This window comes from Pagrus major, chromosome 22, assembly GCF_040436345.1.
Source record: "Pagrus major chromosome 22, Pma_NU_1.0".
In the NCBI taxonomy this organism is placed as follows: Eukaryota; Metazoa; Chordata; class Actinopteri; order Spariformes; family Sparidae; genus Pagrus; species Pagrus major.
In genome coordinates this window covers 21181315-21253403 of record NC_133236.1, presented here as the reverse complement: position 1 = coordinate 21253403, position 72089 = coordinate 21181315, and the positions used below count along the sequence as shown (strand labels likewise).

Sequence of the window (72089 nt, the reverse complement as noted above, 5' to 3'; positions counted from 1 at the left end):
CGTGCTTACGTAGTTACATACTGTAGTTTATTCACTGCCATCCACCCCGCGGTTCATCGAGACCCCTGACCTGCAAACAACTATAAATATTTATTTGCGTCGGCTTGTCTAAAAATAACTGTATTACAATGGAGTGTCCTGGAAGAGGTCCAGGAGAGTTGTGCAGCGAGCAGTAGTCAGCATTCAGAGTCCGGCCTGCGTGTCCAGAGAGAGATAGGGCAGTGTCAAGAGGCAGACATATTGATAGCTTTGTGGTCAACAGGAAAAAAGTCACTTAGCCGGGGATCCTTTGGGTCCGAGGATGTATTTCGGGAACACGCAGACGGAAACGAGGAGCACTTTTGGAGTGATGCACAGCGGTTCTCCAGTGACATCCATAAACACTATCCCCGTCCTTTTTACAACATCAGAGTCCTGAATTTTAAATGAAAGCAGCGATTCCAAGGTTAGAAATATTATAAACTGTGTATCGGTCCAAGTGTGGACAACATAGACTCGAGATATCCCCCCCGAATATTGATATTTGTTGCAGTTCAACAGCAATGGCTTAATCTATAGATCATTTATATGCAATAGTCATCATTTGAGGTTTAGATGCAGCTACTGAATATGAGGCTGAAGACATCAAATAAATCTCAATGAAAAAATCAAAGCAATAATATCGACATGTGGGGGATTGATGACAGATGATGTGTACATATAATTTGTGGTTACTTGTACTTTTCTGCACCAGCATTATTCTCACAGACATAATGTATTATGATTATTGAGTATTATTGTATCAAACAATAATACTTACAGGCCTCATTCCATGTGTGGAGCTGACTGAAGAAACCCTGGTCCACGGTCCAGTTTTTGCCTTTCAGATCGAAATGAACAGTTGTTGAGGTCTAGTAAATGACTGATCTTTCCTCAGAGTTGTTATATTAACAGATTTTGTGATATTAAAGATGTGGCAGTGAGCATAAAGCTTAAGTTGACATAGTTCTCCCACCCTGAGCAGACAGCTATGTTTTTTTTAATTTTACAAACTTTTCCCTCATTTTTTCTAAGTGCTGTATCGTAGGCAGCTGGACTTGTATTGTAGGATAAGAAGCTTCACAGGTGTGGAAGTGCAGTAAAAGGGCACACTTTACAAGTTGCTGTCTTGCTTTTTTTTGTTTGGAGACTAAAATATATCCAACCTACGGACATGTTGAGTTAGGTGTCCGTGGTTACGTGCTCACTCAGTTGCAGACTGTCTCGTGTTTAGTTACACTCGGCTCATGGTCCAGCCCAAGCTCCAGCTATACTTATAACTCTGGGAGACAGAAGAATATGGGACGACTTGATATCTCTATAAAACTGTTTAATCACTAATTAACTGATTAATTTGTGGTACAGTACTTTAGCTATGGGTTTAATTTGCATAATTAGAAATGTATGATTTATTAAAACATCAGTCTATGGAATCAGGATCGGTACGTGCATCAGTGATGTCTGTCCAATATTCGATGAGTGAACCACACCAGCCACAATAGTTTACCACTGAAAGTGGTTGTTTATTGTTGTAAAATTGCCTCAGGGTGACATGCATGTATTTGTATGTAACACACAAGCAATATAAAGTTGTACTTTACAAGAATAAACCTATGTTAAATTAGAAGCATAGAGACAAATACATCAACATATGAATTATATTGATATAGCTGTGTGTTGAAATGTGTTGCACAAGTCAGCTTGGACTCTTACTGTTACTGTTACTGTCATAGTTGAGTAAAAGTAAAGATATTGTGTTAAATATTACTTAGGTAAAAGTGAAAGTTACCCATTTGAATAGTACTTGAATAAAAGTATCTGATATTAAATGTGGAATTAATATTTACAAGAGTGTTTACCCTGTATACTCGGGGGATAATGTCAGAATATCAGATCCCATATTCAGCCTGTTTTTATCCAATTGCTGATAAGATAAAATCATTTAGAAAAGTGCTACTTTGGCCTTAATGCAACATGCAGTCTCAGAAGTTACTATAGTAACTAAACTTGTCAAATAAATGAAGTAAAAGTACAATATTTGCCTCCAAAATGTGATGGAGTGGAAGTATAAAGCAGCAGAAAATGCTCACTTCCAGTTGTAGACTAAACCTGCTTAGTGACATTCCCTTTCTGGCTGTGGTGACATATGATGAGCACACTGGATACATTGACACGTGAAGAGTTAAATGATCCCAGAGCAACAGCTCAGACTGAAGCATGTCGGCTCAGAGACAAACCGATTCAGGCTTCAGCTCTGTGGCGGATTATTCTATTGTCTTCCTATTGTCTTCATTCTTTGTGCCAACGCTGTGTGCCAGTCAATATCAAACTGTCTGCCAGTCTGCTTCAGTATGAGACACCAGTCTCACTCCGCAACTTGTGCCTCTCCTCCCCAGTCCCTCCTTCACCCCCAGAATGCAATAAATGTCCGGCCATCATTTATTTTAATTCACTCCCCTCTTGCACAGATGAAATGGATTCGTAACCTTGTAGGACAAGGACGTGCATGCCGTCTGCCGTCAGTTGCTGAGTTATTCTCTATTCTTCTAGCATAGAGAGAGAGAGAGAGAGAGAGGGAGAGAGGGAGAATGAGAGAGAGCGAGAAAGAGGCCCAATGATGAAGAGAAATAGTCTGGCATGCAAATTGCCGGCTGCCATGTCCAATGAGGAGGCCTGGTGGAGATTGTCACCGTAGAAACTCTGGACAGGGTTAACGAGGCTGAGGGAGCGACAGAGTTTAAAAAGACAGCAGCAGTGGCGGAGCAAGGGAGGGAAAAGAGTGTGAAAAAACTCAAGAGTGTGATTTATTTGCCAAATCAAGGCACGATGAGTGGATTATGGCTAGCCTAATGAGAAAGAGTGTTTAGGGGATAGCTAATTGGACGTGACCGAGGAGGAGAATGCTAAGAGCAGGCAGAGGTGGGGATTGGGTTGGTGTACGTCATTCAGCCAACAGTAACTCTAACTCAGTGAAAGAGTGAGTACAGGTGTGTCAGGCTGCGATGGATGATCGATTAATCCGTGGATGATTTTCTCAATTAAGTAGGCCATGAAATGTTAAAAAATGAGTCCACGGTAATGTCTTCGCTTTGCTTGATTTGTCTGACTGACAGCAACAAACTTCAATATGTTCAATTTAGTTTCTTGTAGCGCACATAAAACACTCTGTGATTCTCTGTGATCTACTAATCCTCCCTGTTGTCACCCCTCAACAGGAAACCCTCATCTGAGCAGGTCAGACTTTGCCTTGTTTAGCCCTCCTCCTGCATGACGTCCTATCCACGTTAAGTTTTAGTTTGTTCCTTTTTAATCAGAACAAGATCGTCTAATCAGTATCACAGGAGCGTAAAAATAAAGTTAATCATCATTTCCAGCACGGCACATAGTTGATATGTGACTGTTCCTTCCATCAGTGGGTTCTTTGCATTTATCTCTCCTAACTCGCTTCAACTATTTGTGTAATCATTTCGACATTTTCAGGCATCCCTTGCCTGTGTGCTCTCCTGAATCTGAATCAGATATACAGATTACAGATCGACTCATCAACCTCATCATATTTCAGATTTTTGTGAATCGTATTTGAGTTCAAGAAAATTGCGAAAATCAAGAAAATCTAATAAAAGCCGTCCTTCCTTTCAGGTAATAAAATGCAGCCTGTGCTTCCTCTAGTTGGGTCATGACTAGATATCCAGCATGTAACGCCCACTAGAGGGTAGTATTTAACTACAGGCAGCATTTAAAATGTATTTAACTTCCTGCTATACATGCTCTATCCATTGCCTGCATGTCTGTTTAGTTTAGTTAAGGTTACATTTTTGTTTCCATACGTCTCTTAAAGGTTTCACGCCTGGATTTAAAAGCTCATGGAGGTGTGGTCAACCTTTGTTTGAGTCAAAATGATTTGATAAACAAATCCTCCACTTTATTCATTTCACTTATCTCTAATGTTTGGAGTGTAGTGGCTCCTAATCGAGTCAAAGTCTCAACATGATGTCCGGTTAACAACAGTGAAGCAGCGCAGGGTTTTCTTGGTCAGAAATTGTATTCCTGAAACCATCACCTGCTGATCGATGTGCCTATTTTCTTCTCATGATCATGTTGATACATTACATCACAAAGTCACATTTTTTGTTAATTGTCTGACATTAAATCACAAAATTGAAAAAGTTGTGGTGCTGAATTTAAGTAGAGCAATAGCCTACATTTTAAAATTAGTTGCATGGATCTGGAAAGAGTAATTTAATAAGAGGCAGCAATTTATTTTACGTATTTTAAGAAGCATGATCCAATTATTGTCACCACCTGCTGCTTTTAGTTAAATTTAAAGATTTTTGAACAGGATTTGGTTTCAGCTTTGGAAAGATGCCATTGCTCATTCTTCCTCTGTAAGTATTTTGTACAAAATAATACACACTTCATGATTTAGTAGCCATTATTTCTGCCTTCTTAGACCTAAATTACACAAGAACCTTTTGAATTTTATTCAACATTTGATTTCCACACAAATAGTTAATTAAATCAACCTCTCACTGCTCAACATTTTAAAGCCGCCAGTTTCCTTTTCTTTCTGTTGAATGTACATCCTCTTAGTGATGACATTTCCTTTGTGTGTCCACTGAAGTCCTTGGAGATGTTTATGTTGCATCCATTTGAGCGCCGCAGCGTCTCTCTCATTTCATGAGTGCAGCGGCATGCACATTCGAAATGGGTTAGGACACAAATGGGATTAATGCTTGCGAGACATCTCCTAAAGCGTTTCCACCTGTAATGTTGTTTGCAGACGCACTAAATGAGACGTCTCAGCAGGAGCGAACGTCTCCGTATGCAGAGCTAACTGAGGGAGGCCTGCGCCAGGCTGCACTGTGACCCTCCTCGTGCAGCTCCTACGTTCTGGCTCCAATTTCGACAGGACACAGCATATAGGGAAAGAGACAACATGGGAAATGTGATTACACGGTTGCCTAATGTAAGGGAATCTCATTTGTTTTGTCGGCCGTTTGATTGTTCCTTTCTGCGCCGGCAAATTCAGGAAAATACAATGCAGATGTGGATGAGGGCGAGCAGTCATTCTTACCACCGGATCTGAGGCAGCGTGTTTTGACATTGAAAACCTCAAGCTGTAAGAAAAAATATTTTAAAACAAGCTACTGTGGATTTATACAGGATCTTGACACACAGATGTATGAACACACACATCGGTCTGAAACAATGACAAGTCAGGGATTCTTTTTCTTTTCTCGTGCAGTGCAAAAATACATCATGCTCTAAACATAGCTGTAAAAATGAAATCTAAAAACTGGTCTCAGAGAGAGCAGACTGTGGCCACAGTGCAGGATTATGACGTAAGATGTCTATTAAAGGAAAAGACTTTCCTAACCAAGATGAATGAGTGATATCGAGCTCTGGCATGACAAACGAGGGCTGAAGTGTCGCAAGTGTTTTATGACGGCCCCTAGGGTCCTTATCTCCCATAACCCCTGACCCCTCGACCTTTTTAAACCACAAGGGTGATTACAAGTGGCCGGCCAATGGAATAACTGCTATACTAGAGTGCTGCTTGACACAACCTCACACTGTGGCGGAGCCAGTAACTTCTTATTATAACAGAGCTGCAAAGATTCATCGATTGTAATCTCCCACTAATTTGCTAATGTATTAATAATTTTTAGTCATTTTTTAAGAAAAAAAGTCAAACTTGTGTTGAAAAGTGGTGGGAACATAAAGGATCAGAGACAAAAATACATTTTTTCTTCAACAATTTTAGGCAATTTAATGGGTGGATCATATGTGGTCAGCCGACATAATTACTGTATGGATATGTTATATTATGTGTACAGATTTCAGCATATGCTGATCACATGTATTATCTTATGAACAATAACAGTTTTCCTGCACATGTTTCACACCAGAATCACTTGCAGACAGTTTACACTGCAGGTACTGATGGAGAGCAAAGCATTTGTTCTCATTTGTTAGTTAACATTACTTGATGTAAGCTAGTTTTTCAGAACATTTTTAACAAGTTATGCTTTTAAAAAGTGGTGGGGACAAAATCAGCCATTTCAAACATCATGAGCTTTGGGAAACACTGCTAAACATTTTTCACCATTTTCTGACATTTTACAACAACTAATCTGCAATAAACATGATAGTTAGTTGCAGCCCTACATTATAGTACCATAAAGAATTAGTATCATGGGCACATTGACTGGAAAGCAGATAAACTTGTATTGAAATACATGATATAAAACCATGATGCACATCAGCCATTTTACAGACAGAAAAGACAAACTTGGTCGTTATGTACAAACCTCCACCTCAGAACAATTTTCATACTGAAGTTCACTTACTTTACTTTATAATTTAGACTAGTTGCTTCGTCTTAAAGTAAGAAAACACACAAAAAAAAGTCAAAATTGAGGACAATTTAATTTATAAGATTAAACGTCCAGATAAATATTGTGTGTATTAAAGGAGCCATTTGAAACTGAATCACATTTTTAGAGAGGCAAATTGTATTTTAAATGCTGCTAAAATGTGTGAAACTTTGACAAACAAAGGACTAACACACAAACCAGGACTACAGCGTGAAAAGTGGCGGGTGGCTGTGTGACATCTTAGACGCAACAGTTACCCTAACTGACATTTTTAACATTAGAGAAGGATGCTTGTTTTTTTTGCAAAGCATCATTTCACCTCTGTGCAAAAAAGTTCGATATGTAGTTTAAATGTGTACATTAATAAAATAATAATTTGGTGCATATGATTTGTGCACACATGACTTCTGTCATAAGGGGACCTGAGGTGGAGCAGCATGCATCGCGTCCCGTCTGCTGCCGCCTTAACCGGTCAGCAGAGTGATGAGCAGAGGTCTCACTCACTGCTCATCCTCCACACCTGTCATGTAACCAACTATGATATCTGTTCCCCATGGGACGCATAACTGCGTAACACCGGCATTTTTCACCGAAGGCTCTGACAGCAACAGCAGCACTGACCGTTAAGACCCCGGGGCAGGTAGTAGTTTATCGAACGGCACTGAGGTGAAAGAGCAGCTGTGTAAAGTGGAGCAGAGATGAGTAGATTTTTCCAGCCTTTAGGGTATAATTTTAGGATACATGTAAGAGTTCTGTAAAGGTGTGATCTCATTGCCACAAGAGCACAAGAGATAAATACATCGAGTTGACTTTTGCCCTGCTGCAGCTCATGATTAGTTGTTTGTTTACTGACAGGGTGAATTTTGGGTGAGGACAGGTAATTGATGTACACATGTGCTCCGAGCGTAGCTGGCTACCAGAGATGTACATCACTTTTGTCCGTAACATTGCAGTCCGAGATTAGTGCAGGGGTCCCAGGGGTCTCGCTCGTCACTCCATTTCCTAAATTGACAGCTGGAGAAACTCTATTCCACCGGACGTGATAAACGACACGGGGCGTCGGAGGAGTGTGTCGCAGAAGAGAGAAAGGAGTGATAAATGGGGGAGGTTGGGAGGAATCAGGGCAGATGAAAGTTGTTGGGCACTGAGAAATGACTGACAGCTCATTATGAAAATCCGAGAGGGGAGTCTAACTTGTTCAGGCCGAACCATTTCCTGTATTTTCTTTTCTTTTTATCGACTCAAACACACTGAATTCAGACACAAGTGTCCACTTATATTGAGGCCTTTAATTGTCTGTGACTGAGTTCTTATCAGCAGTTGTGAGCGAGAGATATGCTAACAAATACTGAAATGAAGATTTAAACAGGCTGCACATATACTCCCTGATACTGTTTTCCTTGTTTATGTACTATATTTATCTGGTTTTCTGTATTTCCTGCTATTTTTAAAACCAACAGCGCATGTTTTCCAGACCACATGTTGACCCCGTGTTTTTAAAAATAAAGAAGTATTATTCTTTTAATCTGCTGATGTATATCAAACATTCCTTTAGTTTTGTTATTTTAATGCCAGGAGCAAATTTCACCTCATTTTCAGATGCTTTTCTGTTCAATTTTTGAACTCGGGCACATTTGCACCGGACATAGGTTACTATTTTGGCATGACACCACAATTTTCATCATGTCATTTTTCCTTATTCTCTACAGTATAACCCCTTTGTCATTTACGTTTATAGCCTATAAAGCTATAAGTCACCCATCAGGACATTAGAAAGCTCAAGAGAACCCTTGAGACTGCCAGTTGGCATTGCTTTATTGGGTATTTTCCCTCAGTACTCTTACCAGCTTCTTGCAACCTCACTCAATTTAGTTGTTTTAGCCCCCTATGGCCGTGTTGCTGATTTTGAATAAGTGCTCAGGGCAAGAGGGGTCAGCTGCAATTTCAGCCGTAGCTAAACTGGTCTATTCTAATGTGAGATCTGAGGTGACTTTGACTTTTGATTAATGACAGTTCTCCAAAGGACATATCACCGGGAAAACTTTCCACAGCACGAAAATCACTTCCAGTAAAAGAAGAAAACATCTATATCTTTATGCATACAGAATTCGGCACCGACTGACTGCATTCAATGTGAAATAATACCCAGGTGCCGTTACAGGAGGCAAACACTGAAAGTGTTTGTTATTAAAATATTTGTACTTCTTGGGCCCCAAAGGCCCACTATGCCTTTTCTCACTTATGCATATTTCCATTATAGTGACATCAAGCAAACAGAGAAATGCTGCTGCTGCTGCCGCTGCCTCTCTGCTCTGCTCTTCTCTCTCTCGAGTGCTTCTCTCACAGGCTGTGAAAACAGCAGCCCCAGGGAGTATTCGTATCCCATGAGCCCTTGGGGCAGAAGGCCCGAGGACACGCTATGGGGATGTATTGAGGGGTGTTGTGGGAGAAAGGAGAGCTGCACATCTCAATATGAATACTATAGATAAATGTAAAGAAGATAGCGGTTGAACAGAATTGGCCCATTTGGGATTTTAACAAAAGAGATTTAGAGATAATGAGAGAAAGCAGAACCAGCGACGAAAGATAAATAGATGAGCTACTACAGTTTGACTGATGAAGCACTGGAAAATGACAAATCTGTAAATGAGTGGAGATGAAAAGACTGTTTTACACATTTAATTTCATTTTCACCATTAGAAAATGCCCAAACATCCCATGACAAGGCCTTTTATCACTGAAAAACAAGAGATCATGTCTTAATTTTGTCCTCACTAATATTGTATATTGTACAATGTGTGTTATATGCCATATATTCACATCAATCAATGGCTTTGATTGTTATGAAGTTGTGATCTCATAAATATGCATATGGTTGAATGGTGTCTCTAGTGAAAAGGCCATGAAAAATGAAGTGAAGCAGCTGAAACATGAAAAGGCTTTATGATAAAAAAAAAAAATACAGTATATCATAATTAAATACTTCGTTTTTACCAGATTTTCACTAGTTTTACTGGCAGTTCAAAAAGAAAATAGCTTTATCTCAGCCAAGTCTTATTCAAGAGATATTAAATCTAACCAACATATTTCTGTCAGTGTTGAGCTGAACCCACTTCCTGTCTGCTGCGTCTCACCCGCTGTGCGTGCGGTGTTTGTGATGCAGACCAGGAGCTTCAGCAAAAGTTCGACTGTTGGATTGTGGGACAAAGGTCTGTGTGTCTGTACTCTCCTGTATGATCTTATTATCTGTCAGCCAATTTAACAGAGAGGCCTTTGGGGAGTGACAATGAGGATGTAGGGGAGGAGGAGGGGACGCCCTCACACACACACACAGTTGCACACACACACCTCTGCTCTAATTCACACTGACCTCTGCGGCCTCTCCACAATGCCTGTTTTCGTATTTGATAGAAAAATCGATAGCCTTGCTGGCAGAGAACAACCTCGATGAAGAATTAAAACAAGGAAAGTGTTGGTTGCGGTCAATCATTTTTCTGTCCACTAGCACCACAGTTACTGATGTAGTGATGAATAAAGGTTGTCTGCCTTTCAGAAACTTGATGTCACCATGAATCGGGACGAGATGAAACTCAGATGTACGTAGATGTAATAATAACATTTGGGTCTATCAAGGGATTCCGTTTAAAACTGTAGTTTTAGACATTTTTACAAAAAGACCTTGGAAAGGAGAATAAAAGGATTTTGGTAATGGAATATATTGACAAATGTTGAGCCGTTAAGGTATTAGATTTTTTCATTATGGCTTATAATAAAACCTTTTCTTCAAAGCTATGAATCATCTTTATCAAACTGTGCAAGCTGTGTTGAAATTAGAGAAACCACAGCGTTTTTTAAAGCATACGGTTACAATACTATTTGTCTCTTGTTATGCAGATGATACTCAACTATACTCTCTGACAAAAACGTATTGTTACAGATTTAATTTTCTCTAATTTCTGACTCCTCAACTCGGAAGTTACTTGGATATCCTTTCCTAATGGGAAACCACACACTTCTAATATTGAAATCGTATTTGCTTCTTCTAACTTGGGTTTTGGTGCGCAGTAGATGAGCCATAAAGACGTGATAATTAAACTTCATGTTGTCTTTTTTCTTATTTCCCTAATTTGTTGTAGTATGCGCTGCAGCCTTTGGGCAGTGGGAGTGTAGCCCCCAAGCTAATAACAGCACACAGGTGAGGCTGGGACTTTTTGAATTTGTAGAAACCAGGTGTCAGACTGTAACCTGCACAAAACTCAGTCCAAAACCAGAGTGAGTCTGGGTTTGGCCTTTTTCCCTGCTGGCAAACCGAAGGAGACAATCGGGGTGAAGAGTATCGGCTTTCTATTGCAACAAATGTAATGTTCCTACAATAGTAGCTTCCAGTGTACGTACACACCTATTCCCCTATCAACCAATGCAAATAACTTCACATTTTGAAAAATAAACCAGTCTGTTGTGCTAAATTTGAGCTTTTAATCCTCTCCTGTTGAACAAACAAGCCACACCGGTTACCACGGCAGGTTATCCGAGATTTTTGGAAATTTGTGCATTTATGTTTGTAATTCACTTGGTACGTGGGGCCAAGTTTGAATGTTGTGTTGTACAAACACTAACTGACAATTCCTACATAGTACACCTTTAAATTTTTAGACATATCTGCAATAATCTAATATCAGCTTATGTATCATTTAGGCTTTCACGTTTGCCACCCCTGGACTTTATACGATGTCAGCTAGCCATAAATGTGGTTACAGTTATTTTTTCCAAATGTGGCCGTTGATCCAAGGTCAAGCAGCGTAGACGGGCCTCTCTCATGCCAGTCTTGAGGCCATTCTGAACAGATGTTGGCACAGCCAGCTGGACATGGCGACCTTGAGTAAATCTCAAAGGGGTCTTCTTTGGCAGTGTGGGCACCCAACTCTCCCCCTGGCAATGGAGACCCAGTGCAGCAGGGTATAAGCAAGCGATATGTGTGTTTGTGTGTGTTGGGTGGGTGGGTGGGGGGGTGGGTGTGTGTGCGAGCGTCTACAAACCAGCATTGTGTGTCATTCAAGCTTCAGTGAAAAGGTACCAGTGAATCAATCACATGCCCTGTGTAACACCGCACTAAATGAAATTCAATGGACTGATTGAGTGAGTGATGGATGATTCACATACATACAGCCAGAATTAAGTGATGGAGAAACACTCAGAAGGAGAGTGGAGGAGGTGAGGGTTGGTTAGACCTCTGAGGACTGCATGTGGTGGGTGTGTGTATGTGTGTGTGCGCACGTGTTGCTCTGTGTGGAGGAAAAAAATGTATAGACTCTGAAGGCTGAGCGCCCTGAGGAGCGGCTGTGTTCGTACCCCACATCTGCCATCCCAGGATGCAGCAGAACATCAGTGTGTGTGTGTGTGTATTTACTTGTGTGTGCTCAAGAGTGTGTGTGGTTACCATCTGGGCAGAACATCAGGGGCACGCCTGGACTGCACGGTGAGCCAGTCCACTTTTAATCTGCCCAGCGCCCTCTCCCCACCAAGGAAGGTCAACGCCTCGGCAAGGACAGCACTGTCACCCCCGTAACACCGACAGTGGGGGTCGGCGCTGGCTATCCATAATAGATGGCAGCTGGCTTTAGTGTACGTCTTCACTTTGCCTGGGGCAGCGGTGTTAGCCCATCTTTCATTCCCACTACTCGGCCGAGCTAATGTGCTGTGTTAATGCTTGTGTGAATCAGGAGGAGTGCTCAGTCGTGTGTCTCCCCTGTAGCTACCGAGCGCTCATGTCATTGCCAAAATAGGACAGAAGGTGCTTCAACAAAGGAAACATTCATCTGGAGGTATCACAGCACGACAACAAAATCAACCTTCATACATTAGGAGCTCAGTAGTTAGAGAGAGAAACGGGATGTGGAGAAGTTTTGTGGGACAACATGCCTTTGGTAGCCGCAGATCCAGTTTCCAGAACTTTAAATCTTTACGTGCTATAATGATGCGTCGCTTTTATGTTAAAACCATCTTTCTGACATTTCACACAACATGCATCAACCTCAATTTCACAGGCTTTTATGTCAAGTGGCTGTTCAGCCGCACTCGCCCATCAAGCGTGATTTCCAAGAGCGTGTTTTTTTCTTTTTTTTCAACTTGCCAGAGAGACCCAAAACCATTTTAAATGCAAATGACCTAAATAAGATTAGCGAGGTAGGCAGTCCGCTCCCTGTTAATTATCACACGCAGTAGTCAATTAACAACGCTAACGATGGGACACTTAGTGAGCGTTAACCCAATTTACCACGGCTAAGAGCCGGGTGGACACAGTTGCACGGGGGTAACTTAAGGTGGGATCTGGAGGTGGAGGAGTGGAGTCACATCTTTATTGAGCTGCATCCTCATTACAGAGAAGAAGATTTTAGCTCTGTGCTATGAATTGGCAAGAAATAGGAGCTGTTCAGTGGTCTCATACACTCTCATCCTCTTCTCCCCATCATGATGTGGAGTTGGGCACCATGTGGGAAGAAGGAGGTGTAGGGTACTCTTTCGGAGGTAATTAGAGTTACCCAGGATGTGTTAGCAGAGATGCTGCTCTGCAGTTAACAGCATTAGCCATGGCAGGGATGAAGGCATGCTCTGATTTAACAGTTGTCACTAGACCTTGGCTGTGAGAGGCATGGGTGAGTGACAGGTCGACACAAGGCCCTCATCTGCGTGTCTGAGTGTGTGCACGTGTGATACGTGTTCACCGCCGTGTATGTGCACAGAATTGTGTGTTGGTTGCACTGATGTGAGAAAAGTATAGGACGGGGGCCTTTTGTTCGGGTTTAAATGATTGATGTGTTTTTGGCATTTTCAGTACACCACACCACATTTTCACACAAGAAAAAATGCCTCTTAAGTGAAGAAATTCTATAACATGAACTATAGTAAAGATGCTGCAGTAGATTTGCAGGGTTTTTGTAAAGTATAGTATAGAAGTATAGTATAAACATAACTGCTGGTACCACCTAAGCAGAAAGAATGTAAAATCAATATGGTGAGCATCATCTCAGTGGACCTCTTTATCGTGTTTTTATCATTAGGCTGTTTCGGTGCTCTTTATTTTTTATCTGCTTTCCAACATTTTGTTCACAAATACGGCAATAATATTTGTCCAAAATGAGGTGAACTTGCATATGTTTTTAGTCGATAAACATAAAACATTCTTTTTAGTAGAGGAACCTGAAATCCTTCACCAAATAAATGCACCAAAGTGTTCCCCAAACCTAGAGGAAACACTGATATGTTTGTAATCTATAGTGATAAAATATCAGCCATGTTACTGCAGGGAAATGATCTATTGCCTTGTTCTTGTTTGCCACTTTGATATTGATTTTGATCTTTTTTTGTTATCTTCCCCCTTCAGTTACTGCACTGAGTGTAGTGTCTGTGGAGAAGAGATTTCGGCCTGTAACAGCACACTTTGGCTTAAATATTAAAAAATTCCTTTCCATTACTTGTGCGATAGACCAAATTAAGCCTTTAAGTACTTCTTCTTCCTCCTCTTTGTCAGATATTCAACCTGTCTGGTGCCCAATTTGGCACTGAAGTGATAAATACTGCTGGATTTCTGATGACAATTTCATTTGGGCATCCAGTTTAATGTCTACAGCATTTTTACTTAGACAGCAGCACTGTTTTTTTTCATAATATCGTAACAGATCTCAATAATCTGCGTACAAAAAACACAACTTGGTAACATGGTAACAAAAATAACACACAAGATTGCAGTCTGGTTACAATTAGGCAACAGAACTACTTGGTTAGGTAAAGGACAAGATGACCTTGCATGCTTTAATTTGTGGACGCAAGTTAAAACAAGCCAACGTTGACTTTTAGTTTCACACGCTACGTGAACACCGGCCTCCCAGGTGAAAGTCCTGTGTTTGTGTGTCCTATCTTTCAAACTCAACCTCCGCTCAACTGTTACTATATCGTTCTTTATATCACAGTCACCATTTTAATGCCTGTTTTTTTGTACACATCTGTTTTGACTTTTGTGTGTCACCAGCACACAAAATTGAACAGACATTGACATATGTACTGCAATTTGAAAGTCTAAAGTTGTGGTACTTGTAGATGAGGCGACCAGGCTGTATTATCAGACCAGTCCATCGGTGTGATTGTTGAAATACTCACTCACTGTCCAGGCGGTGACATTCAGCCATGTCTATCAGACAGTCTCTCTCCAAAATGAAACATCTGCCCCGCTAACATAAATCATCATCACACTCCGGCCCTGCCCACCCATTTTCATCTGTGTAACCAGAGCTCTGAGCGTCAGCAGGAAGTGTATTGGTGAGCGCGGCCTATTGATCATTGATCTGGCGCCATCGATCCAAACCTCCCCTCTTTCCCTCCCACCCCAACTCTCTCTCTCCCTCGCAGGCTGTAGGAGTGTAATCTGTTCGGATTCACAGGGACGCTCCTGTTCATCTTTTGCCCTTAATCTCCCCGTGGAATATACACATAAGCTCAGATAATGATAATAAATGGCAGGTCTGACTGCTGCTGGTATTTGTCCATGTTTGATTTATCACCTTTAATCAATATTTTTGACTTGACTGTGCAGAAATCACCTTGTGATGCTACAGAAATGGCCCTCTCATTGCCTCTAAGAGTGTGATTTTAAGTGAATAAAATTTAGAGACAACCAATACTCAAATACTTTGCAACATGTGCAACAATCTTTACTTTCTATCAATTTTTCTTATGAATAATGAACTGTTTTCCAATCTGTCACCATTGTTAAATGCTTCTCAAATCTAATCATTTAATAATAATAAGGAGCATTTCATTATAATCTACAAAAGCAATGAAAATGTTACTTTATAAACAGCGTTTAACGATCTATTTTACCTGATAATACCTCGTGATATTGGCAGAAAATGGCTCAAGATTTATATTACAGTTCAATCCTGATCTCTTTATCAGTGGCACAAATGGCCGACAGTAAAAGCCACAACTGTATGATGAGCAGATCAATATACACGTAATTTACAAACTACGGGGCAGGTAATCAATGAGTATAAAAGTGTATGAAATATACATTACAGGAATTCTGCTATGGCGCTGACCGCAGACTTTGATAAATAGTCGAGCCATTTATTTTTGTCAGTATTGATTATTCAATCCGGAGAGTTCACCAGAATCGTCCGTCTTCTCTTCTCCTTTTCACTCGATCTTCTCCTGAAAGCTGATTTATGATCTATCGGGTCAGATGAGCAGCTGGTGCTTTAAAACACCTCGGAGATGAATAAAAGTGATTTGAAGTAAAGAGCCTCTAATGTGATTTTAAAAAGCGGCTCGCGTTGATTGAAATGTGGCTTTCTCTGGGTGATATTTTTAATTTTAGCACTCAGAGAGATTGCTTTTGTGTATTATTTGTGTAGATTAATGTGATGTTGTACTCCAGCATGCCATATGGGCCCATACCTGTCATCCTTTAGTTGACTCTGTTTCTGCTTAAAGGGACAGTTCACCCCAAGAAATATATAGAAATATATATTTTTTTGTTTTTGTGGTTTTTGTAATAACGACGTAAATTCTGCAAGCTATTATCCTCCATTTTCATAGCAAAACAACATAACATTTACGTTAGCTTACTGGTCATTAGGCCATGCAATAGGTCAAGCTGATAGTGAAGTTTTACAGCGCCCTCTGCTGGATCACAAGGCAAACTACAATAAACGCCCTAATGTGCTTATAGACTGCACGTTTCAAACATTATTATTGCAGTTCGAATGTGAACTTTTCACCCAATGTTCGAACGCATGTCAGAATTTTGAATAAAACATGACAGCCCTACTAACCCTATCACATCACAGAAGAAAGCATAGAGGCTAGCCAACTCTGCTACGTAATGTTATAGCTAAGCCGAGGAGGATGCTAGTTAATGTTTACATCCCGCGGCGTCAAGAGCTCAGACCTCTTGTCTTTATCAGATGCATGTTTCCTTCTGCATGGTAGTTCCGACATGAAACTGCTCACAACAAAGTCATGATATCTGGAAAAGACATTGCTGTTGAGTGTATTTTTGTTGGGCTTTGAGCACCACTAGTTCCATTGTATACAAGAGAAGGCAGACATCTCTACGGCCGATATCTCCAAAAACTTGACAACTCACACCGTAACAATCTAGATGGATAAACAGCATTACAGGTAAGAGGTCAAATATTCATTATTGATTTTGGGGTGAACCGTCCATTTAAACACCAATACTGCACTTACTAAACTGGTCTCAGTCTCTGAGTCATTTCTCCTCAAGACTTTTCTTTGTTTTACTTTTAGTCTTTTCCACCACACAGCCCCGAACATGGCTATTGCTTGTCATTAGAATAACAAATGCACTGTGGCTCCTGATTTAGTGTGCCGCTCTGGCCCCTGATGTATATTAATACCACAACACTGCACCTCTTACCCAGGGTTCATCATTCATCCGGGTAAAAGAGGTGGAATTGAAAAGCAGTCCTTGTTTTTGCTGGAACCTGGATCACAGTCATTTATTGTGTCACGAGACAGGGCGGCCCCTCTGCACGTCCTTCACCTCCACATGCAATGCCAGCTCCTATTAGATACTACAGTGTGTTTGTGTGTTGTTTTAGGTGTTAACACAGGATATGAGTATAAGAGTCAAATGTAGTTTAACATCTTCAAATTCCTTGTTGTTGTTGATCCAGTTTTGACACTAGTAGTTTTTTTTTGTTTTTTTTTGTCAAATTGTGTCTGTTGTCGTAGATTTATTTTTCTGAGCTTAAAGTAAAAGAGTGAAGGATTTGCATTTCATTTCATTTCATGCATATTTTTAATCATGTCTCTTTTCTGGCTCTGCCCAGCGCTCCCATTTAAGTCTGGTGAGTTTCTCATTGAGTGAGTGGTGCAGCTCTGGGCTCAGTTAAGTGATGACTGCTGGTGACAGATTGTCCTCCACCACACTGCTAGCACTTCTCCCAGACAGACCGTCCGTCCCTCTTTCATCTCTTCCTGAGTGGACGTGAGGGCTCACCCGGCAATACAAGACAAATAACACTTCTGCCAGGCCATCAGTCTTTCTAGCAACGAGGCAGCTTACCTTTCAGTTGACTGTAGTACATGCAGTAACAGACTCGGCATCACTTCAGCTTCCTCTGACCGGCCCGCTGCACCGCCGTGAGTCTGGCGAAAGATGTGCGAGGCCATCTGATGTGTAAGAAACATCTCTATATGTCGAGTCAAAGCTCTGCATCCTGTTTGTTTCTGGCCATATTTAACTGCAGTGTGTTAACATGCACTCAAGTACCTGTATTATATAAGTGAAAGATGGATGAATAGACAAACTAATAACTATTTTAGTGCAATATTTTAATTTATATATATGTTGCAGCTCCTGATTAGTAAAAAAAAAATATATATATATATATATATATATATATATATATATATATATATATATATATATATATATATATATATATATATATATCCTCTTTCATCCAAAATATCTCTTATTCAGAAGTTTATTTAGCTGCTTGACCTGTTAATAAGGAGCATCTTAATTTCAGTAACGTTCGGCCTCCGTCAGTCATCTTATCTGATGTTACCGGGGCTTGTAAGAAACAGATTTATGGGTTAAACTCATCTTCAGTCTACTGAGAATCAGGCAAGAAGCTGCAACTATACAGCTGGGACATAGCAAGAAAAACATGCAGGCCAGCACGCTTATAGGTAAAGGTAAGCTAACGTAACATCAAGTGTTGTGGATCATTAATGTTACTTTCAGTTGTTACTTTCCTTTTGCTATCGGCAGGCATGAGGAAGCTGGTGAATTCTTAAAGTCTTAATAAAATCTTCCTTTAGACATCCACTAAATAAATGTCACATCATCTGACATCATCTGAATTGAACCTTAAGGTAAATACCATATAATATAAACAAGAACTAAGCAAGAAAATTTACAGTCGGGAAAACCGATGTGTCTGTGGTCTCTAGATAAACTAATAGTGAACCAGTTTGTGGAACATTATGTGGAAATTGGCATTTTGCGTCAGGACAGATGAACTAATTATATTTGCAGTGCTGATTTTCCAGAGCTGTAAATTCCTGTATAAAAGGGCTATTTTCAACTTGGATTTCCCTGTTTGTGTTTTATTTTCCCACTGGTAACAGTAGCGTCATGGCACATGAGGATTAAGAGAAACCTGATTAACACAGATAAAGTTTTGATGGCGTAAACACATTTCTTGGCCGTACAGTTAACAGTGTTTCCAAACGGATTTTTACAATGTCCTTGACGAAGACACAGCGCAGGGAAAATACCGTTGTGACGGCTGTGTGGAGGAAATTGTGAAAGGAAAGTCCATTACTCATGGTTGCAAGTCTGAACAAAACTGTAAATTAACTAAATAAGTCTAAGTAAGTTGGTTTCTGTAGCCGACTACTAACTATAACTTGTCATCTTTATCTAATAAGTCAAAGCCACCCTTGAGATCTGATATAGGATGAGTGACTAAATGCATGTTGATGTCGGCATCACAGCAGGTTATTGTAGTGCACGTAAACACGTCAGCCGGATTCATCCCAATTTTTCTTGTGCATGTAGTCATAGTGCTGGTAGCCTGAATGTTAAAGGGGTAATAACTGAGCTCAACATTTAAACCATTAAAAATTATCCTTGAACAAGGGGGAAGGGAAACCTTTTTACAAAAAAGGATCATTTCAGGGGTTTTTGCCAGAACTGCAACAAGGAGTAAATGGGTTGTCTGTGTAAAGGTGTATGACTACTCTACCTGCCTATTACTCGGGAGGATGTTGGTGTGAATATGCTCGTATGAAAGAGGAGCTTCGGCTGAGTCTAGACTCATGATTCGTTAACTTCACAGGCGCTCTCGGGGAATCCTGAGGCCACACTCCCCCTGCCACCGCCCTGGGCAATTATGCTCTTTTGAAATGCAAATGGTTGGCATGTACATGTGTTGGTGTGTGTGTGTGCGTGTGTGCATGTGTCGCCGTGTGGGTGGATGGGTATACATGCAGGGTTTTGCGCGTGTCTCCACTCACGTCCGTGGGTGTGCGTGCGTGTCCCTGTAACTTATCTTAAAAGCACCTAAATCCACTGGCACCCCGGTGCAGCAGCAGTCAAATACAATCACATCTGAAAGCCCCGCTACCTTGTGCTCGCTCGGTCCATAGAAGGGACCCTCCAAAACGCAGAGCCGACAAAGAACATACCTTCAATTAGCCAAACGATTAACATTTTAGAGGAAGTCTGTGTTTGGGTCCCCATGGGCTCCCCGCATTCCCCACCAGTCTCCTTTTCATATTCAAATCCACGACATAAAAGTTAGCCATATCTAATCCTAAAAAATGGGTCTTTTACTATTTTGTAAGGAGATAATGCCTGAAGTTTTTGCAGGCGGTATAATTGCCAGGTTATGGAAGAAGGTGTACCATTATGTTTAACAATCATCATGGGCCATAGGTGCTCCTATGAGTCAGAGCAGACACAGCTCTCGGAAGCAGCACAAAGCCGTATGATATTGTCTTTTCTAATTTAGTGGGCGATTAGTCAATCATACTAACCTACATTCATTTAAAGAAGCGCCTCTCTGGGGGTAGCCTCAACGCTTGAGTGGATTTGTGGTCATTATCGTGTTGTGCTGTGGTCGGGTCTTCTCCGTAAGAGACGCCACTATTGATTTGTTTCATTTTTTCTGTCTGGCTGCTGTCACTTCACCGTGGCATCTTGGGTGCTGGGCAGGCAGGGGTTGCCCATCTGCCCGCCGCCATAACTGAGTGTGACAGGGCACAAAATGGGAACTGTGTGGCGGCTGTAAACTTTGCGTGAACTTGCCACCACACAGCCCTCTGCTGTTAGGACTAGATGAAATTCTTCTCAGACACTTAACCCGAGGTCAGGTGAAGTGAATTTTTCCCAAATATGCCACTCACAGGACGCACCGAGGTGTCTGTGTAACCTTTTTTTTTGTGAATTTAGAATCAGCTCTTTCCGACTAAAAATTCATGGCGGCACCCTGTCAATTCTTATTAATGCTAGACCTCACAGTCAGTAGATTCATGCATTTGAATTCATCCATTTGAAACTGTCTTATATATCCGGCAGCAGGTACAAGAATTATAGATAAATCATTATTAACATTTTCATTGTAATATATGAAATGCATAAAGAGATTAACTAAAATATAAAAAACAACTAACTCACACTGGTGAATTGAGACATTGACTCAGTTGAAGGAAACACCCTCTGAAATGCTGAAATTATGTATTGATTTTCCTCCTGTCTTTCGCCCCGATGCCTCTGGGTAATTGCCTCTTTGCTGCTGCTGCTGCTGAACTGAACCATCGGGGTGTCTCGATGTCTCTGGCCTGTATGTTTTAGACTCTTACATCAGGAAGACAACACCACGACTTCTGTTGCATCACGTGCGTCCACCATCATCAGCCTGACAACGCAGGGCCATACTGTACGTTAATAAACTTTTTTTTATATATATAATAATAATTCAGTAATTATTCAGTAAGTGACGGATTAAAAACACACATTCACAGACACATACATCGTTCAGTGTTCTCCAGGATGTTAATTTGGACTTCTGAGGTGAAGACATCCATTCAGGCTCCAAGTCCAAGTCTCAATCCAAGTCTCCGGAAGCCCTGAGATCCCAAATTGATTTGAAAAGACATTATCCGGTAGGTTTTTGGGCTGTTGTATCAACTACAGATTATTTTTTGTACGCTTATATCCACAGATCCAAAGAGTATCGTCAGGTCGAGAGAAAGAGCCTCTCTTTGATCAACCTCGGTCAAACTGTCAAAACGCGTCAGTGCTGATGAATTATAAATCAAGATTGTGTTCCTACACTGCCGATTTCAGAAACATATTTAAGTTCACTGTTTAGCTTTAATATGATGTTGTCTGTTACTAGTTGGCCTTTAAACCTTTTTTTTCTGATTCAATCTGATATTCTGCTGGAAAAGACATGAAATAGGACTTCAGTGAACGTTTTACCGATTCGTTCAGTGTCAACATTTTTGCGACTTAACAACATTTCCTCATTATGTGAATAGCTAACATTTCCTGCAAAATGTATTTTCTGTTACATGTTAGTTGTATCTAAATGTAATTTCCAAGAATCACGGTTGTTTATTAGCAAAGCGGTGTAGTGAAGCATTGTAATTGTGCCGTGCCAAAGGCAAACTACCCCACTGCTCCTGTTGGACAGGTGTCAACTTTGGTGCCACAGAGGGCTTTAATGAGCGGGACCTTTGGCTGACATGAAACGAGTAGCTCACAAATATTTCTATTCTTGTGTGACGGATTCTGATGGAAGCTTTTGACAGCTGGAACATTATGTTTGGATGTCGGTTGAATTAATTATTTTTCATAGCGGAGATCTCATCCTGGCTCTGCACTCCTGTCAGGATGCTCGACTACCTTCTGGAAATGGGAGACAATGAACGCTCCGTATGAAATGTCTTTTTTAGGACAATGAGCCTTGTGGGCTTTAGAGGGAGATGAAGACAAACTGCTGATGACAGTCCCCAATTCCCAAGATCTAGAATAAATGTTTTCCTCTTTTTCTGGTCCAGAAAAGAACTCTATCCATCACGTTTTAGGAACAAAAAGTCTGCTTTTGTTTCCAGGTTAATTTGGATGAAAGGCACCTAGATTAAGGTTTTGTTTTGTTTTTTTAAGGTTAAACTCATTTAATGTGATTCTGCTTCCTCTTTAAGGTTTTATTAAATGAAACACGTCTTGGCAGAATTAGCGAGCGTAGCAAACATCAGACACGAAAAACGGGTAAAAATTGATTGAAATTCCTCCGATGTGGCATTGTCTCAGTCACTTGAAAAATCGAATGAAGAAACAGCTGTGGTAAATTGCTCTGTGAATGTGGCTGCTGAAACCAATACTGTTTTCTTTGCTTTGCTAATTATTAATTACCCATCTCCATGCATATGTGTTTATTCCTAATTGTATTTGATGGATGAGTGGCAGCTTTGACACCTCATTAGACCAGATTAATTGAACGACACAATATTTATGTCTCGGCAATGACCAGTTATCCTACCATCTATCATTGAGATGATCTCGCTGATTGAAAACCACTGGTCCGTGTAATCCTAATTATTTGGAATTAGAAAAGAATTTATAGCTTCTTGTGGCGTTTTCCTGTGATGACGGCAAATTGGAAACATTAAATGCATAACGAGGGAGAAAATGAGAGGAAGACACAATCACGGAATTAATGGGGGTGAATGTCGGAGAAGGGGGAAGGGCGCATAAAACAAACGAGGTGCTCGCCTTATACAGTAGACCCGCGGTTTTTCACCGCCGTAGACACAGAGAGTCATGTTTTCTCGAGATTCTGGCATAACATTTGTCTCTTTCTCATAATTCTGCAAGCGAATGCCCACAGGATGCGTATTTAGAAGAGGGGTTTCCTTTCTTCACATTTAACTAAACCTGTATATTCTCCAACTCCCCATCCACTCACTTCCAAACATGCTTCTGCGGAACATCTCGATCCATATTCTTGTCTTTTATTAAAAAGTTGGCTGAGTACTGGAAAAACATTTCCACTGAACTTCATATAACCCTCCTCTAACTTCTGCAAAGCTTTGCCCCTCATGGGAGGAGCACAAACTAAAATCCAGCATTTGAGCTCACAGAGAAGCAACAAGGCCCCGAAGAGTGGAGCTTTTACTATCATACAGTAGAGGAAAGCCTCAAGGAACAGACTTCTTTCGCAGGTAGTGAGAACTTCCTCAAGCTTATTTTTTAACTTTTCAAGTTTCTAACACCATTAACCGGCTCCCTTGTGGTCTTGAAAGTAGTAGCGCTGATTGAATTAAGCTGTTTCCTTCTTTGAGACATTTTGACAAGCTTTCTTATACAGAAGTCAGTCACTGCTGCAGCTACACAGACCCGTACCGATACGCTCGTACAGCACTCACACACATAAATGCTTGTATATATATATATGCACATGGCAGGATGGCACACATCAAGGCGTGCACACATGTACAAATACTATCTATAGAGAATCTGCTGACCAGAATCGCTCAATGGGATATAGAGCAAAGGCATTCTCAGACGCTGCTCTATAATGCCATTTACACCATAGTATTTTAATCAATTTAACTGGCCTTTTTAGATATAGTTGGCTCAAAACACTCTTTCTAGTTTTAAAAATAGGACAAATGGTCTTTTGGAATCAACTGGGGAGAAGTTTAATCTCATTGAATGGAGCCAAAGCCAGACGTTTAGCTCCACAGTATAGAATACAAGATTATACCGGCCTGATATAGCCCTTCCACCACCCGTTTATTTTTATCCTCTATTAAGGCAGCGATATCCTTAAAGGCTGCCAAAATTATCCTGTAAAAATGCTGACTGGGAAATATGAAAGGTTCCAGGCGGTTCTAGTAAGCAATCTGCGCGCATGGTGGAGCAATGTGACTGCTGTGCTTGCTATACCAACAGGGGTGACCCCAGTTGGATGGAGAGGTGAGACTAAATGAAAGTCATCCCTGGATCTTAGGGGGGAGCCAAGTCTGGAATACCAAGCCTCTCTTCAAAATGAGATTTACTGCCAACGGACGCTGCTTTACATAAATGTTTGTTTTTAGTATTATATTCATCAGCAGTGTGTAAACAGGCTGCAGTTTAAAATCCACTGCACATTTTTTTTCCCCCCTCCCTCACTTACTTTTCACATGAGGCTTTCAAGTGTGTTGGTCAGTTATGCCCTGAAATAATTAGCTGATTTCTCGGGCAGCTGAAATCACACTCGGATGACTTTTGTTTCACTGCACACGGCGCTGACTCTCTCGTCACTCCTCTCGTCCGTGGAGGTAATTTATACAGACGCAGCCTCTTTTGTCGTGGGATTGGGACAAGCAAAGAGGATAATTTCCCTATCAAACGCGCTATAAGTCATTTGAAACGGAAAGTTTTGTACTAAGTTAAGTGTTCCTCAGAGTAAAGCTGGTAATTGAAGAGTTACTAGTGCCCTGTGGGTGTTCTGAGGCGTTGAAGTCGGTACGAGCCCAACTGGCGGCTCCGTGACACGAATTCAATGAACATGACATTTTTCTCCTTCTCTCAGACGTTTTTGGGAGACTTACTAATACACAAGTTTGTCACAACTGTTAATGTACAGATCAATATGCTGTATGTACACATATGACAGGGTATGTGTGGGTCCTTAAAAAATCTAAATAATGTAGTCGAAATTTTTTGAATTTTAGGCATTAAAATGTCTTAAATATGATTTAGACAGGTCTTTAAAATTGAATTTTAATGTTGCTTTTATCAGTACTCGGGATGGGAATAAAGCGGAAGTGGGTGGTGCTTAAACCAATGGGACAAGACTTATCATAAGTTGTTAATATAAGCTTAAAATTGATATGGTTTGATCAGAAGTTGCTATATTTACTATTTGTTTTAAAGGTGCTATATGTAAGAACTGGCCACCTCTGAAATTAACACTCTTAAACAGATAGGGGGCAGCATATCACCAGAGTCATCGCTGTTAGCGAGTAAGCTGAGTTAGCCGTGCAGCTAGTGGTCTGGACTAGGAGTGTCGCTATGAGAAAGACCGGGTTAGGGCTAGCTTTGGTAGCATGCTAACTTCAGTAGTTGATACCTGCAGAAACCCTAATATAAATGTATGCGCACATTCCTCAGCATGCCTTTTCACACTTTTAAACACAGGCTAGCTGTTCCCTCTTAATTTCTATGCGTCAAAAATATGTTTTTAATATTCAAATAACTAAATATAATATTCTCTGAGTAATAGGTCTAACAATGTTTTGTTTAATTAGGCCGTTCGTCCGGCAGACGTCAGAGCAGCCGTGTAAAGTTACCCACTTCTCTCGGCGCTAGCTGTTTTAATCTGCAGGCTCTGAACACAGCAGGCTTTGCTACGTACGCACGAGCGTCATAAAGCAGTAAACAGCTGACACCACCAGGGCCGCTTTTTGCCAGCCGCCTTATTGGAATGAACTTGAGAGGAATGTATTGATCCCTGCTTCTGGATGGCAATGACACAACCTGGCTTCGCTTTAGAGGTGACTCCATCCAGACCCCCTCGTGTCATGCAGGTGATGTAGACGAGTCGGCGAGGATTCGACTGGTGTCAAGGAGCTATTTAAAATTAGAGCGTGGTGGCACGATTGATTTTGCTTATATCTGATGTGATTAGACACAGTGGAAAACACTCGCTGTCGCTGGAATCACAATCGTGGCTTTCACTGGATGCAACGCAGGTTAGAAAAATGTCCTCAAGTTAATGCATGCCATTTGGTGATTGCATTCAACCAAAGTGTCTCATCATGATTGAACACATTTTAATAATGAAACGTGCACCAACTGTGGTAGCGTTGGTGCCACCAATGCAGGAGGACTGTAATGTAACTAAACTCCACATCTTAATGTAATTATTATTATAATAATACATTTAACCACAACATAAACAGTATATTAACAGACAGTATACGAGAAGCTTTGGACATCAGATTTAATACAATTTTCTCACAGGAGCTGAAAAATAAGCACAACACCTAACATTTCCGGATACACTCTGCCTGTTGCTCAGTATCAGTGATAATCACTCTAATAAATGATCAAGTGTGAATTGCCCGCATAGATATGTTTCACACGATGAGGCAGCGTCCATGCTAGAGATCCCAGCATACATTTCTTCGCCTCATTGTGTGAGTCCAGCTCTCTCAATCAAGATATCCGAGTCCTGCTACGAGTCCCTGATTAACACCGCCGCTCGTGTAGTTTTGTTTTAACCGTCCTCAGTTAAATGAGAAATTAAGAGGCAAGAGATAGAGGCTAATAGCATTTATTAACCCAGCGTGAACGGGCAGCGGGGCGACCACGCTCCTCCACCAGCCCTGTCTAGTCCTGGTGGCTGAGCCAGCGAGGCCCTGAGAGGGGAGTGGAACATAATAAAAACCAACAAATGCACCCAGCTGATTAATGCAGCCCTGTGGCTATAGTAATTATCCCTCTCCACACTCCTCCAGCAGACGAGCCAAACAAGTGTGTGGCAGAGAGAGGGAAATGTGCAAATGATGAATCTGTGGGATTCAGAGTGTGTTTAGTGCTTCGTGTTAGTCGCTGGATAAAGACACATTTTTGTTGATGTGGTTCGGTGTGGAGGTGGAGTTGAAGCTTTTACACTTCCATTTTAGGAGTACACAGTGTTTTGACCTGATGTACACAATCTCTGTGCAATATTTTTGCTTTAATAGTGAGCGTTCAAACTCCAGTTTAAGCAGATGAAAATGATATTTGTATCTTCAAACTTATATTTGATTTGATTTCATTTGTTTTGATTATTTAAGACAGAAAACATGCAACATGAATAACGGCAACTTAAAGTCGAACCACATCAGTGCAAAGTGACACAATTCAAGAAAATAAACCTAAATATAGCAAAAGTAAAATGTCATTCACACTGTGAAGACTGTAAAGCCCACTGAGGCAATGTGATTTGTGATTTTCGGCAGTATATAAATAAAATGGACTTGACTTGCCGTTCATAATCTGTCATCTCGACCTCTGGAAGTCCCTCTTATTTTTGCCGGCTTCATATAGTCATAGTCTATTTTACTACGGCTGCTTTATAATGAAATAACTTCCAGAAAGATTGTCAGAATCTTAATATCTTAATTTGAACCATGCTTCTACGTTTTTCTACTATATGTCATTATCTCCCACACAGATGGAGTCGTGCTCCTCGTATTGGTGTAGTGTAAATATATTGTTCGCTACTTAACACGTTGTATTGTTTTTTATATGTGTTGTTATGAGGACATCACTGAAAAAGAGAGTTTGCCCTCAATGGCCTTCCCTGTTTAAAATAAAGGTAATGATGATGATGAAAATAACAGCAATTAATGTGATTATTCGAAGCAAACAATAATATTTTGTCATATTTCGGATAATGAGCATTCACAAGATGAGAGATGTGATAAATACAAATCTGCTGTTTTATTCTCTACAATATTATCATACTGAGTTGAGGAGAATATTATTGATTTTAATGGAAAATCAGCCTGTCAGTCATAATTTCCTTTGAGATTAAGCTGATTTGATCACCTCGTTAAACCCAAATGTAAATCTATCACAGATCATTTTAAGAGGAAACCATCACAACTAAATATACCAGAAAGAAAGTGACTTCCTGGTTCATTTCTTCCCTTTCATAGTTTGTATGTTTTTTAATTAGTAATTGTATTCAAAGGTCAAATGATGAGCCCATAAAACCAGAGAAGTGGCGGGTGGATGTGAAACACGAGCCAAATATAACTTTCTGTATCTCTTTTGTAAGGAATTATGCAACCTTATGCTATCCACATAAACTGTTAAATATAACGATGCAGGAACAAATCGTTTCAGTCCGTTTTCTAATGTTAAAGAGTCGACATCTATCACAAGTTAGTGCACACGGTTGGGAAGCAGCACACCGAGGGCTTCCTGCTGAGCCGTCGGGCTGCACGTGGTCGGGTGTGTATTGGCTGAGGTCAGGAGGTCAGACATAAAAGACCAGTTCGCTCATGAATCAGGAATTTAATTACATACAGCCAGTGTGACACTCGACTCAACTCGACACAATATGTAATTACTATTTATTGACAGATAACGATTGGTTCTTACTCACTTTTCGGAAACAAGCTGCTGATTTGCACAGACAGTTAAATCTCAGATCTGTGTTTAGAAGCGCTTCGGTCGATTACGGTTCAGGTTTTATGTGTTTTTGTTGACGGGTGCACGCATTTTCCGTTGTGCATACTGTGTAGAACAAAATTTCCCTTTTCTATCCATCTGTTCTCTGCTAAATTAAGGCCGTAATTCTGCATTCGCAGATACTGGAGGGGGGGAGAATGAAAAACAGCAAATGAGAGCAAAACTCTGATGAAGACGCAAACTGCTGCCTGGAAATGCACAGCGTTTAGTTCCCTGAGTTGCTGTGATCTGCTTAAAGAGAAACACTCTCGGCCGCAGAGCTGAAAATCTGTTTTGCTTAAATACAGACTTAATGATTGGATTACTGTTTCTTCGTTTGGCGATAGCGTGATGGTGGGATTACAGACTGTGCGCTCAATAGATTTCCTGTCAGATGCCATGAAGCCAGGTGTCCCCTCGCTGTGTAAGCTGGCCGGCTGGGAGGGAGGGAGGCACATGAGCCTTGGACTTAAAGCATGGCCCCACCTCAGAAAGAGTGGAAACACAAGAGTAGAGCTGCGAAAATGAAGTGCAGAGAAGGATTTTTAAAGGAAGAGACTGATGAGAATGTCTTTTTGATTATGTTTCTCTAGTTAAAAATGTGTTTAATTAACCAAATCAGCAGGTTTTCCTTCGTAAAACATCCTGTATTAATATATTTCACTTTAAATTGAGCATATCTTTAAAAAACAGTTAGATTTCCCTATTTTTTTTGATTGCATTGACTTCTCCAGTGTTCAACCCTAACGTGAAACATACATGTCATCTTAATGTTAGTCTCCTTTTCTGTCTTCTCTCTTTGCCTCATTAAAAACATAAACATATCTCCTCTATTGATTGTGTCTGGATGTCTTAATCAGATCAGCGGGAATATCCTGGTTTTCCCTCCGCAGGAAAGTACATTAAATGCCAAAATATTGATCAAAGATTTAATTGAGAATGCGCAGCTCCCTTTATTAAAGCCAATCGCCCTTTGCTCCCGTGACTTTGATACGGACTGACATGAAAAGAAAAACGTTCAAATTTGTAATTCCCTTTTTTATTTAAAAAGACTGTTGGGAAACAGAGTCTGTCCCGAGGCTCCTGGCGACACAGCAACGCTGTGATCAATAAGAGCGTGTGATGGGTTTTGCATCGATCAGGAAAATGTGGGTTGATGAAGTGGGTTGGGGGGAGGTGGGCGGAGGGGTGGAGGGCGGAGGGGGAGCTTTGGGTTTCCTCTGATGGCTGCCACATTACACAGACGTGGTAAAGATCCACTCAAACTTGTCTGTCGTCATCGTTATTATCATTCCTGCCGAGGTCATTATCACTCTCAGGTTCTTTACATCCTGCCTCTTGTGGGATTGGTAGATCCCCCTCTCTACGAGTGTGGGAAGCAGCTGCCATTACTTTAAAGGAGGGCAGGCTGTGGAAAGCCAGATCCACTGCAGAGAGGATAAAAGAGCAAAGGGAACAGTTTAGCTTCATAATCTGGCACTGAGCCTTTTAAAGCACAGTAAACAGACTTGTTTAAATCGCCTTCAGTTCTGTTGTTGTAAACAGAAACTCCAAAGAAACTCCTCACCCATCCATCCGTCTATCTGTCTGTCTTTCTATCTGTCTGTCTCTCTCTCTAGGGGGTCTGCATGTGTCTCTGTTGTGTAGCGCTCCCTTGTGAATGACTGGACACCGACTGCTCGTCCATTAGCCCGTCCCATCTCAGTAATCTTCCCCACCCATTGGCTGCTCTCAGGACAGCCCTCCTGAAAGCCACCAATAGCAGCTGCTCCATATGCACCAAACCACTCCCCCTGCTCTTAAAGAGCCCCCATGTCTTCAATGGAGACTCAGTCCCCTCACTCACTTCCTCAGCCTGAGTGCGCTCTCACCACTGCTGCTCTCCATCCATCTGTCTCTTATCTTTTATTCTCTCTTTCTCTATCCATCATTCCCTCGTCTTCGCTCTTCCTCTTCCTTCCCGTTTCCTCTCTTCGTCTCTACCTCAGCCTCTTCCTCCTCTCTCCTCTGCCTGTACCACCACCACTCTTCCTCTCGCAACACTTACGTTACTCTCGAGCCCGAGTGTGCAGCACCTGTGCAGACTGGAGTTTGTCGGGCCGAGGCAGAAGGGTTTTTTTAATTTTTGTGTGTGTGTGTGTTGAAGAGGGGAGGGAGGGGAGACAACACCCAGGAACACCTGACCAACATTTCATCAAGATATGTGGAGACTTAGGAACTGATCTCCTCCTCCTCCAGCTTTTCCCCCCCAGCTGTTTGTTTATCATCTGTTTTTTTTTTTATTGCAACACCTGGAATGCTTAACGTGGACTGATGGATGTTTCCGAACTGTGCATCCCTGACCCTCTCTGCTACCACAACCAGTAGGTGCATCCTTTTTTCCCACATCCTTGTTTATTCTTCATTCCATTCTAGGTGACAGAATTTCTTTTACTTCTTTGCCTCTATTTTTTTTTTTTTTCTTTCAATCAAAAACTTGTGTTTAAATCATTTGTGGCGGAGATGTCATGCATAAAGTAAAGCAGGGAGTTCCACAGCTCCACCTCCCCGTGTAAGGGACAGCAGAGCTCAGTAGTGTCAGTGAGGCTGCGGTAGCGTAGCCCGCAGGGAGTCCAGGTCGGACGGTTGCCCTGCAGCTGTCTCGCTCTGCATCAGGATCCAGGGTTTAACCTCAGCCACAGGGAAGAGCCAGAGGCAGACTAATGCAGACGATATCCAGACGACTATCCTCTGGCAGCAGCCGCTGTCCCAGGGAAAAGAAAAACTGTGACAGCACTGTCGCCCAGTCTGTGAGAGTGTGTGTGTTCATGGGAGCATGTGTTTGGTTAATGCTTCGATCACTTTTATCTGCTTTGGGATTTTACACTTTACTTAATTTTGGGTTTTTATGATTAAATGCTGGAATAAGCTCAACAGGGAGGGATTTTAATCATTCCCAAATTAAAGGCAAAAGTAAAGAAAATGCAGTTAATTCTGAGGTTTAAAGTCGAAGTGCAGGGATCAAACTTCTTTTTCTTTTTATAGTCACTCAGGATGAGAAGAATAAGAAACTCAAATCTCAAAAGAGCACAAGTCGTGACTTTACACCCCTTACATGCCTGGAAAGACGCTCCTCTGTTAACTAAGTATGACTGGACGGTGACACCCTTTACTGGGATCCTCTTAATGTTAAGCTGTAGGTGGAAAGGTTTAACCTGCTTAGCGCATTTTACAGGACCAAGTCCAAAACACTCCCTGCGAATAAAAAGAGAAACATCCTGTCGAATATTCAAAAAGTGTATTCTAATTTAGTGCAGTCCATAAATGCATCGGAGTCTGCAGATAGATTCAAGCAGGATAAACTGCTGAAAGTGAATTAACATCAGCCTGGTTGTGTTTAGAGAGAGAGAAGATAAAACATTTTTGCAGTCAAAAGCAGCTGCTCTCATGCTACATTAAAAACTCACACCTTGTTGATTTTTACTTTAATTTCCAAGCTGTGTTTTTAGATTTTTACTTCCCCGGCATACAGAATTGCACTGAAGTAACAAAGAGAGTGTAAAATTGACAACACTGACAATTCAACTTGTTTCAATAGTGCAATGATATGTGCAGTAAACTCAATAGGAATAGACATTAACTTAATTAAATTACTACAGTCAGATGAATCACACTCATTTCTTTGTCAGTAGAAATAGTCTTTAAGGAGTTTAATGTTTAACCACAAGTTTTTGGTAAATTTGTCAGTGGCTTTTATATCTACGGAAAAGCAACAGATCTCCGTTTCATTTCTTATTAATATGATTAAATACATCTGTTTCATGTGTTGTTTTTTAAGGTTTTGACTTTCAATATTGCAATTTATGTGCAGATGGCAAAAAAACACAACCCTGAGCTCTTCTTTTTCGCACAATCATCAATTTCCAGATACAGAAAAAAAAAATGCAATTAGTACACAGCCCTTAATTAAAACTGTGCGTTAATGTTATTATAGTTTGTATTTTACGGTAAACATTTTAAGCTGAATTTAGATTATTCAAACAAAGACAAAGGCAACAATACCATGCTATTAACCTTTGTGACCCTGAGCCAGGTCTTAGTGTGTACATTGTATCGGTGTGTGTGCATGTGTATGCATGCATGTACACATACAATACAAGTATTTAACATTTATGAATGTAAGCATACCGTATGAATGTGCACATGCACTTTGAGATTGTCTCCTGTGTTAACTGCAGCACCGTAGGGTCACGTTTGATAGGGTGGCATTTTTATGACACACTGGCTTTAACCCTCAAATTCAAAAAAACTCACGACCGACATATTTGTATTGTTATAACAGAGCTCTTCCTGGGGTTAGTTTATGTTTTATTTAAGGAGAGCAAACCATGATAAATCTTTTGAATTGAACTGTAGGAAACTTTCACACTCTCTCCAACAGAAGAGCATCGTAACAGAAGCTACAGTTTGTGATATAGAGTAAATCATTCTTTATCTTTAGGTATTAAAACCTTACTGTCGTACAGTTAACCACCTGGAAGCACTTGCATACTGTAAACCTTAGAAACTAAATGGTTTTAGTGTTACACAAAGCTCTGCTTAGTTAGCTTTGTCTTCAGGGAATGCTAATAATAGTCTCTTGGCCCCACCACCGACCTGTTGAGGAGGTAAGAGGTCCCACGACTGCAGTGTCCAACTCTCACGCAGTGTCTCTGCTGAAGAGGCAGATATGTCCTAAAACCAACAAACTAATATTCACTTATCAGGCGTCTCATGTCATTATTAGAAATTATTTAAAAGGTATATGCACATATAGTCTTAATCTACACAGATAGTTTGTTTCTTTTTTACCATGAACGTGGAGACGCCACAGCGTTTCCTCTGCAGAAATGTTTTATTTAATTGTACACACGTTATGTTAATAGCATCATGTGTATAGGATGTTACAGTGTTTGGGATTTACGATTTAAACTTTATAAAATATGTGTGTATGTTATTTTTTAAACCATACTTTAATTACATTTTTACCAAAATTCACTGATAAATTCCGATTTAAGAACAAAAACTGGACGAGAATCAATTAAACTTTGAAATATACTTTTATTTATATCTTCTCTAATAAGCTGACATCATTTGAAACCCTGGGATAATTCTGAGCCACATAATATCATTTTCGGTCTTCAATATGAAACTTAATTTCCCCTCTGCTTTAAATAACAACATTTTAAAATGATCAACCTTATTTTGCCTCTGTGGTTTCACTATGATGATCCATGGCGGTTTTGAAAACAGCGCCATTTACACTTAAAGTTTAAATGTTGTTTATGTCCACTTTAATCTCATAAATCAGACCCATTCCCCCTCTCGTTCCACCTGCTGTCCCCATAGGTGCCCTTCATTACAAGCAAACCAGCAGGAATACATAAGCACCAGCGGTCAAATGTGTGCACACTCACAAACACACAATCATAGACCCATACACACACATGTGTGCGCACATACGGATGAGACCGAAGAATCACACACTGACCTGGGGTCTAATTTTAGCGGTGCCATATCGTGGAAACACCTGACTGTGTCTGTTAGGAAACACATCATCTCATCATGCGTTGATCTACATTTATTACACGTGTCATGCACATGTTCATATCGTGTTGGACACATTTATATTAGTGTCATTAATGTCTAAATGAATTGTCAAACTTTTTGTCTTGTCACAAAAACAGCTCAGTTGACATTTAATAAATAACAAATCATTTTATTTGTCTTTCTTGACAAATGAGCGGCACATTAAACATTAAATCGAAACAATTTTTTTTAAAATATGCAGTATCTAAAGTACTATTCTTAATTAAAATACAGCAGAATATTTAAACCCTAATCTTTAGCATATTTCCTGGAGTTGCTTTCTAACATAAATGTTTTTTTTAGCTGGAAACTGGCATGATATAAAAGTGGAAACAGATTAAAACAGAAAGAACACACTAATATATAATGATGGTGTTGTTTTCAAAGTGTGTCTACCGCATAAAGCAGAGATTTATGAGTTGATATTTGATACGTTACTGATAAATTCCAGTGTCTTACAATCTGCTCCATCACTCCAGTGAGTGGACAAAGTTGGCTGCTTCCAGCACACCTTTCTGCACTGCAGACAGCTATCACTGCACTTTATCTAACGCAGTCACAGTTATTGTTGTGCCAAAATGGCTGAAAGTGATTTTAAAAATCACACCGGGGTTGTGATATTTCCCATCTTTAAAGTCTGATAGTTGGTGCTGATGGGAAACCAACCAATCCTACCAGTCCACTGACGGATGAAGGGAGCAGCTGGTGGGACAGAGCTGTGTTCGCATTGTGGGAACAAAAACGCTGCTTCTGTCCAACTTCTCTTTTACCGCCAGCTTTCATGAAGAAGTTCAGGAAAAAAAAAAACTGACCAGAGATTAAAACAAAAAACTCGGCTGTATTTCATCACAAAGTGTTCAGGCTGTTTATTAATGGCTGCCGCATAAGAGGGAGCAGCTAGAGTGGTGGTGCTGTGTGACGGCATGAAGGGAGAAATAACTTCATTACATGTCATGACCCCCTCTTGATATAGATATATCCTTTAGGCAGCCTGTCAAGGACTCTGAATTCATCAGGATGTAGATGGAGCCGCTATTCAATCAAAACATGAATGTGGCTTTCGAGTGCTCAGGCTTAAGGCGAGCAGCAGAGAGGACTTCTTAGAATGAGTTTGTTTTATTGATCAAATGAAATTAACACACACACACACACACACACACAGAGGGAGAAGAAGAAGCAGTGCGTCTAATCATGGAGTGTGGGTCAGCCAGCATGTTTAATTTAATGGGCCTCATCGTAGCTTCACGAGGTCTCACATTGTGAACTTAATTCCTCTTCACCACGTTAATTTGCATTGTGTCAATTGACCGGAGCGCTTTACTGTATCAGCTTGAGTCTCACTTGAAATTCAGCCCATGCCCTAATACCATTAGGCAAATGCAAAGTTGTGTCATTTACACATTTGGAGGGGGGGAAAAAAAGAAAGATCGAGAGAGAGAGAGAGAGAGAGAGAGAGAGAGAGACAGAGAGACAGAGAGACAGAGAGAGAGAGAGAGAGAAAAGCCAATTTGCGCCGGACAAGACTCGCTTGTGATTATCAGTGGATGTTATTACTGTGGAGAAGCAGACGTTTGAAGGTTATGTTTCTGGGCAGTAATTGAAATGCAAAATAACATTAGGATCGATGGCCATCTCTGTTTATTTATGAAATCAATATCGTAACTGTCCCTCATGAGTCCCCCTCTGATTCCCAATGACGGCTTAAGTCTCTGCTCGTTTATTCTTTCTCCCCTGTAACCTCCCTCTTCTGTCTCGTTTTAAAAGGCAGTTAGGGGTGTGTTTGACTTTGCGGGGAGAGCAATTTCCTGGAGGTGGTGGACGTGTATGTAGATGGGGGTTGATACTCCAGGTAAGGAGACATCATCCATGTGGGAAATCTATGCAATCTCTCCTCGTGGCAGTGACATTGAAGAGGCCATATGCTGGAAGTTCTGTGTACGAGCGTGTGTGTGTGTGTGTGTGTGTGTGTGTGTGTGGGAATGTGTGTTTAGAGAGACAGAGAAGGAGAAACAAAGTATATTTATAGTGCTGTGCAGTATAAAACGGAGTACTGGGACTTCTTTTTCAGGAGTGGTAACTTTAAAGGTTTTGTTAGAAAGTCAAAATTTTGTTTTCAAACACAAAAGCGTTCAGATTCATTCTCCGCCTTCGGGACACAAATCTGCAGTAATAATCAAAGGTCGGCTTGCTGTATCGCACGGCCTTCTTCAGCTTTGGAGCTGACCAGGTAGCTAAGTAAGTGGAAAAACGACAACGTCCTTCGCAGCAAAATCACAAAACGCAAAACTTCAGCTTTAATTCTATTAGAGTTAAAATAATTTGTCATTAGCCAATTAAAAAACTAAAAAAGAAAATGTATCTGCAACAATTTTTAACTGCAAATAGCGGCAAAAAAAAAAAAATCACTGGTACCGTCAAGCTTTGGGCGGCTGGTTAGAAAAAAATTGCCAAATGAAGACGTCACATTGAACTCTCTGAACTTGTATTGGCAGTTTTTTTTTCTTTTACCATTTTCTGCCATTTTTTTGAGCAAAATTAATCAATTAATCCAAAAAATAATTGTTGGTCGTCTTCGATTGTAGCCCTAAACTTTATTTTTTCCTGGAAATTGAATTCGTCATGCCAAACATTGAGTGAAATCCTCATAAAATACGTAAACATTCACACAAACAAAGACAACAGAATCTAAATTAGAACGGGGATAACACTTTTGAATAGAGCACTGACATCAGTCCAAAGTTGCCAATTAGGAAAAAGAGTCTTGAAGTTTTTGTTTTCAAATGTAGATTGAGATCAAGTTAAACTATTCCACAGTTTTGAGGCAAAGACATTGTCGCAGTAGACCCGTCGCAGAACTAAAAAGAAAAAACAATGCTTTATAGGCACAATACATATAGAAAAGTGGCATTAATATGTAGTAATTAGTATTTATATGTAGTATTTAGGTTTATGTCAGACAGGCTGTGATTTAGGTGTATTTGTAGCAGAAGCTGAAGCCAGATTTTAATTAATATGAATGTTTTTATTATAAAATTACGTTAGAATGTCCTTTAAAAATGTATTTTGCCGAACGTCTTTTCTCAATAACCGACTGCATTATTCGCAGCATGAAACCCGCATTTACATTTCAGAAACGCACACATTTTTTGATGACCTTCATTTGTGCCAAACGCTGTGTCACGCGCATGTTGTTGTCGCTACTTAACACTTGGGCGACACACGCTACCCCATTTTCCCGCTCGCATGACCATTCATTTCCCAGACACCTCGGCGGCGGACTAACAGTGTAATCTATGTGTCAGGCAGGAAGGGGCACTCAGTTTAAAGCTGATAGAGTTTGCCCCAAACAAGGACAGCCTATCATAGAAAGATTAATGAACTAATTTCATGCATGGCTCCTTGCCTCTGTCCTTCTGCGCTTCCATGTTCGACTGTGTGTTCAGCACCATGATTTACGCCGCGCTGCTCGCTACAAGCTTAACCCCGAGCTGAACAATAATATTTCCCCTCAGTGGGAAAATGCATAGTAAAATACAGGGAAGCAGATTTTTTTTAACCCTTTACTTATTGAGGATAGCATGAGGTCATCGTGGAGAGCTGCTTCTTTGAATATGCATTTTAGTTAGTTGGGTTTTTTTTACATGCTGGTAAAAATTTATTGCGCAGAATTTTGGGCGCTTGAAAACATATTTCATGGTTTAGAGAAGAGGTGGATGGATTCAGGATTTATGTAGGGAAGCAGGGGATCTGCAACACTGCCAGCATTAGGAGGCATGCCAGAATACACACACAGGCATGCACACACACAAACATTTGAGATTTTAAGCTGCTCTGGTGGGACGTTTTCACACCATCACTGTTTGGCTCCAGAATAAAAACAAAATAATATAAATAAAAAAATTTAAAAAGAACAGATGCCACTCAGGTCGGTCATATCAAACAATATGGTCAGCCCGTGTGTAGACGCTCTCTTTCTTCCAATGTGGTGGACAGAGTGAAACCTGTGTGTCTGCTGCTGCGAGGCGTCCACTGCGGGACGGTCTGGGCCTCAAAGAACAGCAGAGCAGAGAAGGCAGGTGACCTTCACGTCTGTCTGATGAGTCCTGCTTGTCTGCTCGGTTTGTACCATTTTTCTGCGCGGCGGAGCAAACACTACCCCATTAGATATTAGGTGCAATGCGTTTGTGCGTGTGTGTGTGTGTGTGTGTTGCCAAGGGAAGCGGGGCAGGTTGAGGAGAGTCAGGCTGCGCTTAGAAAACTCTATGTCTCTTTATAATAAGAGGGGGGAAAACCAAATTATGAAACTATGAGGCTATTTCTGTCTGCGCGAATTGGTGGCTCGTGCCATTATTTCATTTCGACAGATTTGAAAGGACCCATTAGAAATTTCCATTAAACCTAACAAAAAAACATCTCCCCAGCGTTACTGTGTGCTAAGTGTGGAATGAACTACTTTTTACATATGCCACAATGTACTATCCCACAGGGAATCCCCCTATCTGGCTGCGATGATGTATTAACTGTTAGCACGCCGCTCTCTCCAATTCCCTCAGATGGGAGAAAATATACCTTCCAATTGACTATAGGTGCATGCTGATTGCTAACAGGATTTAACATGAGCCCTGTGAATCTTTTATAAACCACAACAGCCTCAGAATGAAGACTAACATAATGTTGTATCGCTCCATCTCGCACTATGTTAACAGTCCTGACTGATTAAAAATGCATAAGGAATGTCTGGGACCCGTAAGAGGAGGGTTTATTTTTTCATGCCTCATCTGGAACAGGAAGGAAGCAGAGGATCAATAGATCTGATCTGGGCCCAGGGGTAGAGGCTATCTCCTCCTCCTCCTCCTCCCTCCAGCCGCTAGCCGTTAGCAGTTAAAAGGGAGGTTTCATGTTGTCCCGGCCTGATGACTTCATGGCTTTATATAAACACTTATGCAAAGAGGCGGCGGAGGGAAAATACTTTCCGAAACCACAACACCAAATTTTAAAACAGGGGCGAGCCCCCGGCAGCAAGAAGTTCAGAGGAATCTGGTCGGCATTAACTTCTTGTTAGTTTCAGACATTCTTAACATGACTCTCCACTGTTCTCACCCAAAAGCGTGGAGGGCTGTAAGATCAGCACCGACTCTGACAGACAGAGGCAGCAGTTCTAGCACTGGCCCAGGACTCATTTCATGCTTTGTTTGAGAGGATGTTATTGAAGCCGCTGCGAGTACAACAACATACAGAGGCTGTACTGTACTGAGTGCCTTGAAGAGAAATTGTTGTCCGACAATAGCAGCAGGAGTCGCTTTTATTTGTTGTCCCACATAAGACAACATTTTTCAGCAAAGTACATAACTTTTCACATAACACTTTAAATGGCAAATAAAGAACTTTGTGTCCTGTTTGACTGTATATGTGTATGTGTATGTATTTGCATCTATGTATGTATGCGTGTGTATATCGAAGGATTATTGGGGTGCGGGGTGTTTTTGTCCTTTGTTTGTGACCGCCCAAACTGACCTTAAAGGACAACACAATTCCATACTGTTTTACTTTGTTTATATGTGGCGGACCCTGCCACCTTTCCAGCTTCAAACAGTGTTCTGGGGACCTTATTTTCCTCTGAGAACAGCTTGTTTATTCAGTTATGGAAAAAGTAAATATTTCTGGGTTGGTATTATTACCTCATTAATACTGTAAATATTAAAATTCTGAGTTTAAATTTCTTCTCCAGGACTTTTAAAATGAATAAAGCTTCAGTGGCAATAAAAAATAAAAAGCTGACACAAAGCTTTCTAAAATCCACCTCAAGTTTTTTTAAGCAGCTAGGGCTGCGATTGGCAATTATTTTCATTATCGAATTTTCTTATGATTATTTTCACAATTAATTGTTTCATCTATAAAAATGTAAAAGAAAAAATTGAAAAATGTCTTCACGCTGTTTTTTTTGTGCATCCAACAGTCCAAAACCTCAAAGACTCTTCATTTACCGTCATAAATGACAAAGAAAAGCAGCAAATTCTCACATTTAAGAAGTTGGAATCAGCAAATGTTTGTCATTTTTGCTTGAAGAAGAGACTTAAACAGCACATTGATTATCCATTATAGATGGCAACTATCAACTAATGCATAAGAACATGCAGCAATGCTAAAAGTCCTCCAGGAACTTTTATTTTTACAAGTCAAGTCATTTATATTTACAATTACATACAAAACCCAATTTTCCTCAAAAGCCTTTAAAATCTGTATCACATATGGCATCTTTAATCCTTAAACCATCGATTCAGATAAGGAAAACTTCCAAATAGCCCTTTAATGGGGAGTAAAAGGAAGAAACCTCAGGAAGAGAAACAGAGAAGTGATCCCTCTTTAAGACAGGAAATAGAAGAAGCCTTTTTATCTTAACTCCTATTCCCCAAATTTTATAATGAAATGAAAACTTACTCCCAGGTCAGCGCCTCTTCCTCCGCCTCTCCATCCTCTCACCGAAGTCCACCGTAACCCGGCACCGTCCTTTGGCAAACTAACCGGGACTATTGATTGGGTCATGTATTACCCATGATCCTCCATATGCTGAGTGTAACACCTCTCTGTGTCCATTAACAGCCTTCTGAAGTTTCATTCATTCATTTACTCCTGGCAGCCGACCAATTGTGGGCATTGTTTGCAAGATGTATGGGGCATCTGTTGACATGGTCGTTAGTTACCATTTTGCCTGAGAGAAATAAGCTGCTGTAGTATATCACCTGGCATTCCAACACATAAATGGTTGTGTCTGTAACATAATCTATCAAACTCAGACGAACCGGCGCGCTCCATCACAGCTGATGAATCTCTTTGCAGGACGTTCAGGCGATGATGGAGGAACGCAACGCTCAGTACATCTTGTCAGACTTTTTAGTGGCGATAATTTCCTTGATACTGCAGTTTTCTGGCTGTAGATTTACTGTCACGTGAGGTCCTTTGTGTCACTTGAAAATCTGTGCTTATTTTCATGTGAGGTAGTGAAGGGAGTTATGGCTCTTTGAGGGGTTCATATCAAAGAGGCATTGAAAAGAATTGGATCGGTCTCTAACGTATCACACATGATCCATGACAGGTTAAAGGGGCAAAATCAAAAACACATATTTTTCCTCTTACCTTAAGAGCCATTTATCCATCTAGATTGTTTGGGTGTGAGCTGTCGAGTTTTGGAGATGGAAGCCTGCATCTACTCATGTACGAGAGCTCATGCCATTGACTAGCCTCTCATTCACGAGTAGATGTAAGCTTCTTTCTGTGCGGTGAGAACGCAGGTGTGGTTCGGCTGAAAGAAAATAGTTCCTACGTGAAACTGCTCACAACAAGGTCTGTGGATTATCTAGAGTAATCGAGTCATGGTTTCTGGATAAAGACATTGCTGTTGAGGTTTTCAAATGTATTTCTTTGGCACTTTGAGCACCACAAGTTGAGAGTCACCCAGTTCTGTTGTATTCGAGAGAAGGTGGACATCTCTATGGCCGGGATCTCCAAAAATCAGCGACTCAGACCGAAACAGTCTAGATGGATTAAAGGTGCTCCATATAAGAAGAAAAATAACTGTATAAGTCAATAACAATGTTGCTTTTCAATTTCTGACTCAGGAAAGGTAAAAGCAGTTACTGATAAATATTACTATTTGGTTCATTTTCTCTTTGATTTCCAGGTTTTGTCATATCACTTTTAATTCTTCCAGCAACTCACTTGCTCCCTAGTTTTGACTATATTTACTGACTGCAGCTCTTTCCCTGTGTGTGTTTCATCCAGGTTGTTAACCAGAATGCCCTCTGAGGACCGACACCTGTCCTCAAGCTGTGGTTCTTACGTCAAAACCGAGCCTTCCAGTCCTTCTTCCTCACTAGTAGACACCGGCAGTCACCACAGTCCCAGCGGCAACTCCGACGCCAGCGGCGGCTACATTAACGGCAGCAGACACTCACACGCCCTCGACTCCCCGCCAATGTTCAACCCAGGCATGCTCGGAGGCGGCGCGGCCTGCCTACGACGCTACGAGGAGTGCACTGGCGGCGTGGTAGACGATTCACCAATCAAGTGCGAGTACATGCTCAACGCCATTCCCAAGAGGCTGTGCCTGGTGTGTGGCGACATCGCCTCAGGGTACCACTACGGGGTGGCCTCCTGTGAGGCCTGCAAAGCCTTTTTCAAAAGGACGATACAAGGTATTTCCTGCTTCTTCTGACAACTCTCGCTGGCTCACCTGAGCTGATCTCACATGTCTGTACACTCTCAGGTGGTTGAATATTCTGACCCTTCAATTCAGGTGTTCTGTCACTTTAATCACAAAACGTGCTATTGCTTTATAATTTTTCTAAATATTTTTATTGGCTTTACCATGACAGTTGTGATTGCCAGGAAAGCATATTGACTTGATGACGTTAATATGTGTCCCACGTGCTCCTCAGTGCAGTTATCCAAGCCTCTGCTCTTATGGGACTAATACAAGGTAGTGATTACGAGAGTCTACAGCAGGCATTAGGCCCAGACTGTAAATCTGTTCTGGGTTGTGATTTTTTTGATGCGTCTGCATGCGAATTGTATGTCTGGCATCAACTCTGCCATGTGTGGGAGCTGTTCCAGAATAATCACTTGGACTGACATACTGAGAGACTGCTGCAAACTCAGATGCAGAATTTAGAGTCGGTAGATGGGGGGTCAGACAGCAGGTCAAGGAGGCCTTGGCCACATTGTGTCAGGTAAATTTGAGAAAGGAAACATTTTATTTTTAAACTCCTCTGGAACCCTTTTATAGTTTTATTGTTTGTTGGCAAAAACAGTAGTTACTTCACTTGGTCCTCTGTGTAAAGCTTTCAGACGCTCTCTGTAATCACTTTTTGTGCTTCACTGTAGCCCAACACTACAGGTGTTATATCTTCCTGTTTCTGGTGTTAGACACCACAAATTTAAAGCAGTAACATAATTGACATGTTTGCTTTTAACCAAGTCTAACAATCCCTGGGCTGCTGCACAGATGCATTCCTAAAACAGGGAACCATGAAAAGGAGCATGAAGGCCAGTGACATTGTCACGGTGGTTCCTTTTTAAAATATCTTTAACTTCAGTTTCTCTTTCAAACTCCACACGGACTGAACGGTGTTGGAGAACTGCTTGAACGGAGACGGATGTGTATGTGTGTATTTACACGGCAACGTCCAGAACTTCAATGTGCGTCATAGCATGCCGCCAGAAGAGGGACCAAAATTTGCATGTCCATCTGGGTGTCACGTATCCATCACAGCTGATTAGAGCTGGAGCCAACGAATACCCATGACTAGTGCAGAGTTATTTGACGTGGGAATGACGATTGTACAAGTTCACATTGAATACAAAAGCCAGATGTTAGCAGGTGTTTGCTGTTTTTTTTCTTCCAGCATTTATGTCTGTTAATAATAATAATAAATAAATATACAAAAAGGCATTTTTAGATATGTGTAAATATAAATGCAAAATCAACAGCAACTCTGTATCTTTCTGACTGTTTTAAGCTTTCTGATTACTGGCTCAAGTCAGGGTGTTTCATTCCTTAAACATCTGGAATTATTAACACGATATATTCTTTAGGTGATCCTGAAAATGTGCAAACGTCAATTCAAACATTGTAAAAGGACAGAATGCAAACTTACTTTAATATCTTGGCCACATTTTGAATACTCATTGATGTTGAATTCTGGGTAATTTAAAGGCCGCATGTGTCCCAATCTGTGAAGGGCTGTTAACAGTGTACATGTGTGACTTTGTGTTGTCTTGCACAGATCTCCCCTCTTCTTCTTCTTCTTCTTCTTCTTCTTCTTCCTCCTCTCGCTCTCCTTCGTGGAGGACAGGCCCATAATGAACCTAATCTGTCCGTCATTCGTCCTGAGCCGCGGGAGTTTCAGTCAATAACAATCAGTGTTGGGTGACTGTAATTAAGAACCAGGCATTTCATTGGGAGAAAGTCGAGGAAGGAGGGTGGGAGGTGTGGATCTGTTCTTTGCCCCCGGGCCCCTCCAGCCCACACCCAAAGGGGGGGAGGGGGAGGAGATGGGGGGGCCAATTAGAAGCTCAGGCACGTGTTATCAGGGGCAATAACAGAGGAAGGGGAGAGAGAGAGATGCTGAGGAGTCCTCCAAATAAAAGGCAGAGGGACAAGGGACAGGGGACGTGGTCATTCTCTGAAAGGAGAAGCCGCTTTAATGGAATGGTAATCAGGAAGGGGGGTCCCGGCCTCGGTAAAGGAGGAGGACAAGGAGAGGTCCAGCTTGAGTGGAGATGAGCGCGTGGATAATAGCATGGCATAACAATATATCAAAATTTAGAGGGAAAATAAGAGAGGTTAAGGAAGGATATTAGAGTGGTTGAAATGTCCTTTGAGAAATAAAGGTGGACACAGGACCTGATTAACTAAGAGGGTATGCCGACAGTGAGCTTTTAGAGGTAGGCAATTTAAGACTATTGTGGACCCCTAATGCAAACCCCCCTCCCAACACACACACACACATAATCATGAACACACACGCACACAGAGGTTATTTGTGATCCATTCAGGTATAAAATGTTTCCTTTAATAATCATAGAAGTATTAGATGAATGTGACCTTTTCTAAACTGATGAAAGTCCTCCGTGTTGTATTTTTCTTTTTTACAATCACAAAATATGTTTATGAATAAATGAGAGACACTCGGCACTTAGGGATCATCGTCATTTTGTGTCAGGAGTACAGTATTGTTGCACAGGTTGCATTGCATGGTGGAATTGTTAGCAGACAGTAGAGTACACGCTGTGGACAGAGCTACTTCTCTATATAGTGGATACATTTCACACTCAGAGTTCGGACACTAGCTTGGTGGACATTATATAAAGTGAAGTAAAAGTAGGGATGCACGATTATATCGGCCCGTCATTTGTATCGGCCGATAAAGGCTTCAAAACGAAATATCGGCATCGGCCCAAAATGACCTTTCCTGCTGATACGACTGCTGATAAGATGGTGCTTGCATTACGGGCATGCAACGTGAACCTTCGACTAAGAAGTGTCTTATTTTTTAAATATTTTTTTCATGATCGAGACTTTTTATTACTTTTTCAGTGTTTAAACATACATTACAAATTTAACAAACCATATACAAAGTATATTTAAAAAAAAGAACATGCACATCCCTCTTGACAGCGTGCAACAGAGCCCATCACACACCTCATGTTGTGTGACCTCAAATGCAGAAGGAGTGGTAGGCAGGTAAGAAAAATAAAGTGAGCCGGTATCCCAAAAAAATCTAAATACAGGCAAGAAATGGCTGGCGACAAAAAGATAAAAAAAAGCTAGAAAAAACTGTGAATGAAAAAAACAAAGAACAAACCAGAAAGTGACGGGGAACAACAACCTAGAACAGCAAGGAAACACAAGGAGCAAACTCAGACGAACGATACCAGGAGGAAAACAGAGAGAGGGGAAAAAAGACACAAGGGCTAATGAGCAAATTAAACACAGCTGTATGCAGAAAAAGGCAGGAAAAGGACAAAGAGAGGAAGTGGTATGTCACAACAAGACACGAGGGTGAATTCTACATAATAAAACAGTAAAAGGCTAACCAAAAACACCATGACAGCTGTTCTTCTCTCAGTTCTTTGATTAAAAGGTGTTTTACACACATGTTTTTTTTTCCAGACATTCTGTCGCTATGCATACTTTCGTGTGTAGTTCATTTACATTTTGACATATTCTTGTTTAGAATCAATATTAAAATTGGGACAAAGTCATTGATTTTAATTTTTGGTAGCAGTTCACATACAGTATAATACATTCTGCATACAGTTCGTTCGTAGTATATGTATTTTGCCTCTCAGTTTAAAAGACTCCCTGAAACCAGCAACAGCCTGTGCCAACATCCTGGCGTGGTGCCCCAAGCCCCTCACTGTGCATGTGACCCGGCTGGCAGCGTCGATGCCAGGGATCCTGACAAATGTTGGCACCTTCTCCTTGACCAACAGGGGATTGTGACTGTGTGTGTTGGGGGGGGTTGGGGGTGTAGCTCTGGCAGATCTGCTACAGACAACACCTGGTTTGCTGTTTTTAGGTACCATTAATACATCACTGGACTTACGGGACATTGTTTAAACATTCAATCAAGGGACTTGGAAAAGAGGATTTGTCATTGGATTCTTGGGGACACGTCGACTTTTGAAGTGACGGCGTAATGAATCCGAATAAAAAAAAATGTTAAGCGGAACTTGTTGAGGAAATACAGGCAGCGGTTACATGGCAGCAGATTCAATATGTCTGCGTTTCTGGCTTTTTTTGGACCCGAGTGATTAAATTGCATAGGAAATATTTCCATAGTGAGCCAACAACTGCCCAGACGGACTTGAATAATACATCGAGCTTCGCTACATGATATGGCGAGTCTGTTGGTTTTTTACCGGAGAAACATTATGCAGAGCGCTCGGCTGTGCGTCCATCTCTTAGCCCTTGTGTTGTTGAGGGAGGGCAGCTTTCCCATCATCCTTTAGGTGAAGAAGGATGGGCTGGACGGGGTCGTGCTGAGCGTTCGCACAGAGGACGCTCTGCATTAATGAAGCTAATTTATCTGTGAATCAAAATGGGGGTGGGACTCCAGGGCGGGGAGGTGCTTTTTACATGTCCCATCAAAATGCCACTAAAGCCTCCTCTCCTTCAGGAGTGTCACACGGGGTCACCTTGGGACAGGTGTGTACGTGTATGTGTGTGTGTGTACGCACACACACACGTGTTGTGTCTTTCACTGTCTTTTCTGCGCCTGTTGTTTACCATTTCTGATGTGGGCTCCTTTTTCCATGCAACAATTCTGAAACTATTTCCTTCTGTTTGTTGATGTGCACCTTTTTATGCTCACAGAATTAATGCTGACATGTTTTTCTGACATCCTCTTCAGGGAACATTGAGTACAGCTGTCCAGCCACCAACGAATGTGAGATCACCAAGAGGAGACGCAAGTCGTGCCAGGCCTGCCGCTTCATGAAATGTCTTAAAGTCGGCATGTTGAAAGAAGGTGAGGACTGATTTTTATTATCTGCTCAGTTTTGTTTGTTTATGTTTTTCTTATTTCAACGTCAGTGCTGAAACAATTGATTTGTCGATTCAGCAAGAATGTGACATGGCTACTATTTTGACAAAATGATTGTTTGGCTCAAGTATCAAGTAAAAAGTGCTGTAGCTTGTCTCTGTCTTTGGATTTTAGACAAAACAAACATTTTGAACAATTCACTGTAGGAACCCTGAAAACTGGGAGGCAGTTTTCACTGTTTAGTGATTTGAAGAAAATAGATTTTATCACATTAACATGAAATTAGGATTGAAAAGACAAAAAATTACTGTCGTCAAGACAGTCATGAAATCTTACTCCCTTTCTTCTTGCATTTTTGGGTAACACTTTATAATAACCATCATTAATAAATGGTAAACAGTTATTTCAGTGATAATAAATAGAGCCTGACCAATATGTGCCAATATGAAAACTCTTTTTTAAAGATTATAATGCAGAAAAAGATGCTTGGAATAATTTAAAATGATTAAATTCCCAGGAAGTTCAGGAGGTTTTGGTGCACTGATGTCATTTAAGTTTAATGTTAAACTGTAAAAATCCTGCCTTTGTTACATTTCTTTGCAGAAATCATTGCAGAAAATGTGCAGTTATTGGCCGATACATCGACGCCTGAATGTTTTTACTTAATATCGGTGTCAGCATCGGCCCCAAAAATCAAGTATCGTCCAGGCTCTATTAATAAACAGTAAAATGCTTTATAAAACATTTATTAAGTGATTGTAAAGGTTTATAAACGTCACTTGCAACTTAATAATGGCCATCAAATAATGTTTATAGATGACCTACACTGTATTTATTAGCTATTTACAGAGTATTATAAAAATCAGCTGCAACTTTACAACAAACAGTTGCTTAATTAATGTTTTTTAAAGCATTTCATTGTCTGAAGAGTTGATTAATACAACCACAGTTAACGAATGAAGCTCTATCATTTAGGGGTATATTTATATTAAGAAATAAAAGGTTTTATCTCTATCTTGAGCTCAGGAGTGAATATTAAAAATTTTGCACATAGTTGTCTCGTGCCAGCGAATCTAATACCGCTGAACAGTCTTACTGGGGGCTATAAGACTGGTCAGTAATCAGATATTAAAGCCAGCTGTGGCCTCGGGGAGACACCGGTGACATCACCCACGAGCCTTACTTACCTCTCCTCACACGGCCGAGCCGCTCAGCGTTTAACTCAGACAGCTTGAAAAAGCTGCTGAGTTGGATGTTCCTACGAAGGCCGACTGAGAAGTGTAACAGTACTCCTGAAAAGCACAGGCTGTTCCCCCAAGACTTCCCTCTCCCCTGGGCTCTGGGTGTCTCTCTCTCCCTCTCCCTCCCTCACCCTCTCTGTCTGTCTGTCTCCCTTCCCCTCCCTCGCATGGCGTATTGATCCACTAAATGCTTTCCGAACATCCCACCTCACTTCCTGCATGTGTTGTTTCTCCTCCAGTGCGGGACCTTTGGGAGTACAGAGGGAAAATATAGACGATAGATTTTTCTTTTTCTTTTTTTTCTTTTTTCAGGGAAAGAGTGAGGTTTCTTTGTTTGTTATTTTGCATTTGTGTGTTTAGATAGAATAACTGGTGCAGAGAGTCTGTCTGTAAGTTATGCTTTTGTAGAGAGTATTATACCGGGGGCTGAACTGTGACTTTTTCTCCTTTTTTGAAGGACTTTTATGCAACCAGTCTCCTGGAAAATGTCTTTTTTTTTAAGAAATTTTGGTCTGTGACACCAAATATCAAATGTTCCTACTTCATAAATTTCCAGAGCTTATTTGTTAAAATATTTTGTTCATAACACCACGACAAAATAGCAGTAAAAAACAAAAAGAAACCCTGACTGAAACAGTTTTTATGCTGGTGAGATCTATTATATTAAAAACAAAAATGACATATAAATATAACACAGTGACTTCCATTAAATTCACAGTGTTGGACCGGTGCACTTTAACATTATTGTTTTAAGGCAACATTTATATTTAGAAGTCTCCACTCACATTTTAAGCAGAAACAGAAGGTTATTGCGTGAATGGTTTCATGCACACTTTGTTATTAAATTTCGACTCTGGTGCTGGTTCTGAGGGCTAGCAAGCAAAGTGTTTGAGTATAACTACTACTGTCATACAAAACATTAAAAAAAACATGTCATCGTGGTAAATCCGAGAAAATATCAGAAGCTACAGAGCTGCTTTGGGAGAAAGGGACAGGTGAACAGCAACAGGAAGTTAGTTATTGTAGTTTGGATAGTGATTTGACCCGCTTATCAGCCGTTGCAGCAGTGATTGTGAAACACAGCTTATAGAGTTAGCATCAAAAGATTAGTTTTCCTTCTTGGAGTCATAATAAAATCTGAATACTAAAACATGATACGTGTGACTAACACTCGTCCATAAATCCACTTAGAAATCATAGAAACAAAGATGCCTCTTATAATTAAAGAACTTGCCTGACAATTATCGCGTTTTTAAGTTTTCCCCGGTGTCAAAATGATCCAGTGATAGTTGCTTCTACATTCAAGGGTACATTGCAAACAGGGACTTCCAATAGCTCATTCGGCATACTTTTAACGGTGCCAATTTGCTCTGGGCTCAAGGTGCAGGCCAACTAACTGACTCCTATACTTCCTGTTTACATTTTCATAGTAGAAACTGTACTTCCAAAACTCAGAGGATGATTTTCTACCAATAGAAGAGAGACAAAAAAAGCACTATATCAACACTTACTTAAAGTTTAGTTGACAAATACTAGCATCATAGTTGTGTCTATCATTTAAGACTTACTCAAAAGGACATTATTTGAGCTCTCATGGCAACATTAGGACCAGCATAAGACTCCACTAAGTACAACACGGTTTCCCAGTTTAAAGACAAATTACAGCAGGTTAAGTTCTGGAGTTTAGCCCACAGCCATTCACACTGATTGTGTGAAATATATCCGCACATAAAAAGGAGTGTTTAAAGAATTTGTTTATAGGCTCCACTTAGAGACACAACAGTCGTAAATATCCTAAAATAAAATCGTGGTCACACAGTTTTGTTGTGTTCTGCCAACACCAAACACGTCTCATAATAGAAGCCGGCAGCAGTTAACTGCAATCTGTGCTGGTAACACAAGATTGTATGTCAGGCTCTTGGTTCACTTCCACTAGTACAGCTCCACTATGTACTGACGTAGCTTGTGTTTGTTCAGCGCAGAATCAAGGGTCATCCATTGTATTGCCATTGCAACACTATTTATACTTGCGCCCCACTCTTGATGTCTTCATCCTGGCCCAAATATCTCACACCCGGGCTTTGACTCTCGGCCAGAAAAAACAACGTTGCTTCAGAAATAAAGCTGAAACTATTAGCGCATGCTTAGAGGAAAAACGGCAGGGTATTGTCTGTGGCGAGCCAAGCTAAGCCGATGATGTGGACGGTCAGTGTGTGTGCGTCTATGTGTGTGTGTGAGGGGGAATCTGACGCCGTAGCCTCCACCGCCTGCCGCTCCTGAGACGCAGCATCACAGCCACCACGACATGTGGCACAGTAGGTGATTCTCTGAAAGTAATGGCATTCAATTAAAAGGGAAAAGGACATTTAATGGTGGCATAGTGCCGTGGCGCGGCCTCTTACAGACTTGGGGGGGCTTTGATCATGGAATCAGTGGGGGGACAGCGGCTTGCCCTACTTCATGTAATGAGATCACCATATAACAAGTGGCCAAGGGCCGGTCATGGAAAAGGAATAATCACATAGTGTTATATGAATGCAGATGTCTTCTATTCTACATTAGCATACACATATTGACCAATATATTAACATTTAATAGTTATTTCCTCATAAATCCCACAAGTTACAAACTCCTTGCCTCCTCGCTTGTCACAGTGCGGCAGTATCATAAGAAATGCCTCACACTGCGGAGAACTTATGTGATCAGTCGTTCTAAAAGTGTCTTAATATTTCCACCAGGACCCTCTAAGCTCCGCTCTAAGCATGCCATCCTGAATTATAAAGTGCCAGCTGCTACAGTTATAGACCAGCGCCATTGGTGGGCAGGGGAGACCCCTCCTCCCTGTAACACCTGCCGCTAATCAGCTGACTTCAGTTCTCAAACCCCGTTCGGTGGCTTCAGGTGTGTTCGGACTCCAGTGGAGGTTGAAATGACTCTTTCTCTCTCTCTGTTGAATATGCACAGAGCTTTCTGGTCTGAAAAGTGAAGCCAGTTTGAAAGTGCCTCAAACCTGCATTCTTTCTCCACTGGTTTCAAAAAAAGAAGTCCGATTGTATGTAAGCTTATGAGAAAATGAGCCTACTTCTCACTTGTTTTATTCTCTTAGTAATCAGTTTCCTAATGAGTTTAAAGTCGCAATCCCTAGTGTGCGGTCTTCTTCAACACAGCACGATGTTCGTTGTGTGAAATTATGGTCCCATTTGGATTAAAATAGACGATAAAGCAGGGTATGCTTTCGGACGTGGCTTCCTCGCGATAGCACGGCGTGTTGGGTTCTGAGTCAGATCCAGTCACAATATCTCTACCCTCTCGTCCAAAGATGGACACTTCTGGCAAAAAAAAAACCAAGATGGCGACAGTCACAATTCCAAATTCATTCAACAAGACACACGAGAAGCAAAATATGTCTCTAAGATAAAAAAACATTGTACAATTTATCCTCATATGCTTCATATTTGAGTTTTTGTGACGAGAATTTAATCTTGTATCTTGCGTCTGAGAGGAAAATCAAAGAGACTCATAGGAAAACAATATTGTTGATGACAGGCTTCTTTCCAGATCTGGCTTCACTGCTGTGCCGCAGCAGAGCGCCTGGATGAGCTGGGTGGAAGGTAGAGGCAGGCGGCTGTTTGAGGAAACCAGTGACCCCTTAAATGTCCAGCTGAGGCTGATAAAAGGTCACAGGTCCAATGGAAAAACTCTCACGTAATTACAACTCGCGGAAGGTATGGTGTCAGTGCCTACTGCCAGGAGTCAGTGCCCGCAGCTAATAGCAGTGCTAATATCCTCATAGCATTACTGTATGGTGTTAAATGATGCAGGAATTTTCTGGACCAAATTAGCGTTCTTTCACTTTGTGATTTGAGTCATTTATGTTATATTTAGCCCAAGAAGGAAGATTTATTTTGAGCTTTTCGTAGTTTTAGTGCTGCAGGAAAATACGCGTTGGTTCTTTGATCAAGTAATCACATCATCATGTTGGCAAATTAGCATGTTTAAAAAAATATGTCCTGTTGAAACAGCAACACGCAACCTCTGTTTGCTCACTGAATTTCTGTCACTTTCACAATTTCAATAAAAGACACTTCAGCCTTTTGCTCTTCTGAAGTCGATGCGTGCCGGTTTTAGTGTTCGCTCAGTGTTTCTGCGGTGTATTCTTTGCTTGTGGGGATTTTCTGACTCCGCTGTAATGTGGTGGATGAACACAAGCTGCCAGACTATTTTGGCAACCTACACCGCTGTCTCGCCCTCGGCCGACCACAGATAGGGATCAGCAGTCTTTCCTGAGCGAACGTGGCTACCGGGGTAACGTTACAGCCTTATTTTCCTCCAGCCACATACACAAAAGATTAGTAAAGCCATATCCAATATCACAGACTGTCAGGTCCCTTTCCAATCAATAGGCTTGGATCAGAAACCAATCCATACACTAAGATTACATCATCAAAATAAAGCAAAAGTCTGTACTGTATGGGTGCTTTTGAAGTATTAGCCAGTTCATTTAAGCAGCATGTGTCAGTTTAGACTGCATATATATATTACAAAATTCAATTTTTAGACATTTACTTCATATAATCTACTATTAATTTCAAATATTCCACTGCTTTTGTGAACTTTAGACTTTTGTAAAGCACCAAAGAGAATTGGTATACAGAGAGCTGAGATTTTTCTGCATATTTTGAAATCTAACACGTGGGTTTCATGTTAAATGCAAGTATCTAAAAAGCGAGAAAATGCCCTGAGAACTCTGAAAATGTTAAGACAGAATGCCCTCTGACCTCTTTCGCCTCTTGATTTGTACTTGTAACGCAAACTTGTCTGCCTAACAGCACATGTATGGGGCCTTGTTTGCGTTTTGGGGTGTCAGATATAGCTGGCAGACTGCAGCTGAGAGTCAGCGCCCACCCAGAGGCTCTGCGCTGGCCTGTCCTCACTGTCTGGCAGGTGATAGATCAGACACGGAGGCTAACACGTGTTCCTCTGAAGACGGGGATTTAGCGAAGCGCTGACCTCTTTGCAACCCTCCGATACACACACAACACACGCATTCATGTACACACATGCCAAATGTATATCACCCCTGACAAGTGACATGGAATCGGACCTTGAGGTACATGTTCCCTGCTGCTGGCACCGTCTCCCTCTACTGTATGTCTTTGTCTCTTTCCGTCGTTCCGACAATTTGTGTGAACCCCACAAACCGAACGCCTGCTGCACCAATACACCCGGGGATCCTGAATCGACCCGGGCATCTCCAGCCGTGCAGATGTTTTCGATTACAGGCGCATTTGTGGTCAGTGTGGCTCAGTAATTCACAGTAATACCCCTTGTGGACACGCCGGCTCAGATTTATGAAAAGTGTAAAACATGATAAAGAGAGCGATGCCAGTGTGCGCAGTTATGGGAGAACAACTCCAGTTTTGTCTTGTCAGCCCGTCGGGGGTTAGAGCAGGTGGGACGCCATCCTGAAACACCCCCCTCCTCCCCCTTCCTCTCTCTCTCTCTCTCTCTCTCTCTCCCTCTGTGCAGCCCACCCAGATTCTGCACAATCAAACACAAGCTGTCCGATGCCTTTAGCTCTTTAGCTCTTTGCAGGCTCGGCCCTCAGAAGTAGCTCTGGAAGGGCAAGGTCCCTGCGCCTTGTAAAGGGTGAGCGAGCGTGTAGGAGGGGGCGCACGCTGCATCCCTCTGATTTTTCCCAGCTAAAATAGGGAGCTCCTAATCTCCCTTTGGCAGCGTTAGCCGGCCAGCCAATTCTGACACATTCTCTAGAAAGAAGCGCCTCTGACAGGTGAGGGGCTGAAAATAGTTGCGTGAGATACATGCACACACACATGCGCATGTTCATGTGGTCACACACAAGCTTGATGCACATGTGTGATTAAATCTGTTCCCTATAGACTGCATAGAATGAATAAATCTGTTTGGCTTGGGACTTTTTTTTTGTTATTTTTATTTTTATTCTTTTTTTTTATTCTTTAAGCACATTTTATTACATATCCTTCTTTCCGCTTAAAGGGGGACTATGTAGTTTTTGGAGAAGAAATTCAACTCAGAATTTTTATATTTACAGTATTAATGAGGTAATAATACAAACCCACAAATATTTATCTTTTCCATAACTGAACAAACAAGCTGTTCTCAGAGGAAAATAAGGTCCCCAGAACACTGTCTGAAGCTATAAAGGTGGCAGGGTCCACCAAATATAAACAAAGTAAAACAGTATGAAATTGAGTTGTCCTTTAAGGTCAGTTTGTTTATTTCATTTTCTTTAGGCATAGAAAAAATCAGTCAATGAAGATATTTCTCTTCTGATTGAAATGTATTCCCCCAAACTACATAGTGCACCTTTAATTTGTGTTTTGTTTTTTTTTCTGCTTGATGTGTTTCCACAGTGTGCAGGCTCGTATCCACTGAGGACACGGAAGTCATGTTGTCTGTACTTTAGCTGAGAATGAGAGTGTTTTAACAACAGTGTGGAGACATGCTATAATTTAAACAAAAATGAACATATGGTGGGTAGTTTATTGGATTATTTCAGCATCTTTTGTACCAATATTTGTAGTTTTTACTCCTCGATAGATAATAAATAAAAGTTTCATTATTTCCCCACCAGAATTTGGTTCCTAGCCATATGAAGAAGAAAACTTGTTTTGTTTTTTTAAAGAAAATTCTGACAGAATAAATGAAATATGACAAATTCAAATTTATTACAACATGGGTGTTTGTGTTTGTGGGACTTAATTATACCTACAATCCTCGCTACAAACCTTGCTGTATAATTTTTAAAATTGTTTTCTTTTATATGGACGTAAAAGGAGGATTTGCAATTACTTTGTTAAAATGAACAGGGATCCAAATAAAAAATAAATATAAAAATGCATAAATGAAAAAAATAAATCCACATGACATGTACACACAGCGGCCACCACATAAAGGAAACCACCGCCGCTTCAATCAGGAATGTGCTTTAAGGTTGCGCAAGTCAATAAAGATATTGAATGTGAAAGGGAAGCCGGGGTCAGGTGGCCGTAAAGATTGCTCCTATACAAACATGCCTCATCGTCTTTCCATACATATGTACACACACACACACACATTCAAGGATGAGCTGTCAGCCAGTATCTTTGTGTCTCAGGCCGCCTCTCTCATAGTTATGAGCATACAGTACTGTACTGTGTGATCTTACCGAGAACATTCAGCACACACATTTCTACCACCACCCATTCCCCACCCTCTTTTACCCCCTGCATCCATATTTTGCCTGCCACACATTACGAACGGCCAGCAACCATAAAAAATGGATCTGAATGCTTTTAAGTTGATCTGCGGAACCGCCTGACCCCCGCGTCACTCTCACTCCCAGAGACACAAGCGTGAACCCGATTGTCTTGAAGCGTGGAGGCTGCTGTGGTTTTGGGCCTGAGGTGTGGAATGTGGTGCTGACGATGACACGAACCCCCCTCTCCTCCCCTCCCCGGCCCTCCACGAGGGGCCTCATCCAGCTGTCTTGTTGTGGTCAGATTCTCGGTACTGTAGCCGTATCACATGGGGAGGAGATAATCCCGCACTGGTCGGATCAGGCGCTGGCCGGGACAGGCAGGGCTGTCAGGGAGGAGATGTACACCCGATGCTGAAAGGGAGCGAAAGAGAGACAGGCGAAACAGAGATCTTGCAGAAAACTGATACATTCAGCCAAAAAATCAGCAGCTTGTTCTGTCTTATTCCCCTCCCAACCCTCTTTTTTTCCCCCTCTCCTCTCTGTCACTCTCTCTGCACTCCTGCTTTGGGGTCTCGGCCGTTTGCAGCGCCGCTAAGCTGTAAACTGAAACTGGTTAGCGCTGAGCTCTTAATTCTTGTCAGCGTCTATTAATTATGGGCCAGTTGGATGTTCCAGTTCAAACAGCCCCCGCGGATCTTGGAATTCTAACTCCGGCTGTTTGGTCACTTGTCGCTTGTTGCAGCCACATGACCCTGCAGCAGGGAAACCAGTGTGTGCGTGTGTGTGTGTGTGAGGATTGTGGTAGATGTCAGGGACATCAGCAGCAACAATTTGCAGTCTGACAAGTTTATGTTACAGTGAATTTAGTGTATGCACCTGCTTTATATGTTCCTGCAGTATATACGCACTTATTGTTGCGAAAGCCTTTACTAACTGCATATCCCTTTATTAGGCCTATGTGTGTCATTAGATAGAGAGAAGCGATTGGATTGATTTAATATCTGGAGTACATGCACACAGTTTCCTGGAGCACAATTTATAATTTTAAATTTACCTTAACCAAGAGTAATGGTGAGAACAACTACTAAAGCTCCATCTATCGCAAAACCCAGCTCCTATCTGCCTAACTGACTAATTAAAACCGCATCCACATGTGTTCAAAGAGCAAGAAGTCTATTTGCAAGGCTTATTGATTACTTTAAGGCGTACAAATGGAAAGCTGTGTTCGGAGAGGGGCTCTCGATTTAGCTTCAATCTGCCAGGCATAAAATGATCTCACTGTGTTTGCTGGGAAGAATGAGCTCCCTCTGGGCACGGTGGGTAATTAGGTTAGTGGATAGTCGGTGTCAGGAAATTGAAAGACCATCCTAATCGGATTCTTTTGTTTCCAGGGGAATCAAAGGAATTTATATGAGTCACTGGGAAATCTCACACGACTCAATTCCACTTGACCATGTAAAATCTGTTTGCTCTGCCTCGATGCTCAAACAACTTTTAATACGAGAGTGTAAATCCAGCACACAAGGTGCGTCCGATGCGGCCCGTGTCCTCTGAGAGGGCTTTCAAGATAATCCCAGATATGTCCGTTTGTATACTAACTAGATACTTACTCTCTTACATCTGTAACAAGGCGGCTATTGAACAGTCGCTCTTTCGGTTAAAAGGTCAAAAAGAAAAGAAACTCAGCAGCCCCCAGTTATGATATATGCCTTTTATAATGACTAATACAGAGGTAAATTACAATATTTTACAGACTACTTTAATTTTGGTATATTAGATTAGATTAGATGTAACCAGAAAAAAAAAACATGTTTGGGGAAAAAGTCTCATCAGTTTTATTTGTATTGGCTATGTCATAATGAATTTAAAACATATGAAAACATTGAAAAAAGTTGAGATTCATGACTCAGCAAATATATACAAAGAGGCTTTTATTATTAGAGTTAATTGTAGCTATATTGGAACATTTAATAGCATAAAACTGTCCATGTCTCATTTAATCTAATTCTAATTCTGAACCAGCAAACTTCTTAAAACAAAACACAACGCATACATTAAAAGTATAAATAAAAAAAATACAAGAATATAAGAAACATTAAAAGTAATACGATAAAAAGCAACAATGTACATTATGCAAATACAAAGTATCATATCAGTGTAATACACAGTGTCACTGAATCTGTGCGAGATTATACGAGGGCTCTTTCCTCAGATTAATTTTATTTTATTCTATTTTGCCAGATAATCCACATCCTTCCCCCGGTTTAGCTGCCGTGTATAAATGTATGATTTTATTTTTTGCAGGTGTGCGTCTGGACCGGGTGAGAGGGGGGAGACAGAAGTACAAACGGAGGTTGGACGCAGAGAACAGCGCCTACCTCGGCCTCACCATCCCCCCTCCTGCCAAAAAGCCATGTGAGTCCCACAGTTAGTTTTTTCTCTATCGCACTCAGATGGGTTTCTGAGTTACAGAATTGAATTTTGCTTTTTAAATCAAAGCAGCAACTTCTCACCTTGAGATATTTATAGAAATATTTTGACTTGGAAGAATAGAAGCAAAGTCATTTTACAAAATATGTCGCTAATGTATTATTTTTTCATTTATTTGTCATAATTTAGGCATGATCCAGCCTACGTTTTTGTTATTTCCTTCCAAAACATCTATATGCTGTCACCTAAAATTGTCTCGCATTGCATTTCTCTCTCCAATCTCTGCGTCCATCCTTCCCTCCTTCCAGTGACGAAGATCGTTTCCCATCTGTTGGTGGTGGAGCCAGAGAAGATCTACGCCATGCCTGACCCCACCATGCCCGACGGAGACATCAAGGCCCTGACCACGCTGTGCGACTTGGCCGACCGCGAACTCGTTGTCATCATTGGCTGGGCAAAACATATCCCAGGTAGAGAGACATGACTGCTAATTAATGACTGTGTTGTTTGGGAGATGGTTTTCGGAACCTATTAATTTCTGAATTTAACGACTTCACATAAGTAGTTTTAAAAGCTGGATTCATGAAATGCTAATTCACAGGTCTGCTGTTGGTAAAGCAGCGAAGTAAGCCCACATTTCTACTTTAATTTGCTGAAACGAATACAGTATGAGATTACTGAAGTAGCTCACTGACTGTTGCACACACATAAACAAACCCCCCCCCCACACACACACACACACGCACACACACATTCATGCACACACAGGATAATTAACATCTGCTACTCATCTGCACCTAAGGGAGAAGCTAGTCCCATATTCTAAAATCTAATCAATAAAGAGCAGCTGAAACCTTTGATTTGACTGGGTTGGGTGGGAGAGTCTGGGGGGAGGGGGGAGGATCCGCCCCTATGTCAATGTATTCCATTTCAATCCCAGACTTAAAGAAAGCAATCCTCTTACTTACTTAAGGATACTACACAGGGCCTATTGTAAAAATTGATTTATTTAGGCAAATACTGATGGATCCCCCCTCCCCGGTCCTTGTTGACGAATTCTTAAATAAGACTTGTTATGCAAATGTTCTCAGATCTTCTTTTCTTTTCATCTCTATCGGCTGAAACAGACACAGTGTGGTTGAAGGCAGCACAGGCTGGACTCACTGTAGCTACGCCTCATTGATCCAATCAGGTGTTGTGCACATTTTGTACATACTACTTCACAAATGGCTAATTCAGCTTAATTCAACATTTTTTTTTTTTACTGCAATGTAGCGCTGCAACAATCAATTAACTGCTAGTTATTATGTCGATTAATCAGTTAAATGCTGATCACAATTTTCCTGAGCACAAGGTAACGTCTTTACATGTCTTGTTTTATCCGACCTGCAGCACAAATACATTTATTTTACAATCCTATAAAACAAAGAAAAGGAACAAATCCTCATTTGAGACTTAATACAATCAACTATAATGCAATGTCGCATAGTAAATTAATTTCTCCTTCACAACTTCACAACTAAACAGAGCATTTTTTTCCCTTACCTGTGGATTTATTCACTCATTTCCCAGCTGGCACGACACCAACCAGCTGCCGGAGTTCAACCCAGTCACTGATTCGTCAGCAGATTTACGTTTGACACCTTAAAGGGACAATTCATCAAAAAAACATATTTTTCCTCTTACCTGTGGTGCTATTTATCGATCTAGATTGTTTTGGTATGAGTTGCTGAGTTTTGGAGATATGGGGTGTAGAATATAATGGAACGAAATGGCACTCGGCTTGTGGTGCTGAAAGGTAGTAAAAATAGATTTGAAAAACTCAACAGCGATTCCTCTTTCCAGAAGTCATGACCCAGTTAGTCAAGATAATCCACAGACTGTGTTGTGTACACACAAATTCCTGTACACAAACTGATTACCTCAAAATTATGTCAAAGTAGACAAGTAAAGTAGACTAATTTCTCTAAGGTGTTAAAACTTTTTGGCGGTAATAGTCTACTTCGCTTGGTGACTCTGAGGTTATCGGTTTCCTGACTTTTTAAAAGTAAAGTCAGCTTTTAACCATATCACTGCACAGAAGTAAGCGTGCATCTTGATGAGAGGCTCGTGCTCATGACATCATTGGATGTAAACATTGATGGCGTCCTCCTCACCTGAGCTGTAACGTTAGCTTGCTTAGTTAGCTAGCCACTTGTCCATGATTACATGCACAATTCTTGATACGGAAAGAAAAAGGTTCCTGCATGAAACTGCTCACGACAAGGTCTGTAGATTATGTTGAGTAACAGGCTTGTGATTTCTGCAAAGAAACTATCTAGATGGATAAATAGCATGTAGTTTGTGGTGGTGAAGGTGTGTTGACACCAAACCTGCTCTCGAAACGACAGAGGATTGACTTTCAAAGCAGATGTTAGCTGTGTGGTCTGATTAGGAGTTTTGGCTTTGTTTGAATATCGGTGTACAGTACGAGGTGAAGGTGCTTTAACAGGGACAATAGGAGCTTCACTCACCTGCTGTTTTGAAAAAGAGGCCGAATAGAGTGCCTGCAATCAAATTATTCATTTTAATGATAGCTACAGGGCTGCAGAAACCAATTCAAGACATTTACACCTCAGTCTCTGTTACATTCTCCATGTCTAACTATTGATCTTGAATGCTACGAAGATCTAAATCCAGACCTGACAGAGTTATTAAAGGGGCATGTGACACTCTGGGGACATTTTACCCGGGGCCACTGGGTCAGGGTGTCACCGAGTAACGATTAAGACAAAAGGGGTCCCTACAGTTTAACAGTCCACTCCCACCATTACACTCATAGCCCACTGAGCAAATGGCCTTAACGATGAGGTAATAAGAGTCATTACTGCAGATCGCCCCATTAATGTAAAAGTCCTTCAACATGCACATGTGGAGACCAAGGAAACATGCAACGCTGAATAGATTCTTCTGTTACATGTTGTCATTTTGAAGGCTTAAATATTTGCGGTGAACAGCTGGACTCAGGGCTACTTAATGTGCACAAGTTAGCAGACATTTCTGCTAAGAGGCTTTCAAAATAAAACGCATTTTGTCTTCAAGAGCACAACCGTTGGAGACGATGGTTTTCCTGTGTGTTGACTGTAACTCATCGCTGCAGGCAGCCACTGATTGGATGTTACACACACTGTCATGAAAATGGAAACAGTATCGTGGCGCAGGTGTCAGGAGGTCAGAGGTGGCCACTAATTTGTGCAGCTGTTAACACACGCGCACCATCTCAGACATGTAAGTGCACACTACATGTGTTGATTTATATTCAGGCAACAGCGTTCAGCACCCTCTGGTATTTAACTTGGTTTTCTTCCTCTTTCCTCTCTTCTCTCTCCCACACACACACAAAATCTCTCTCTCTCTCAACCATCATATCTTTCACGCACACTCTCTGGCTTCCTTGTTCTCCTGCTCCCCTGGCTCTCCCCCCCCTCCGACTCCTCCTGCTCATATAGGGCCCTCTAGTCTCATTATTACCTCTGTCTTTTTATTAGGCCCATTAGGGCTCTTAGGAGGCCTGTAATGATACTAAATGAATAGAGAGTGAACTGCTGTCTGTTTTAGACCTAGCTCTCAATGACAGCTTCAAGCTTCACTGCCAACCACTCAGTCTCTTCATTGTACTGAATAGGGATTCAATTACTTATCTGATTTGTACCTGTACTGTACTGTTGCACAGCCAGAGAGCTTTGCTTTTCCTGAAAACAATCACAAAAACATCCCACTGTGTGTTTATAAATCAAATGGTAGCCTACAGTCATTCAGTATGACTGCTAACATCGGGGGGTGTCACATGTAGATTTACAGTCCTAGTAAGGAGGATTTAGTTTCAGATTCACCGTCCTCCTATCACGTGTTACAAAGGTGGAAGATGGACTTCGACACTGGAGTCCAGTGATTGTATCTTGAGTCCCACATGTGGTTTGGTTTCAGCAACAAAAACACTTTTGTTAAGGGAAAGATTGTGCTGTCAGTTAAATGTTAATTAACATGACTCATGCTGCACGAATTTAACCAAGACCATTATCTTTACCTTACTGTACCCAGTGGCTATGAGTGACTTAGTTCTTTAAACTATTTTTATCATGCTTTAGTATCTTGCCAGTAAACTTTCTGCTCATACATTCAGCATCATTTTTTTTTCCACTTAGCCAATATGTAAATTAAAGATGTTTAATAATTCATAGACAGAAACTGTAATCCAGGATTTTTGTTAGATTTCTTTCAAATTGTATCCTGCTGAGAATTACTTCTATATGAAGGCAATTTTTAAGAAAAATCTCTTTTTTTTAACTGAAAAAAAAAAAACACACCATCACACTGAAATGCATTCTTTATGGAGGCTAAAAACCAAACCACAGTACATGAACTCTCTATTTTTACCTCACCTCAAACAATAAAAACAGCATAAACACATTGAGATCATCTGTTAGACAGCTAACACTAGATCGCTACATGCTAGCCGGTGCGGCAGCAACAGCTAGCTTTAAAGCTAATTGCATTTTCTATTATTTTGCTTTCTTTTTAGTTGAAATGATTAATTCCAAACCAGTAGATTGTTATCGGACATATAAGCAGGAGGTAAAGTCTGTCATGACGGAGAAAAAACAGTTAAACTAGTTTGGCTAAAAGGTAACCAGCCTAGCATAGCAGCATCTACCATCTCAGGTTTTGACTGTTTAATTTAGCTGTAAATCACATATTTAAATGTGTTGAACTGTAGATTGATTTTTTTTTTAGATTGTGATAACCTACAAACTATACACTGTAAAATATATTTTATTTTCTTAGACATACGAGTTCAGTTGTGAGTGTAGTAGAAAGATACAAAGCTGTTTCTTCTGTATCTGCCTTTTTCAGGTATCCTACTGTAAGACAGTTATTTCTATAATCAGCTTTAAAAGGTATAACATGAAGGCATTACAACCTTTCTATCTATTACGCAGTTTGCCTCACAGCCTATAAACTTTAAACTCTTTTACTTAATTCCTCATTCAGCCTTCACAGGGCAGAATAGTACATAATAATTCATTTTTTTATAGCGCAGTGGAAAACTGTGCTATCCCCTCCCTCTCCGTTCATGCCTCTTGTCATCACAAGGGGAGAACACTGCAGAGACACAGACAAACACATTCCCAAGTTTGCTCAATATTGTGTCATGTTTGGTCAAACGGCAGTAAATCAGTAGGGTGACATATTGATATTTCATCAGGGGGAATCACCCTCCACAGTGACACTTAACTCAGCCACCTCCGGGCGACGCACCTGAAGCTCCGGGGCGACCCCTGGGGAGCCAGGAAGTCACTCCACCGCTTGAGTAAATTGAGTGGAAAGGGAAAAAAAACATGCTGGGGGAAAAAAGAGATGATGAAGAAAATGAGGAGATGGGTGAGGAGTATTAAAAAACAGAAAACTGAGCACATAACAAAAGAAATGGTGCCCCCAGCATGAAAGGTACTATGAAACCGATTTATTAACAGTAGGATGTACTCGGAATAAGCTTTTTTTTCACATATTTTGGCTTTTCCTAGACATGTAACATGTGAGAAGTATAGACATCGATCGTCCCTTGTTATTCTAAATACACCTCACAGGATTGAAGCCATTAATTGTCTTTTAACGAGTCTTTAAGGGTTGGAGAGTAAATTCACGAGTTCCTTACGCAGCCTAGAGTATCTACATTCAGTGATCCCGCAGTCCCTCCATCCCCCCACTAAACGTGTACCGGATGTCCTCCATCAGCTGTCTGTTTGTCAGATCTGAGGCTTGGATCGATCCCCCTTTCGCATTTGGTGGACTGATTACAATCTACTAATCAATGACACCCCCAGCACTCTTTTCTCTCTCCCTCATTCTCTCTCTCTGCCCGTCGTTTCTCTATTTGCTTGATAAGAACCATCAGGAGGACCTCTTTTAAGTCAACCTGCCCCATTCCCCGTCCATACAACCTCAGATTTAAGTAAGCAGAGTGGTGGGTTCAAGGCCCTGGTCAATACTCCCAATCACCTTCCTATTCACTATAGAGTGCTGAGAGGTATTGTGGCGCTCGAGGTCTTTTCAGATGTCCGTCTGTTTGATGTGGTGTGTGTGTGTGTGTGTGTGTCTGTGTGTGTGCGCGCGTGTGTGTGAATGTTAGAGACGAGAGTTGATGGGACGACCTCCACATCCCGGATGAATTGTTAACTCGAGTTCAGAAGGTTGAGCAAGAGACAAAAGAGTCAAGAAGGTGTTTATCAGGTGTAATAAATTTGTGTTTTTGTTTCGTATCGGACTGAAGGTCTTTCCCATCATTGTACCATTATGTCACCTGTAGCTGGTCGTACCTTTAAATAAATTGCATTTTCATTATTACAGAATAATGAAAATATAAGTCCATATTATTTATACACAGTGTCGGAAAGAAATTAAGTGCATTTACTGTTAAGTACTGCATTTAAGTACAACTGATGTACTTGTACGTTACTTGCAATGGCAAATTTAAAGGGGCAATATGTAAGAATTTTAGTTTAAAACATTCAAAAATGCACTAAAATTATCAACAAATAGGAAGAAATAACAGGTTTCATATTATGTTACGGCGTTCCCTGCTGCGTCACCCCGTCCCAGGCCTGAAAACCTTCTCCTCCGGGCAGTCATACACTCCTCTGCTCGCAGTGTTAACAACACCAACGCTCCCCTGGTGCCACGAGCTCCCAGTCTGGGCCAGTAGCTGTAATGCTAACTGAGCTAACTAGCTACAGTTAGTATGAATTCGACTGGTATTGCACCTTTAAATATGTTTTGACAATACTTTTGTACTTCTGCTTCATGTGACTATAAAAGAAAAATGAATTACCACAAATAGAAAATGTTCATAACATTACAACAAGGTCACTGAGCAAACTCTTCCACTGATGCACTTGTTCAATACACTCAGGCTTAATGTACTTAATTATAAATGCAAAATGGCTCTTGAAAATGTACATGATTCATTGACTAACTTCATAAGAAGTAAATAACCTGATGAAGGCATGACGGCTGGAAAATGCTTGAGGAATGAAGTCCACTATAACTGAGTGGTGAGTTTTACGACTTATCTAAGTTTGAAGAAAAACTAAAAAAGCAATTTCAACCTGTTCATTTAGTCAACTTTAAAACCCAGAATTCAAGAGCTGAGAAGAGCTGGTTAGGTTTACGAGTGGATTTGTCCTCACTAATCGGTCTCTCATGCGCTCATGTACTTGGCTGCAGAAGGACTGACTGTCGACGGTTGATGGTTGAAGCAGCCCCGGCTCATGTTTCAAAGGCCTCTGCACTTGACTGATTTATATTCTTCCCTTAAGCCACCGCATACAGCCATCGGCCCGTGTTTCATGTTGGACTTCTCTGGGGATTATGCAGCGTTATATACAGTACACAGCCCATAAAACATACGGATATACTTGAGACGGCCAATTACAGAGCAGTGAGGTTAATGGGTCGGTCTCATGACTTGTCATGTGGTTATAAAGTGTGTGTGTGCCCGGCAGTACCTGGAAAGAAAATCCCAAAAACTAACATTTACTTTTTAAATCCTGCAGGTTTTTCCACTCTCTCGCTGGCAGACCAGATGAGTTTACTGCAGAGCGCCTGGATGGAGATCCTGGTGCTGAGCATCGTGTTTCGCTCGCTGCCCTGCGAGGACGAGATCGTGTACGCGGAGGACTACGTGGTGGACGAGGAGCAGGCGAGGATCTCGGGCCTGCTGGACCTGCACGTCGCCATCCTGCCGCTGGTGCGACGCTTCAAGAAGCTGCGCATGGAGAAGGAGGAGTTTGTCTCGCTCAAAGCCATCGCCCTCGCCAACTCAGGTATAGTTTACCTCTTCAATCCCGCTCTGTGTTCAAAGCATACAGAACTTTATTTTAAATTCCAGTGACAATACACCGATTATTTTTGGCTGAATTTTGGGGCAATGTGGAAAGACATCAAGAGTAGGATTTTTTATGAAGTCTTGAATATCATTCACTCTATGTAACATTATACAGCATCAATGAAAGCTGAAACAAGATGATATGGAGTACATTTGCCAAGATCCTGTCACAAAATGTGGAATTAACAACCTTCTTAAAGGAGCGCTACGTAGTTTTGGGGAAGAAATTTTAATAAGAAGAAAAAGAGCTTCATAAACAAACTACATAAACCATCTAAACAGACAGCAAACGGGAAGAAATCCTCAAAGAACTTCCTCGATTTCGCCAAAAAAAGTCTTGCTCGAGGTCATTTTTGCATTTTGTGAAAGAGAGAGTTAAGAGTTAATGCGCTTCAGTGGAGATGAAAAACATTTGCGAATATGTTCTGACATAGTCATATAGACTGATCAGCCATTTACACTCTGAGAGAAGAGAGGAAGCCCCCAAATGCCCCAACTAATTCCTCCTTCCTCTTCTTCTTCTTCTTCTTCTTCTTCTTCATCTGCATCATCTTCGTCTTTCGTTTTTACAACATTTCAAACAGTTTGCCTGGCAATAAGATGGAATCACAGTCACTGTAAAACAAGTGTGAGTGTGTGCATTAGGTTACCTTTGGTTTAAACACAAAAATGATATACCTAAAGGTATCATCAAGAACGTTCCAGTCAATTGGCCAAATATTTTTTTTTTTGTGCCACGACAAGGAGGTACATCTCTATGTTAAATCTGACATGAATCTCGATGGTTGGCATTTAATTAAAACAAACAAAGAAATAAAACAAAAAAAAATGTCAAGCGCTTGTCTGTATCTGGTGAGCCGATCACTTCTACAATGAAGGATTCCTGATAAGACGGGACAAAAAGGTCAGAGGCATGGTTGTTTCATTTAAACAATGTGTGCGAGTGTGTGTGCGTCTATATTTTAATTTGTGTGCACGTGTGTGTGTATGTGTGTGTGTGTGTGTGACTGTCACATTGCGCTCTCATTCTCTCCATCTCCATAACAGTAGCTGCCAGCACGCCACAGCCGAGGGAGATATATTTAGCATTTCATTAGGAAAACAGGGGCTGTCAATAAAATGTGTTAAGTGGAGTGGAATGAGCGTTGGGGAGCGACGGGCCTCGTTTGTTCCAATGTGAAGATGCTGCGCCCGTATCGACAGTTTGCTTTTCATGAGGCCGGGCCTGTCCCCCACTAATCAATGCCTGTTAGGAGTCTTTTCTCCTGCCTGACTGAAAAATGAAAAATGCTGAGCCCAGAGCTTTAGTCTTCTGATGACAAACTCTCCATGGGAGAGTGGAGAGAGAGGGGAGGGGAGGGAGAGCGGTGATGGAAAGACAGGGATGTGTAAAGGTAAGGGAGAAGTGTGAGAGAGGAAGGCAGGGGTTGAGAGGGAGGCTCAGCGAGGGCGTGAGGGCAGCCTCGGCTCGTTTGAACACAGTCTCGGAGAGCTTCGGGCTCCAGGGGTCCTGTGGGTGTGACAGCTGTGGAAATTCATGGCCATTGATTTTGTAATTAGCGGAGTATCGACGGGATTGACGCCAGGCTGCTGACGGATTACATGGAAATTGTTTCTTCAAAGTTAGTTTTGCATTCCGCCCCTAACCTCCTTCAACACACACACACACACGCATATGAAAACGCTCGCTATGCAGTTTACACACACTGACACACATTTGAAAACATATTCTTTCTATCCCCTCCTCCGTTCTTCAAACACACACACACACACATATGCTCGCGTAGCCAAACGAGGATCAGATCAGTATTAACATGAAGGTTTCAAATGAAGAGTGCTGGAACACATGTGCGGTCCACATAGCCTAGTTAATTTCCCAAGATAGAAACGCAATTTACACAGAAGGCGACTGGTAAAAGAGACTTAATCAGTCAGTTAGGAACATAATTAGCCTTGTACTTTCCCTTTTTTCTGCCTCATTTACATGTTTGTACACGGTCTCACTTCGCTCCACAACTTTCATGACACATAGCAGAGCCGATCTAATTCACTCGCACGCTTCAATCAGCGGCCACGTTTGGTTTAGCTCCAGTAATACAGTGTGTTTAGGATGAGGCGAGTCCATCTTATTCCATTGAGATGAATGCTTTCGATTCAATTAGAATACAGAATTGAATCCACATTTTGTGTCGCGCAGTTTTATCTATCAGTTAATGAATTGTGGATATGATCCGTCCACAGATGAGAGCTGACACTGTAAGTCTGTGCAGTGAAATTGGCTGAAAGCAAACCGCTGCTTGTCCATTAAAACGCTCTCTGTCAGCGTGTCCTTTTGGAGGACAAGACTGTTTTTTTCCCCCCCGACTTGTAGACTTACACATAGAGAGCAGTTTTTAATAAGTCTCAACTGGTTTTATTTTAGAGCCTATACATAAGGGGGCCAACTGCTCTTTCTTATGGAAATGAAGGCCATCTGCCGCCATCATTCAGCTGAACGATATCCTAGTAATGCAGCCATCTGAATTCATTAGCAGGGGGGGATGTATGTGGTCGCATGATACCAAAAGAAATGAATCTTTTTCCTGTCCCGCCATATATTTATACAGACCTACAGTACCTCTCCCCTCTCTCTCCCTAGAGTCCCGGCCACGCATAGGCATTTATTTAAGGAGTGTCATTAAGCACTAACAAGAGAAAAACCTCTCTTCAAAATTGCATGTTTGCAAAGAGCGGCTGCAGAATTCAAAGCTGCAAAACACCAAGTCGTTGTTGCAGCCGTAGATCTAGATTTGTCACACTGCAGATCAATAGAAAATGCCTTTCATTTAATACATTTGTCATTAAAGGTACACTGCAGAGTATTTGCCCGCTAGTAGTGCTATGGAGCAACGTGTATGCATATGGGCCTCTATTTTATTAGTCATGTATGCATGTGAGCATGTTAGTTACACGTGACGCTGATGGACAGTTGGCAGCTGTAACGTGCCAACAAAGGTAGCACTGCACAGGCAAAGGCAGGGAAGAGCAAGACAGCTAGCTAGCAAACATGAGTGTAAACAATGCACTGTTTAAATTATTACCAAAAATGGCTTTGCCAATGTTTAATGAAGAATAAAATGCATTCAAAACCTCTCTCAGACCTCAAGAATACAAGACTGGAATTTCTTATTTTGATACAATACCTTGTAAAATATTGATATTTGATACCATGTTAGACACCAAAAAGGTTTAAGATTTTGTATTTATTTTTTAATTTTTTTTTTAAATGTATTTTTTGGCCTTTTCACGGCTTGATTGATAGGACAGCATTGAGCGGTGATAGGAAATGGGATGAGAGAGAGGGAGGATGACATGCAGCAAAGGGGCCAGAGGTCAGACTCAAACCCTGGGCCGCTGCAGCGAGGACAAGGCCTCTGAACATGGGACGACTGCTCTACCAACTGAGCTATTGGGGCGCCCAAAATTTGTATTAAAAGAGAATTACAAATAGCTGTTGGGCCATCAGGACAGCAGTTTACCGGGCTATCTTGTTTAATACTTTCATTGATATTGAAACAGGAGCAGTCAACAACAGTCGTTAGCACTGGTCAGTAGCGTCACTTGTATCCTGACAATGGTTTTTGTATAAAACAGTAAACTTTTGTTGTATTTTGGCCGTTCGTTCACGCAACATCGTTTTTGCAGATCCGTGTGTACGATGATGTTTTTACAACGGAAAAACATTTCCATTTTTAGCAAAACTGTTGTCATGTAAACAGGGCCCAGTACCCACAATGCATTTGGGTAAGACTGAAGACAGACACAACTTTTTGTTAACATTTGAAAACTCCACAGGGCACCCATAATGTGTTCCTCTAAAATATTAACAATCTTTGCTTCTTCCATCCTTCCCCACCACCCTTCTTGCTGCAGACTCCATGCACATAGAGAATATCGAGGCGGTCCAAAGGCTCCAGGATTCTCTCCATGAGGCCCTGCAGGACTTTGAGGGCTCCCAGCATCCGGAGGACCCTCGGCGGGCGGGCAAGCTGCTAATGACCCTGCCTCTGCTCCGTCAGACCGCCACCAAGGCCGTGCAGCACTTCTACAGCATCAAAATGCAGGGCAAAGTCCCCATGCACAAACTATTCCTCGAGATGCTGGAGGCCAAGGCTTGACACCCGGGCCAGACGTTTGACAGACAGCTGCATCACCCAATGGGAGGCGAGGGACAGCCCATTAAAAAAATAATAAAGGTGGTGTGCCAACTGACGGTGAAAGGATAAAGCTTGGACTACTGAGTCATTTTAACACTTTTAAATGGTAATAAATGTAAAAGAAAAAGGGACTTGAGACGGTTTTAAAAAGGGTGAATATCAACCTGATTGACATGGGATCATGATGATGTATATAAAGATGTTGTGTACAGAGATCAGGCAACTGCGGTCTTGTTATAACCAGAGACCCGTTGCTCTATATCACCTGAAGCTTCTGTGAATTTGTTTCTTATCTTATTTTCATCTCAAAATGGAAGTGTGTTAATATAAATGTCCTGAAGAACTGTACGGCTACGTGGCCACATTATGTGTTTCTTTCATATTTTCTAATCTCAGTTGTGAAAGCAATAGTCTCTAACTGGTCTACATATAATACGTGTACTGTATATTGTGTGAAATTGCACTGGGCAGGCGGGCGGGGGGGGTGAATTGTTAGACATATTCTTATATTCGTCATCAAAAGGAAGCGCTACCCGAGCACGGGTATGTAAGATTCTCGATTTCCTCGTAATATATTTACCTCGTAGTTGCTTCATTGACTCAGCGGTTTTAGTCAACTTGGTGCTTTCAGAAGGACAATGACTGGCCAGTGATCAAAGTTCAAAAAGAGTTTGCACTAAGCATCTATGAATAATGCGGCAATAATGGGTATCGTGCTCGCAAGCTCTGTCTGGTAGCGTCTGAGTGTCAGTCAGTGGTTTTTGCTCATAGTGACTAAAATGCCCTCCTCACTCCTGTCTGTGCTCAGTGTCATACAAAAGTATTGGCAACTAGGCATACTGTGAAAAAAATACACATGATAAGCTATATTCTGTACTGAGAACTTTTAACCTAAACTGTAAGGTTTATTTATTTAAATACAGGTAAAAGACACAATAACAGCAACACCTATGCAATCTAATGCAATCGAACCTGATAGCCCTGCAATAAATACGACCTTTGTGAAGTTTATAATGTTCATATATGTGTTGATTCAACTCTTTGGTCATTTTTCAATCTGTAGTTTGTGATGGTGCTGTATTAGATTGCATTATGTTGTATAGACTTTGCTTTTTCTTGTGTTTATCACTCTTTTGTTTAGGTTGTATTCTCAAACAAGTGTCACTATATCGTTCGTGATAGATTAGTCCTTTTTGTTCTTGCTCATATGTGATACCAAAGTCTGTGTGCTAGCATCACAAACCCAAACTGTAAACATTAAACACATGATCCTGTATTTTGTTTTAGCAGTGTGAACTATGGGTTAAATAATTCAAACTTTGAAATTTTGACTCTGCCATCCCTCGTCTTGGACAAACCGCAATCAGAACTGTTGTAAAACCAGAACTTTGTTAAAGGAGACCTATTATGTTTTATCATTTTTTCCCTCCCTTCAGTGTGTTATATAGGTTCTTTAAAGTTAAAAAGCTTCACACCAACATAAGCTCCTCTTTCCCGCAAAATCACTGGTCCTGAAACGCCTCGCCAGTAGTAATTCTGTGACTTTGTGACATCACACTACGTCACCATGTCACACATTTGTATAATTTATGCCCAGCTAGTTTGGCAGGTAAGAATTAATTTAGCACAGCTGCTCTGTTGTTGTTAGCAGTGCTGGCTCAGGCATGTGTGAGCTGACCAATCAGAACAGACTGGGTATTCAGGAGGTGGGGCCTTAAAGAGACAGGAGCTAAAACAGAGCGTTTCAGTGAGAGGGGGGATACAGTGCTGCAGCACTGGACAGTATGAGACAACTGATGTGTTTTTTGAGCATTAAAGCATGTAAACCTATTCTAGTAGTAACCCAAAATAAAACAATGAACCTGAAATTGAACTCCTTTAAGTTACTTTATGATTTTGTTGACATTTGTTAATAATAATTTTGGCCGGAGGTGCATGGTTGTCGTAGCATAGCATATTTTTCTTGACAGTTTAATTCAAAGGTGCTTTATTGACATGGACATTTTAAGAACTGTCATAAAAGTACAGTTTGTATAAATAGATTTGGACAGCACAAAATAACAGCAATATGAAAAAATCAAAAAATATGCTATGCTACAACAGGCAACCATGCACCGCTGTCCGAAACAATCATTAGCAAATGTAATCTTAATCATAATGTAACTTAACAGATTTCTGGTTTGACTGCAGTTCTGCGTGTACTTTGTCCAAGTGGTGTTGCCGTACCTAGCCTTCCTGAAACAACTATATCAGCAAGGCCAAAACTCGCCT

General features: G+C 41.1%; 1 protein-coding gene across 2 annotated transcripts; it reads left to right on the top strand.

Annotated features, from left to right (window-relative positions):
• Window positions 1–30465: 30465 nt before the first annotated feature.
• Window positions 30466–69843, top strand: LOC141018069 (steroid hormone receptor ERR2-like). Of its 2 annotated transcripts, XM_073492939.1 has the most exons (7): window positions 30466–30515; window positions 41539–41951; window positions 46674–46790; window positions 57573–57683; window positions 58007–58168; window positions 65291–65560; window positions 69535–69843. In XM_073492939.1, exons 1-7 carry the CDS (start codon window positions 30466–30468, stop codon window positions 69777–69779), a joined length of 1368 nt encoding a protein of 455 aa, XP_073349040.1. In that variant the 3' UTR covers window positions 69780–69843. The 2 variants fall into 2 exon arrangements, with proteins under 2 accessions (XP_073349040.1, XP_073349041.1); XM_073492940.1 differs by lacking the exons at window positions 30466–30515; window positions 46674–46790 and having other exon boundaries at window positions 41552–41951.
• Window positions 69844–72089: the final 2246 nt, after the last annotated feature.

Coding starts and splice junctions, on each gene's coding strand:
- LOC141018069 (XM_073492939.1), top strand. CDS start 30,466: ATGGATGTTTCCGAACTGTGCATCCCTGACCCTCTCTGCTACCACAAC. Junction 46,791..57,572: donor AGTCGGCATGTTGAAAGAAG/GTGAGGACTGAT, acceptor TATTTTTTGCAG/GTGTGCGTCTGGACCGGGTG. Junction 58,169..65,290: donor CTGGGCAAAACATATCCCAG/GTAGAGAGACAT, acceptor TAAATCCTGCAG/GTTTTTCCACTCTCTCGCTG.